Source organism: Vipera ursinii (genome assembly GCF_947247035.1).
Source record: "Vipera ursinii genome assembly, chromosome: 5".
Lineage (NCBI taxonomy): Eukaryota > Metazoa > Chordata > Lepidosauria > Squamata > Viperidae > Vipera > Vipera ursinii.
In genome coordinates, this window is record NC_139518.1 from 56,586,984 (window position 1) to 56,659,072 (window position 72,089).

Genomic DNA, 72,089 nt, shown 5'->3' on the forward strand with positions numbered 1-72,089 from the left:
TCTTGCTGCGGCGTCTCAGGGGATTGGGAGTGGGAGGCACAGTTCTTCAGTGGTTCTCCTCCTATCTCCTGGGACGCTCACAGTCGGTGTTGGCAGGGGGGCAGAGATCGGCCCCTAGGTCTATCGTTTGTGGAGTTCCTCAGGGGTCGGTTCTCTCGCCTCTCCTGTTCAACATCTACATGAAACCGCTGGGTGAGATCATTCGTGGTTTTGGAGTTGGGTATCATCAATATGCCGATGATACCCAACTTTTCTTTTCGACCCCAAACCACCCCAGTGATGCCCTCACTGTGATGTCCCGTTGCCTGGAGGCGGTTCGGGTCTGGATGGGGAGGAACAGACTTCAACTCAACCCTGACAAGACTGAGTGGCTGTACATTCCGGCATCCCGGGACATTCAAAATGTTCCATCTCTTTCTATGGGGGGTGAGCTTTTACCCCCCGTGGATAGGGCTCGCAACTTGGGAGTCCTCCTAGATTCATGGCTTACTCTGGAAGATCATATAGTGGCCGTGACTAGGGGGGCTTTCGCCCAGGTTCGCCTGGTGCGCCAGTTGCGGCCCTATCTGGACCGGGATGCCTTGTGTACGGTCACTCATGCGCTCGTGACCTCTCGCCTTGACTACTGTAATGCTCTCTACATGGGGCTTCCCTTGAAGACCACTCGGAGGCTTCAACTGGTACAGAATGCGGCCGCGAGAGTTGTCTTGGGAGTTTCCCGGTACTCCCATGTTACACCTTTGCTCCGCGAGCTGCATTGGCTACCAGTTGTCTTCCGGGTGAGGTTCAAGGTCTTGGTTATGAACTTTAAGTCCTTACATGGCATGGGTCCGGGTTACCTCAGGGACCACCTGCTGCCGGCGTCAACTTCCCTCCGCCCAGTACGTGCCCACAGAGAGGGCCTCCTCAGGGTGCCTCCGGTCAGGGAATGCCGACTGGTGGCCCCCAGGGGGAGGGCCTTCTCTGTGGGCGCTCCGGCATTATGGAACCAACTGCCGGTGGAGCTCCGGATGACATCAGACCTCCGAACCTTCCGTCGCGGGTTGAAGACCCACTTATTTGAATTAGCTGGTCTGGCCTGATGGGGGAGTATGGGTTTTAAATTTGGTGTTTTTAGTATTGTATTATTGTTTTTAACTGGGCATTGATTTAATTTCCTTTTAACTTTTGTATCGTTATTTATATATGCCCTGTGAACTGCCCTGAGTCCCTTGGGAGAAGGGCGGTATAGAAATCAAATAAAACATAAACATAAACATAGTACATAGTACATAAACGGCAGTACCTTGGAAGTTTTAAAATTAAGTAGATCCTGGTGTAACTTTACAGATTGGAAACTAACTTGTAATATTTTCCCTAAAAGCAAAGCAACATGTGGTCTGCCTTGTTGTTTTATTATTGTTATGGAAAGCATGGATTTCAGTTTGGGGAGCAGTTTAATATAGCAATAGTTCCCCCCGCCCTTTTGTTTGCAAGCTTTTTTCTCTTTAAAGCACTGCTATAACCTGAAGTTGCTAAACTGAAAAGTTATGGTGTATGGATAAGAATGAAGGAATAAATATCATCTGCCTAGAATTTAGAGACCAATGTTGAACTTCAATGTTCTGCTTCTGAGATTCTAATATCTAGCAAAATGATGGTTCTTCAGTAGCAAAATACTGATCTTAACTGTTCCTTTGATCTAGCAGGGCGTGCTTTGTGTTTCCTCTATCAACATGAGCAAGTTGGTTTCCAAACAATACATATATTTTATTTTATATTATATTCTATATTAAGAGTCTTTATAGCTTTTTATTATGTCATATAAATACTTATATGTCTATTGTGATATTATTATCTAATTTTAGATTATTATTGTTATGTTCTTTTTTATGACTTTTTAAAAATTCTTATTGGCAGATATTTTTTTTAAGAAATAGAACAGTATTTCAGAAAAAGGAAAATATGTAAGATCTTTGCTATCTATGAAAGCCAAAATTTCTCACGTGAATTGTATTGATGATTAGATTCTTAATTGTGCTGCCTTAGTTATAAAATTAATTAAAACTGCAGCTGTTTTGACTACAATGACTACAAACTATTGATAGTTGCTCAAGCCCACATCTGGTTGAAGCAGGTTTTTATTTTATGTTTAGTGTTGCTGTGGAGTTAACTCATTGATGATGCCGTAGAGAACAAGGGGAATATTGGTTTCTCTAATGCCATTGTTGGGAACGTTTATATAATGGCATGATACTCATTAAAATGAGACTCTTTGAAGTTACTTCTAAAGGTGTCCTGGGGAGTTAATTTTCAAGGAATTTCTAAGGGAAACCATAGAGATCTGAAAATGAGGCCCACAACACCTTAACAAGGCCAGCAGCAATCATTTAGGAGGAGGTGACATGACACATTGCAATGTTTTTCCTTGTTAAGGGCCTTGGCACTATGCAGCAGGCACCTACATGGGGCAACAATAGAGGCAATCTGGTCTGCCACATTCAGCCTATGTCACCAGATTTCATAAGACACTGCCTGCTGATGCTGGCGAGTATAATCCCTAAAGGTTTAGAAAAGTGTCCTAGAAATTTCAAAAACTGAGGTGACAGCAGGCTGAAGCAATGCATTTGCCCCAGGCATATGTCTTATGGGCTATGCCTTAGTTACGAACCCATCTGCTAAACTTCCTACCATCTTGCAATCAGAGTACAATGGTTTTTAATTAAGAACCATAGTTAAGTACACACAGGTAGGTATCTAAGCTGAGAAAATGAATTAAAACCAGTCTCTGCTAAATGAAAGTGCTCCTGTCTTTGCACAGTTGGAAATTGACAAAAAGTCCTTTAAAGTGACCATATTCTTTATTTTTAAAGTAATTAAACTGAAGATCTTATGACTATAAAAGTCAGATAATTTGCTTTACTATTCAGAAACATAATAATTGAATTATGTATATATGTAAAATTGTACAAAACTGCATATACAGGTGAAACTCGAAAAATTAGAATATTGTGCAAAAGTTCATTTATTTCAGTAATGCAACTTAAAAGGGGAAACTAATATATGAGATAGACTCATTACATGCAAAGCAAGATAGTTCAAGCCGTGATTTGTCATAATTGTGATGATTATGGCGTACAGCTCATGAAAACCCCAAATCCACAATCTCAGAAAATTAGAATATTACATGCAATCAATAAAACAAGGCGTGTACGTAGAACAATATCGGACCTCTGAAAAGTATAAGCATTCATATGTACTCAGTACTTGGTTTGGGCCCCTTTTGCAGCAATTAATGCCTCAATGCGGCCTGGCATGGAAGCTATCAGCCTGTGGCACTGCTGAGGTGTTATGGAAGACCAGGATGCTTCAATAGCGGCCTTCAGCTCTTCTGCATTGTTCGGTCTCATGTCTCTCATCTATCTCTTGGCAATGCCCCATAGATTCTCTATGGGGTTCAGGTCAGGCGAGTTTGCTGACCAATCAAGCACAGTAATCCCATGGTCATTGAACCAGGTTTTGGTGCTTTTGGCAATGTGGGTTCCAAGTCCTGCTGGAAAATGAAGTCAGCATCCCCATAAAGCTCGTCTGTGGAAGGAAGCATGAAGTGCTCCAAAATCTCCTGGTAGACGGCTGCGTTGACCCTGGACTTAATGAAGCACAGTGGACCAACACCAGCAGATGACATGGCTCCCCAAATCAACACAGACTGTGGAAACTTCACACTGGACTTCAAGCATCTTGCAGTGTGTGCCTCTCCATTCTTCCTCCAGACTCTGGGACCTTGCTTTCCAAATGAGATGCAAAAGTTGCTCTCATCAGAAAAGAGGACTTTGGACCACTGAGCAACAGACCAAGTCTGTTTTTCTTTAGCCCAAGTAAGATGCTTCTGACGTTGTTTGTTGTTCAGGAACAGCTTGACAAGAGGAATACGACATTTGAAGCCCATGTCCAGGATCCGTCTGTGTGTGGTGGCTCTTGATGCACTGACTCCAGCCTCAGTCCACTCCTTGTGAAAATCCCCAACACTTTTGAATGGCCTTTTCCTGACAATCCTCTCCAGGCTGCGGTCATCCTTGCTGCTTGTGCACCTTTTTCTTCCACACTTTTCCCTTCCACATAACTTTCTATTAATGTGCTTTGATACAGCACTTTGGGAACATCCAACTTCTTTTGCAATTACCGTATTTTTCGGACCATAAGACGCACCTGACCATAAGACGCACCCAGTTTTTAGAGCAGGAAAACAAGAAAAAAAATATTCTGAACCAAATAGTACCGGTATACTAAAACAGGACTTTTCAACCTTTTCATCCATTGTACCACTTTTAAGACAAGACAATGTCCGAGTACCACCAGTCGCCCAGCAAGGTGTCAAAAACTTGACCCCCCCAAAAAGGAAAAAAAAATGATAAAGTACAGGTAGTCCTCGACTTACAATGATCCACTTAGTGACTGTTCAAAGTTACGATGGCACTGAAAAAAGTGACTTATGACCATTTTTCACACTTATGACCGTTGCAGCATCCCCAGGGTCATGTGATTTACATTCGGATGCTTGGCAATCGATTCAAATTTATGATGGTCCCATTGTTCCATGGTCATGTGATCGCCTTTTGCAACCTTCTGACAAGCAAAGTTAGTGGGGAAACCAGATTCACTTATCATGTTACTAAATTAATTTCTCTCTCTCCTTCTCTTTCTCTCCCTCTCTTCCCCTCCCTCTTTCTCTTTCTCTCCCTTTCTCTCTCTCCCTCTTTCTCTCCATATTTTTCTTTCCCTCTTTCCCTCCCTTTCTTTCTCCTTCTCTCTCTCCCTTTCTCTCCCTCTATTTTTCTCTTGCCCTTTATTTCTCCCTTTCTCTCTCTCCCTCTATTTCCCTCCCTCTTTTTCTCCTTGTCTCTTTCCCTTTCTCTCTCCCTTTCCTTCTCTCCCTCTTTCCCTCTCCCTCTTTCTCTCTCCCTCTATTTCTCTCCCTCTTTCTCCTTCTCTCCCTCCCTATTTCTTTCTCCTTCTCTTTCCCCCTTTCCCTCCCTATTTTTCTCCTTCTCTCTTTCTCTCTCCCTCCCTCTCCCATTGTCCCTTCCTTCTTTCCTTCCTTCCTTCCTTTCATCCTTCCCTCCCTCTTTGTCCTTCCCTCTCTGTGTTAGAGCAGTACCCGCGGAGGCGGCCCTGTGGCCCGGCTTTCTCTTGCAGAAAGCAAGCTGAAACGGAGCGAGGGAGATTGCCAGGAACGCGATCTCGTGCTCCTGCAATCTCCCTCGCTCGGTTTCAGCTTCCCTTGCTACAAGAGAAAGCAGGCTGAAACAGAGCGAGGAAGATTGCAGCAGCGCGAGATTGCATTCCTGGCAATCTCCCTCGCTCCATTTCAGCCTGCTTTCTCTTGTAGCAAGGGAAGCTGAAACCAAGCGAGGGAGATTGCAGGAGCGTGAGATTGGCGTTTCTCAGCACTTGCCGATTCATGCTCCTGGCAATCTCCCTTGCTTTCCACTTGCAGAGGTTGGGGCTGGCCATACGGATCACCTTCAGACCATAAAACGCACCCTCATTTTCCCCACTTTTGGGAAGGAAAAAGTGCGTCTTATGGTCCAAAAAATATGGTACCTTTTGAGGCTTTCCCTCCTTATGGAGGGTGTCAGTGATGGCTTTCTGCACAACTGTCAGGTCAGCAATCTTCCCCATGATTGTGATTCCTACTGAACCAGACTGAGAGACCATTTAAAGGCTCAGGAGCTCTTTGCTGGTGTTATGGCTTAATTAGCTGATTAGAGTGGGACACTTTGAGCCTAGAATATTGCACCTTTTCACAATATTCTAATTTTCTGAGACTGTGGATTTGGGGTTTTCATGAGCTGTATGCCATAATCATCACAATTATGACAAATCACAGCTTGAACTATCTTGCTTTGCATGTAATGAGTCTATCTCATATATTAGTTTCCCCTTTTAAGTTGCATTACTGAAATAAATGAACTTTTGCACGATATTCTGATTTTTTGAGTTTCACCTGTATCATTATATGAAGTTTGTGATGCAGTTTTAAACGTAATTTTGCTGATTTGTTATGACTATATTCTATTTCTAACATACATGCAGTCAATATAAAAATATATTGGAATAAAGTTATAGTATACTAATGAAAAAATAATTATGGCTGTCTCAATTTAAGAAGGTTGAGGAAAAAGTCTGGAAGCTAGAGTTGGTGGCTGAAGATTGTAGCAAAAAGTCTCAGGAATTTTCAACATTTTTCAGGCTGTAGCACTTGTTAGGGTTTTTTTTTTATTAAAATTTCAGAATCCCTAATCAAAAAACAAAATAATAGAAAATTTACTGTGTACTAGTAAATGTCTTGTTTTTGTTTTATCCTTAGTCTCTCATGGAACCATTCAGTTTCATAAAACCCTTATGGAACATAGTTTGAAAAACCCTTGCCTTCCATCGAGGAAAGCGGCACGGCTTAGAGGAGACAGCACCAGTGAACTTCAGGCAATGGTCTAAGCAAGGACAAGATCTCTACCTAGCTGTTACAAAGCCATTGAAATCTGAAATAATATGAATATAAAGGAGCTCTGCTCTATAACTCTGTTCCAATAGTTTTGGCTGACTACTTGGGCTGAAGATTATGAAATATAGTATGAGAAAAAAACCTTTTGAAATGTCTAATTGATGAGGGGTTACCTATTAGTAAAAGGGATGCAGTGGCTCAGTGGGTTAGGACGTTGAGCTTGTCGATCAGAAGGTCAGCAGTTTGGCGGGCCGAATACTTAGTGCCGCATAACAGAGTGAGCGCTTGTTACTCGTCCCAGCTTGCAGTTTGAAAGCACGTAAAAATGCAAGTAGAAAAATAGGGACCGCTACGGTGGGAAGGTAACAGTGTTCCATGCGCCTCTGGCGTCTAGTCATGCCGGCCACATGACCACGGAGATGTCCTCGGACAAGCGCTGGCTCTTTGGCTTTGAAACTGAGATGAGCATCGGCCCCTAGAGTCGGAAATGACTAGACTGCATGTGTGGAGGAACCTTTACCTATTAGTATATTTAACCTATAGACAGTACATGTGAGCAATTTCATTTTCCTGTTGAAAGCCAATTTTATTCTTGTATGTAAACAATTCCTTTGGTCAATAAAACAATTTTTGTTATATAAAACAAGCCTTTCTCTATTGGTATATTGCTTCTATGCCTTTGCTTCAGGAAATTAGATGCAGATTTTTTGTCAGTCACATAGAAGTTATTTAAACCAATTTCACATAGGTGATGGTATACCTTAAATTTCTGATGTAAGGTTATTCTTTAAAAGAAGCATAGGTGGATAATCATGGGTTAGAACTGAATTTGCTGCATTTAGTACTCTAAACCTAAAAGCACATATTGTAACGTACTTACCATTCTGACTGGATAATTTAAAACATGTCTCTTGCATTTTCTGAAGCCTAGAAGGGCAATCAGGCCTTAGAAAGAAATATATTGTACAATTGATCACATAAACAGTGATGGAAAATATCTCCTCTTCTATAAAGGTGATGTCAGTGAAGGATCAGGCAGCTCCCTGTTCAGGGTGGACTCTCTTAGGGATAATTAGAAGCAGGCATATTCCAATTTCTCTAGAGAACCAAGTCCCATTTTGTAAAACATCTAGCTGTCTTAGGCTGAGAAAGATTTGTTCACCAGGCTGTGATTGTTGGGAGAACAGCAAGTCCGCCATGTTTGGAATTGACTTCAGCCTGTTCTGCCCACTCCAGACTGTCACAGCCTCCATGCACTGGGCAAGAACATCAACAGAATATTTCTATGGCCCAGGGAACCGATGCATATCTGGACATCATTAGCATACTGATAACAACATAGCTCAAGTTGTTAGACCTTTCCCAGTGGTTTGATATTGATGTTAAATGCATGGGAGGAGCAGTCCCCCAAGTACTTGGTGTAAACTACACCAAGAATCAGATACCAGTCATTTCTAAAACGACTTTTTAAGTTTTATTAAGATTGGCTATTGTAACTGAATTTTGCAAGTCAGAATGTGCTTGTTCTTCTATCTTCATGTGAATTTAGGAGTCTGACTGGGATACTTCTGTCGCTCTCCACCCGCCCCCCCCCTCGGCCAAACCTCAATCTCAGTGCTTATTTGCTTGTTGTCTCTCTCTGATCTTCTCCGTCAAGATCAACCTCTTACTCTTTACAGGTATCCCATATAGCAGAGGCCACTGGCTTGACCATTCCTTCCCCATAACTGCAGACCATAACGATTTTCTTAGGAAGGAGAAGAGCCACTGTAAGGCTTCCTGATCCTCAAAGGTAGCCCAGTAAATTATTATGGTCAATGCTATCAAAAACCAGGAGCAGGAGAAGTGTATCAATTCCATCCAGGTTCCCAAAAGGAGAAGTTTGGAGACTGGCCAATAGTAATTTAGGATCAATGCATCCAGATTAATTGAAATTTTTAAATCTTATTGCATGAAATGCATTTCATCTATTTATTTGGTATGGCATAGTAAAATATAGCATATACTGAATATATTAAAATGACGACAACACAAGTGACTGGAGTACACAGTGGTATTTTATTAGTGCTTAACATGCAGCAACCAATGGGACAAAATCTAAAATTTAGGATTACAATTTTGATTTTTAAAAAGTTTTGAAGACTACAAATGCAACAAAACTGATGGTTCATGCGTTTTCACATTCTACAAACATAGGTGCAATTTACAAAAATGACTTTCCATTTTGTGGACAAAAACTGTAATTCAATGAAATAGCTGAATTTTTCTCAGTGCAAGACCTGTTTGGGGATTTAATATATGGCTATACAGGTTGATGCATTTTATCACACTAATACATAAAAACTGGAATCATCCATGCTGAATGAATCGGATAGATCATTCACGATAAAGTATATGTACTTGAGATTCTTTTGATACTTGGTTTTGAAGATATAGTTGGGCTAACAATCTTTCAGGGTGTGATAATTTACTTAATTTAAATAAATCATAAAATTATTTTTAAAAATTTAAAAAAGATAAAGTGCTGTAGCAGTTGTATACTAAAAACATTTAATAAAAGTAATAAAATCTAGAACTATATTGGACATTCATAAAAAGGGAATCCAGGAGAATATCTCATGTTTAGAATACTTGGGAGGAGAAATAGTTTAATGGAACTAAGTACTGCCTTTTTCTTCCTATCAATGCTGTGGCCTCTACTCAGTTGCTTTGAAATCAGGAGGAAATTAACATACTGTACTTAAAACATGTTTTTCAAATACATATATTTGCATTCCTAACACTCTACAAATGCATAACTTGTGCACTGGCCTTTGGATAGATAGCAATTTTACATTGTTAATAATGTTCAGTGCAGCAATAACTTTAAGATATACATTTAATTTCTTTTAGGAATTTGAGCAAAAGAAGGGAGGAACTCATTAAAATGCTTAACAGAGATTACTTTATTACTCCAATCGAAAAGTCTTCAAAATACAAAGAGGGCAATGTTTTCATAGCTGGACCATTACGAATAACCCTTGATTTAAGGCCAACAATAATAGATTAGGCAACTATAATCTATGGATAATTCTATATTCAATGAAAATTCGTAAGTATGCTGAAATTAATGCTCATGCAAGGTATCACAAAGGTGTGTAAAATATATGCTTTCCCAATATTACCCATCAGATAATTTCAACAAATGTAATTTGATTTTAAACAATGCTTCAGAATTTATTTTGCATGGAACATTCTTGGAGGAAGCATTCTATTTTAAATAAATTAATGAATTATATGCTTTGCAGAGAGTAATAAGCTCTGAAAACACATTAATACTGGCTGTGATTTCACCAATATATTTAAACAAAATTGCCTTCTATACTGTTAAAGAGACATAGACACAACAATTATGCTTTCAAAGGAGATCCCTGCTAATTTATATTATAGCTGGTACTTTGTGCTTGTGTCTGTAAAACATTTATAAAAGGAAGCCTTGTACCTCTTTTGAAGTTTCAGTTATTATGTACCTAAACAAATTGATATTTAAGAAGTTGCTCACAAAGCAGTATTTAAATTATATTAATAAATATATAAGCCATTTAATATACAAATTATAAAGAGTTGCTATTTATATACATTGCATTGAATATATTTTATGATGCCTTTTAATATACCTGCCTTTTTGTGATTTTTATAATTAACTATTGTAAATTTAAAGTATCCTTTAATTTGCTTTTGTATCAAACAGAAATTAAAAGGAATAGAGAATTTAAGCAAAACAAAAAATAAAACCCTTCATAAAACTTAACTTTATTTTAATTCTAAGAATTAAACACTTTACGTTCCAGCCTGTTGATATTTCCCATTAAGATTAACCAAGTTAATTTGAAAACTTAAAAAGTTTTAAAAAGTTAAATATTAAAACTTCCAACATATAAAGTGGTTTATACTCAGCTGGTATATTTAAAGAACACATGTAGAAAGGATCTAATGAATTTAATATATTGGAATCTCAGAATAAATGTCAATGGCCCAAGAATTTAAATAATATAAGTGGAAGTCATTAAATGTGTTACTATGTAACATCTGTAAACTTTCAATCAACAACTGATTTTTAAAATATATTCCGTACAAACTATGAAAATAAGCACCTATTTTAAATGCACAAGTTAATGTTAACAAATAAAGCATAGCTTAGGATTTGTACTTAATTTGAATTATAGAGGAAAAATGTATGCAAAATATCTCCACTTAATAAGTTTTACTTGTTTATTCCAAACCACATTGAAAAATAAACCAAAGTCTAATAATCCAAGTGGGATCTCTGTTCATGGCACAATACGCTGTTTAATGTGGGTAGGGAGAATTAAAAATACAAAGAATTCTTGCTCGTTCTGATAATACTGCTAACTTATTTTAGTTACAAAAGAGTTTTAATCAGTAATACATAATCAAAAACAAAACTTTCTGAATTAAATTTATTAATACTCTGAAAAAGGGAAAATATTTTCCATTCTTTTCCATAGAAATCCTTAATATGTGTATGGAAAAAAAATCTGCATTACACAATCAAGAAGAAAATTGAACAAAAATGTTATTTTATTCTTCCCAACGCTGTATCCTTATGTCTAAGCCTATTTGCACTTCATACTAGCAATCATTCTGCCTGAATTTTTTATAAAATAAAGGAATAACTTTTTGATTACAATATAGTAAACAATATTTTCTGTATGGCAATATTTTCCATTAGAATTGCATTTACCACTTTGAAATAGTTAAACAACAATGCACATAAATTTATTAAGTCAGAGACATGCTGAGTCAAATATATCCATCGCTCTTTAATGGAGGACAATATTTGACTCTGACACAGAATTAAATACTGAAGTAATTGCAATCTATTTTAAAAAATAATTTCCTATATTTGAAAAAACAAACAAATTAATCTCAATTTCCTCTCTCAAATATTGCAGAGCCCAAATGATGCATGATGCATACGTTTATGCATATGTTTATGTGTATACAGACAAACCCCTAAACACACATGTATAGGTTGGCTGACATACTAATATTACAGCGTTATGTTCCTGTCAGCTTTTCCCCCATACTTCTTATTGTCTAAAAAATGAGGTATTATCCACTAGTTTCTTCTGCTTTATTTCTCTTTTTTAAAATGTGCATATGTGTGCTTAAACCAATGGCATACTGTACCTTAATATATTAAGCTCTTTTCCATCCATATAGTTTATGGAATTTGCCATTTGAAAAGCTCTCATTTCTTCAAGAGCACAGATGTAATTATTTCAAATAAGCACTAAATTAAGGATCAATACTGTCTACCTTCTCAGGAAAAAATGTATTATCCCCTCATTTACTAGCGATTCCTAAAGTACATCAACACATTTTCCTTCATATTAAGAGCTGCAAAACACATTCTGACTATGCACATTCATTCTGGCAGCATGCTGCAACTCCAAAGTGATTAACTGAAGTACAAAATAAATATTCAAGTATATATATTAGATGATTACTGTACAGGATATCCCAACTAACCATAATATTTTGAAAATGAAGCATATCTGGATGTACATGTTCAAGGTAAAGGAATGTTTTGCAGCAAAAGGAGCTTACATTTTCACCTTATAAAACCTGGAGTTTGTATACAGATTCAAGAACTAATACTAACTTAAATTTGGAGTCAAATGCTCTCAGGACAAAGCATGAATATGAAATTTACAATATCAAAACACTGCACTAAGCAATCCATCCTCTTAATTAATACCAAGGAGTGTTGGCATTAGCTCAGGTTTTTGAAAATTTGCCAGCTCGCCGAGAAGGTTCATATGGCACTCGCAGAATACTTGGAGTTTCTTCCATTACTCGTACTAAAAGATTGTCAATATAGTCCTCAAGTTCACGAATGTGGGTATCTTTTTTCTTCAGTTGTTCTTTGTGTTTCATCAACTCCTGCAAGACCTCTTCATATGTAAGATTATGATATCCTGTGGCAGCATCAAAAGGATTTCCATCCTAGAATAAAGATATTTTTAAGGGTAGAACTAGAAGCATAGTCATAATAGAAAAGTGTGATTCAGAGGCTTCACAAAAGTTTCTCTATATAATTCAAAATGCGGTATGCATTATAGAAGCACTTTTAAATAAAGAGGAGCAAAGAAATACACTTATGGCAAACACCTCTGCATAAATACTGCAAATACATCAAGACCCATTTCTCTCTTGGATATGACAGGTTTTAAAAATATTGTAACAAACAGCTTACAGGTAGTTCTCACAAGCACAGTTGGGACCAGAACATCTGTCATTAACATCATTTTTCAGTGCTATCATAACTTTGCATAGTTATTAAAGAAAAGTTATAAATTAAGGATTACTTGTATATAATCCAGCTTCTCCATATCATCTCATATAATTTCAACACTGCTCTAACTCTATTATCACAACTCATACTAAATAGCACTGTACATGGTGATGTACAAACTCCATGAATTAATGAATAATTAGAACCCCATTTCTAAAAAATGCAGAGCATTTAATAAATGTGTCCTATATGTCATATGGATTGGTAAAAACCAAGAATTCTTATATTACTACCACATGGAAGCTGCAGATAATATTTCTATATCACAGCCAATTTTAACCATGCAATTTCAGAACTATTCACTATATGTGTCTTTCTGTGTATAAATTGCCATGTAAGCAATGCATGAAATTTTATAACTGACACAAACATGAACAATTCGGGAATTTTATTTATTCCTCACTAGAAGTTGTAATGGTGTTTATAAGTAATAGGTGGCAACAACTGTTTCAGACATTTTCTCAAATCAGCCACTAAATTTCAATAATTATAAGATTGGGTATATTTCTATTTTTTTCTATCAAAATAGCTATGCAAAAAAAGTTCTGATTTGTATTTATATATCCCATTATACAATTGGTCAATAGTATGGAACAGAGTGAGCGCCTGTTACTCGTCCCAGCTTCTGCCAACCTAGCAGTTCGAAAGCACGTAAAAATGCAAGTAGAAAAATAGGGACCACTACGTTGGGAAGGTAACAGCATTCCGTGTGCCTTTGGCGTCTAGTCATGCCGGCCACATGACCACGGAGACGTCCTCGGACAAACGCTGGCTCTTCGGCTTTGAAATGGAGATGAGCACCGGCCCCTAGAGTTGGAAACAACTAGCACGCATGTGCGGGGGAACCTTTACCTTTATGGAAAAAACTAGCTCTGATACAAGAAAATGAACAAAAGGAATATATTGTAGTTTCTGCTATCAGGTAAGGATCCTAGGGCAACTGCTATGACTATGAAGTACTGGAATGATAGGCTGACAGATATATCTTTCTATGTAGATAGAAACTCTTAGCTGCAACATCCTGTAGACTTGGGCCAGAAAAGGAGAAAAGTGAAAAAAGCAGGAACAATTAATTGCCATTCAAGAAAGAATTAGAGGAGCAAAGATTAGGCTTGCCCAGCTAGTCACAAATCCTAGGTATAATTTATCACTTTATTCTGGCCTTGAAGAACTGATCTCATCCACTCCCTTTGCTTGTCTATCTTTTTTTTTATAAGTTCTAAACCTGAGGACAGGGCCTCTCTCTCTCTCTCATTATATGTGAATAGCAAGTTAATTGAAAATCAGGACATAAATACACACGCAAAAGCAACAAATAAATAAATAAAACAACCCAAAAAGTTCTGGGAGAATTCTGCAACTATCAGAATGGTTCAGCTGATTAAGTCTGGCAGAACTTCAATAAGAAAGTTGCAGGAAAATATAAATACTAAGGAATTTATAGTAAAATCATTTCCCTCCCCCCTCACTGTTGATCTGCACCAAAAGCAGGAGCAGATTGTAATTGAGATCTAAGTGAAAAGAGGCCTCCATCTGGGATCCACAGTGCAGTGTTATTAAGTGAACATTTCTCTGGACTATTTCCCATTTTCCTGGCAGATGATGATGCAAAGCAACTAGTCTATATTTGAAAAGAACCCAATATGATTAAAATGGATAATAGACATGACTCAAAAACATTTCTTGGTCACTTCCCAACAGTGAGATAATGCTACATGCTTCTTTTTAATGAATTCAGGCTCTATTTTAAGATTTGCTCATATCTATCACTTTCTATATTTAAACAGCAAGTTAGGGCTAATTCACACCCGTAGAAATCATACTATCATTCAATAATCTGCAACTGAATGAATGAAATGTAAAGTAATACTGCATATATGAAGTAAAATCTATGACATAAAAATATTGTTCCTTGCTTATTTATCTGGATGACACTTAATACATTCAAATCACCAACTAATAATGAGCTCATCAAATATAACCATGAATCCTTCTGCCTTTTGAAACTATTCACACTCATAGACAGATACAGACATATAGGTATAGATGTAAAATGGCATTTAAAAGTAAGTGAAACATTTAGATGTACACAATTATTTTCTAATATGCAAAACTGGAAGAACATTTGCAAGATTCCAGATATGTATCTGAAGCATTTAGACTACTACATGATGAATATGATTGGAAAATTTCCATGCAGTTTGGCAAACCGCAAACATCTCTGACCAAACTATCTTAATGTTTGTTCTATATATCATTATAATCTGACAACATGTTCTAATTCTGTAACCTAATGAAAGAGTATGCAAATGTCCCTTGTTCCATTTTGGATACCTTATCTGTACAATTTTATACACCAATCTTTGCCTATTCTGGTAATGTAGGGAATGGAATTATTTATTCAAGACATCTAAAAATGTTTGAACTGCCTTTCTTTCAGAACTGAATCTTAAAGGATCAAAGATTTATGGTGCTTCTAAAGCATTGTTTGTCTAAGTACATTTTCTTGTTCTGACAAAGTTGTAATAGAAAAATCAGAATTATTGGAAGATTCATATTTCAGTGGGTCTAACTGCTATGTGAGTACTTGTTTCTCTTCCAGATTGACCAAAGTTGACTGTAATATGTAAATTTAAGGATAGCAATAAACTATCAATATTGCAATGCACAGTTAGTAAAAAATAGAATCTCTGAAATTTGTTTTATATGGCTCCTGGTCATACATACAGGATTTTAATACATCAAATGCACAATAATTCAGTTTCAATCCCTTTCATTTAAATTACTTCTATTTAAAGCTTGGCACCTATCATATCATTAAAATATGCAGGTGGAAAGTTGAAATAAAGCTAATTAGAATAGGTGAGGGAGGGAGGCAACATAAATGCTGCAAATCTGTCAAGTGTTATTTTTTTTGAGCTCCTGACCATTAATTGAAAATAAAAAGAGTGCTTTATTTATGTTTATATCTCATTGTTTTTAGCAATCATTTCAGAATATTGTTTATATCTCCTGCAGCTTTACAAATACTTATGACTGGGACATGTTTACAGAATCATAGGCATAGGTTGCAAAATCTAAAAGAAATGTTGATCCATACTTTTTGTTTCTCTGAATTAAATAATAATTCTGTATTTATATATTCATTTGCACTTTTAAAAATATATTCATATTTTAGATAATCAAATTTGTTCATGTTTCCAACTTTGTAACAGTTGGCAGAAATACCATTTTAATTATATCCCGCAGATGGTTGAATATATTAAATTTTGTTCATTTCTGATCATTTAGATCAGAACATATGCATAGTTTCAAATAAAACAACTATATCTATGCAACTAATGTAATGATTGAGATCAATATAATTTTGCTATCTTAAATGGAAACACATGTTCAGTAAATAAGGACAAATTAACTAAAAATGAATATTCTATGCTATTTCCCAACAATATTGATATCAAATTCAGTAAAGAATAGGAGAAAAGCACCACAGTTTCAAACGAGCAAGCAAGTAGAGAAAACCTGATAATCAAGTATTATTTGGGTACAAACTGATAGTTGCTGCTGGAAAAAGCAAAGATAACATTTGAACTTGGCATTCTTTGATCATTTGTTTATTCTAATAAGGAACTTTGTTTTGGGAATATAATTGAAACCACTTTCTCATCTCCTTTTACTTTTCCATTCTCCTTTTGGCTTTTAATTAGGCTTTCTTTTCAATGGGCTACTTCTCATTCAGTCACAGGTGATAGCACTAACAAAACAAAGCAAATATAAAAAATACCATTTCCCAGGGGAAACCCACAATGTAAGTCATTGAAAGAACGCTATTTAAATTACTTCAAATTTATTTGTTAAGGCTGGAATATTTGAATTCTTGCAATTGTTACGTTTCAAGTTTCCTAAAAAGTGCCTTCTACACATTGTATTTCCCATAATTTGGACTTCAAGAGTAAAGTAGCTTTTTTTAGAAATTTGTTGTATTGTTCTGAATAATGATATAGAGGCACAAAAAACAAAAAGCTTTGAAATACTGGGTAAATAATAACATTTGTTATGCAAGCCTACTAAAGATAAATGTGGTAGCTCAATGAGTTCAATTGAGTTCTTCCTAAATAATTCACCAAATCTAATGAACTGATCCCCTTCATGGATTACTGCCTTGTCGTGGCGAAGGGGCTTGCGTAATTCAATGAAGCTATGAGCTATGCCGTGCAGGGCCACCCAAGACGGACAGGTCATAGCAGAGAGTTCTGACAAAACGTGATCCACTGGAGAAGGAAATGGCAACCCACTCCAGTATCTTTGCCATGAAAACCCTATGGACAGTACCAAAAGGCAAAACGATATGACGCTGGAAGATGAGCCCCTCAGGTCGGAAGGCGTCCAATATGCTACTGGGGAAGAGCAGAGGGCTAGTACTAGTAGCGCCAGAAAGAATGAAGCGACTGGGCCAAAGCCGAAAGGACGCTCAGCTGTGGATATGTCTGGTGGTGAAAGGAAAGTCCGATGCTGTAAAGATTTTTTCTCCATAGGAACCTGGAATGTAAGATCCATGAATCAAGGAAAACTGGACGTGGTCAAACAAGAGATGACAAGACTGAACATTGACATCTTAGGTATCAGTGAACTAAAATGGACAGGAATGGGTGAATTTAATTCAGATGACCATCAGGTATACTACTGTGGGCAAGAATCCTTCAGAAGAAATGGAGTAGCCTTCATAGTCAATAAAAGAGTAGGAAAAGCAATACTGGGATACAATCCTCAAAATGACAGAATGATCTCAGTTCGAATCCAAGGCAAACCATTCAATATCACAGTAGTCCAAGTCTATGCCCCAACCACCAGTGCTGAAGAGGATGAAATTGACCAGTTCTATGAAGCACTACAGCACCTTATAGAACTAACACCAAAAAATGATGTTCTTATCATCATGGGGGATTGGAATGCTAAAGTAGGAAGCCAAAAGATAACTGGAATAACAGGCAAGTTTGGCCTTGGAGTGCAAAATGAAGCAGGGCACAGGCTGATAGAATTCTGTCAAGAGAATACGATGGTCATAGCAAACACTCTTTTCCAACAACCCAAGAGACGGCTCTACACATGGACATCACCAGATGGTCAACACAGAAATCAGATTGACTATATGCTCTGCAGCCAAAGATGGAGAAGCTCTATACAGTCAGTAAAAACAAGACCAGGACCTGACTGTGGCTCAGACCATGAGCTTCTCCTTGCAAAGTTTAGGCTTAAACTGAAGAAAGTAGGGAAAAGCACTAGGCCAGTCAGGTATGAATTAAATCATATCCCTGTTGAATATACAGTAGAGGTGACAAATAGATTTAAGGAATTAGATCTGATAGACAGAGTGCCTGAAGAACTATGGACAGAGGTTCGTGACATTGTACAACAGGTAGCAACCAAAACCATCCCAAAGAAAAAGAAATGCAAGAAAGCAAAATGGCTGTCTGAGGAAGCTTTGCAAATAGCTGAGGAAAGGAGGGAAGCGAAAGGCAAGGGAGAAAAAGAAAGATACACCCAATTGAATGCAGAATTCCAGAGAATAGCTAGAAGAGATAAGAATGCCTTCTTAAATGAACAGTGCAAAGAAATAGAAGAAAACAATAGAATAGGGAGGACCAGAGATCTTTTCAAGAAAATTGGAGAAATGAAGGGAACGTTTAATGCAAAAATGGGCATGATAAAGGACCAAAATGGCAGGGACCTAACAGAGGCAGAAGATATTAAGAAGAGGTGGCAAAATTACACAGAAGAACTATACAAGAATGAGCTTAACGTCCCTGATAATCACAATGAGGTGGTCACTGACCTCGAGCCAGACATCCTAGAATGTGAAGTGAAGTGGGCCTTAGAAAAGCTGAGCAACAACAAAGCTAGTGGAGGTGACAGTATTCCAGCTGAGCTATTCAAAATCTTAAAAGACAATGCAGTAAAAGTGCTACACTCAATTTGCCAGCAAATTTGGAAAACTCAACAGTGGCCACAGGATTGGAAAAGATCAGTTTACATTCCAATTCCTAAGAAAGGCAGTGCCAAAGAATGTTCAAACTATCGCACCATTGCACTCATTTCTCATGCTAGTAAAGTCATGCTTAAAATCCTACAAGCTAGACTTCAGCAGTATGTGGATCGAGAACTACCAGAAGTGCAGGCAGGATTTCGAAGAGGCAGAGGAACTAGAGATCAAATTGCCAACATACGCTGGATCATGGAGAAAGCTAGGGAGTTCCAGAAAAACATCTACTTCTGCTTCATTGACTATGCTAAAGCCTTTGATTGTGTGGATCATAACAAACTGTGGCAAGTTCTTAAAGAGATGGGAGTACCAGACCATCTTATTTGTCTCTTGAGAAACCTATATGCGGGTCAAGAAGCAACAGTGAAAACTGGACATGGAACCACTGATTGGTTCAAAATTGGGAAAGGAGTCCGGCAAGGCTGTATACTGTCGCCCTGCCTATTTAACTTATATGCAGAGCACATCATGAGAAAGGCAGGGCTAGATGAATCAAAAGTTGGAATTAAGATTGCCGGAATAAATATCAACAACCTAAGATACGCAGATGATACCACTCTAATGGCAGAAAGTGAAGAAGAACTAAAGAGCCTCTTGTTGCAGGTGAAGAAGGAGAGTGCAAAACTTGGGTTGAAACTTAACATTAAGAAAACCAAGATCATGGCATCTGGCCCTCTCAATTCCTGGCAAATAGATGGGGAAGAAATGGAGGTAGTGACAGATTTTATTTTCCTGGGCTCCAAGATCACTGCAGATGGGGACTGTAGCCAAGAAATTAAAAGACGCTTGCTCCTGGGGAGGAAAGCCATGGCAAATCTAGACAGCACACTAAAAAGCAGAGACATCACCCTGTCAACAAAAGTGCGTATAGTCAAGGCTATGGTCTTTCCAGTTGCAATGTATGGTAGTGAAAGTTGGACCATAAGAAAGGCTGAGCGCCAAAGAATTGAGGCCTTTGAACTGTGGTGCTGGAGAAGACTCCTGCGAGTCCCTTGGACTGCAAGGCGATCAAACCGGTCAGTCCTAGAGGAGATCAATCCTGACTGCTCTTTAGAAGGCCAGATCCTGAAGCTAAAACTCAAGTACTTTGGCCACCTAATGAGAAGGAAGGACTCCCTGGAGAAGAGCCTAATGCTGGGGAAGATCGAGGGCAATAGAAGAAGGGGACGACAGAGAATGAGGTGGCTGGATGGAGTCACTGAAGCAGTAGGCGTGAGCTTAAATGGACTCCAGAAGATGGTAGAGGACAGGAAGGCCTGGAGGAATGTTGTCCATAGGGTCGCGATGGGTCGGACACGACTTCGCAGCTAACAACAACAACAACAACAACAATGAACTGATTCTTAAATTAGTGACAGCTTCAGCTGAGTCTGGAGAAATAGCATTCTCCTTAAACAAGGGGAAACCAACTTTATAGTTATTACAGAACAGGCCATAATATTGCCATGTTTAAACTGAAGAAACAGATCTAGCATTTAAGAACCTCTTTTTATTTTTCATGATGATTTATAAGGTTTATGAAGTTCATGGAAGTCCATAGGCAGAAACCTTGACCAGGTAGTCCAGGGGTCAGCAACCTGAAACAGTGAAAGAGCCACTCGGAACCGGTTCCCTCACAAAAGGAAAAACTGGGAGCCGCAAAAAATGTGTGCACATGCGCAGAACAGGGTTTGACTGAAGAGTGGAGCCAAGGCGAGATATGCACCTACCCTGCATATTTGAATTGATTGGTTGAACTTTTTTAGTCCCACTTTTTTTTTTTTGGACTGCACATGGCAGAGGACTGGGAGCCGCAGGAGACGGCTGAAAGATCCGCATGTGGCTCCGGAGCCGCGGGTTGCAGACCTGTGAGCTAGTACATGGACACTAAAGATTGCCACTCATGCCCTTATCACTTCCCTTATTGCTACAAACTGCTTTACATGGGGCTGCTCTTAAAAGAGCACCCAGAAACTTCAATTACCAGTAGTATAAAATGCAGCAGGACTATTTCGTTACAGTCTTGTGACAACATGCTGCAGGAGACATATTGAATAGCAGGATTTTTCTGAGTGCAATTCGGGCTGCTGATTATTTCTATGAAATCCTATGTATCTCACAGATTAGGTATCTATATCACCACCTATTCCAGACATGTCAAACACAAGGCCCGGGGGCCGGATCCGGCCCGCAAAGTGGTTTCATGTGGCCCGCGAAGCCATCCTGGAAACAGTGAGAGAACGGCCCCCACTGCCTTGACCCTGGCCCAGAGACCCTCCTTCTGCCAGAGACCCCCAGATCTGTCCCACTCCTGCCCAGGCCCCCATAGGCCCCCTTGATACGAACGATATAGAGCTGGCCACGCCTACCCAGTAGGCCACGCCCACCCTGGCCATACCCACCCGGCCCCCTGAGGGCAACCGCAATGCTGATGCGGCCCTCAATGAAATTGAGTTTGACACCCCTGACCTATTCCAAAGATACTGTGTTCTCCAAATGTAAATGAACATAGAATGCCTAGTGAAAGTCCTCACTTATTGAAAAATAACAGAAAACTGAGTTGGAAAGGACCTTAGAGGTCTTCTACTCTAACCCTCTGCTTAAGCAGGAGATCCTACACCACTTTGGACAAAGGGTTGTCAAATCTCTTCTTAAAAACCTCAAGTGATGTCACTAATGCTGTTTTGCCTAATTACCACATCACTTAAGAGAGGGAAATTCCAGTCTCAATTGGATTGCAAAGTGAGGGCTACTTACATTTTCCCCCCAGTAATTCTAATTTACATTTTCTTTTTTTCATTCTGGTTTGTCGCTATTGCTCTTCCTGCAGTACTGGGAGTCTTTTATGATTGAGTTTATTTTTAATAAATAAATAAATGTTTCTTGATTATTAACTTGTGATATTTATTAATCAATCTAGAATTCACATTTGGATTAACTTTTCTAGCCCACTTAAAAAGACCCATAGGACTTGGATTTAGCAAATAATAATTGAGTATATTATCTTCGAATAAACAAAAAGTAAAAGGATGAAAAGGGATTAGGGGACTTAGGTTCAAAAGTACTCATGCATTGTCATCTTCCAGTATTTCTGTTACCTTCCAATATATTTCCTTCTTAAAATATATATTCCAATGAATTTAATGAATAAAAGTTCATATTTCCATCAAACATACAAGCCTGTAGGAGGCAGTATTATTATGTCACTCAATTAAACAATATATCCAAGGTGAAAAACAACAGGTAATATAGTTGAGAAGTATGAATCCTTTCAATAAAAATAGAGGCCGAGAGGGGTAAAATCTCTTCAGATTAGAAAGCAAGAAACTGGGGAGAAATATACAGCAACATAAATAAAGTTAGATAATTAATTTTTCTTCAACATAGAGTAAGGATAGGCAGCTATGACCTTTGAGCATTTTTTTGCAGCTGCCATAACATCATATATGGCCAATGCCTAAAACCGATAAAGCAATTTATTCGGATCTTAAGGCAGAAGATTATTTTAAAAAGCGTATAAACAATCTTAAAAGAAGTTAAAATCTCTCCAAAAAAAGGGGAAAGCAATAAACCCTACCCCCAGCAAAATGTGACATTTGGTTGTTTCCACTGTCCATTAATGTTCCATCCACCATAACCTTTGCTTCTAGAAAAAAGTGCTGCCTCCAACCACTAAAAGATTGCCATCCTAAATAAAAGAAAATAGCACTCTATCTGTGCAGGTCAGTCATATGACCCACTTACATATTCAAGAAGTGTGAGAAATGGTCTATATTTATATCAGTACAAATTCATACTGTGCATCTTTTTTAAGTTATGAAGTTTAAGTCAATTGTTATTTTCTGTGTACCTAAAAACATTAAGAAAACATGTAAGTATGCATGCAGAATCCCTTCCTATCAGGTATGGGATTAGATTGCATGATTCTGCTTTTCACCCAATCTTTTAATATATGGTTTGATTCATGAGGCCACTTACCACAGATTCATGAAGAACAGGCTATTTATACCTTTAAATTATTAACCACATCCTATTGTGGGGTAATATATCTCTGTATATCACATGTTAAAACAACCAACAAAAAAAGACAACTTGTTTCTGAATTATCAATTTCAAGAAGGAAATAAATAATCCAGATGGGATTCTGGATTAATTCAGGAAAGAAAATCTGCACATTTGTACTATTAAATTAGGGTTCAATAAGTCTGCTAAAAACAACAAAGTTTTAAACAACTAAGCTTTAAATAGGGGATATTCCCTCAAATATCAAATGGAACATCAATCAAGTAGTTACTTACCATTGTTTTTTGAAATTCTTCAGAGTTTTCAGAATTCACATTGAAACTATGGAAGTAATAAAAACATATATAATAAATATTTAGAAGCATGTAATATCTCAAAATAATGGTTGCTCTTTTTTCCATACATCATCCTTCCCCCAGATTTCTGAAAATTAGACACAGAAGATTTTTTTTTCTAAACAGCACTATCTTTTTAAAAGTTAACATGTGTTAATATTTAACATGTGTAGCCAAACAGAAAATTCAGAAAGTTTGGATTTCTTTAAGAATTGTATGTAATAATAGAGTCCAAACCCTTACAAGACATTATCAGACCATATGTAAGCTCAAGAAAATGACCATGCATGATAATAATGTTCTACCATTCTGGTTACAAAACAAATAAACACACTCTTCTTTATATGAAGTCATAGTAAGAAGCAGTAAACTATATATACATTATATGCAAATACTACACATCATAGAAAACTATTTGGATGTAGCATTTTAAAATTTCTATTAATGTAAGCATATATAGTAAGAGTGAATAAGTTGAGGGTTGGTTGACCCTCCATTTATTATGCCCCTGTCATGGACCGATCATCACCTCCTGCGGCTGGTCTTCCGTTTTGCCACCCCCCGCCATGGGGGTACGGAGCCAATTAGATGGTACCGCCCCAGACGCTTACTGGATCCTGATAGATTCCAAGCGGCGCTGGGATCCCCACCTGCCTCCATTGCTCACAACTCGGTGGATGCCTTAGTGGAAGCCTGGGAAAGGGCAGCCATTGAGGCGCTTGACAGGGTTGTACCCTTGCGGCCCCTGACCCGGTGCAGATCCCAGCGAGCTCCATGGTTCTCCGCGGAGCTCCGGGAGATGAAGCGCCGGAAACGGGGCCTAGAGAGCTGCTGGAGGTCCAGCCGATCCGAATCCGACCGATTGCGGTTAATAACCTATATTAGGTCTTAACTCGCAGCGATGAGGGCGGCGAGGTGTAATTACTTCTCTACCCTCATCGCGTCCGCAGATAATCGCCCGGCCGCCCTGTTTAGGGTGACTCGCTCCCTTCTTAATCAGGAGGTGAGGGAGGATCCCTTGCAGGGTCGTGCCGAGGAATTTAGTCAACATCTGTCGGATAAAATCGCTCGGATTCGGACCGGTTTGGACTACAGCTGGGCAGAGTCTGACGATCAGGACACGGGCAGTCTTGTCAATGTTATCTGGGAGGAGTTTGATTCTGTGACCCCTGATGAAGTGGACAGGATTATGGGGAGGCTGAGCTCCACCACATGTTTATTGGATCCGTGCCCTTCTTGGCTGGTTTATGCAGCTAGGGAGAGGACACGAGGCTGGCTCCAGGCGGTTATATCAGCTTCCTTGAGTGAGGGTAATTTCCCCACCGTCTTGAAGGAGGCGGTGGTGAGACCTCTCCTCAAGAAGCCTGCCTTGGACCCAGCTGTATTGAACAACTTTCGTCCAGTCTCCAACCTTCGCTTCCTTGCGAAGGTTGTTGAGAGTGTGGTGGCGCATCAGCTTCCTCTGGTCCTGGATGAAGCGGATTATTTGGACCCGTACCAATCGGGTTTCAGGCCCGGGTACAGCACGGAGACGGCATTGGTCGCTCTGGTGAATGATCTCTGGAGGGCTTGGGATAGGGGATATTCCTCTGTCCTAGTCCTATTAGACCTCTCGGCGGCTTTCGATACCATCGACCATGGTATCTTGCTGCGGCGTCTCAGGGGATTGGGAGTGGGAGGCACAGTTCTTCAGTGGTTCTCCTCCTATCTCCTGGGACGCTCGCAGTCGGTGTTGGCAGGGGGGCAGAGATCGGCCCCTAGGTCTCTCGTTTGTGGAGTTCCTCAGGGGTCGGTTCTCTCGCCTCTCCTGTTCAACATCTACATGAAACCACTGGGTGAGATCATTCGTGGTTTTGGAGTTGGGTATCATCAATACGCCGATGATACCCAACTTTTCATTTCGACCCCAAACCACCCCAGTGATGCCCTCGCTGTGATGTCCCGTTGCCTGGAGGCGGTTCGGGTCTGGATGGGGAGAAACAGACTTCAACTCAACCCTGACAAGACTGAGTGGCTGTACATTCCGGCATCCCGGGACATTCAAAACGTTCCATTGCTTTCTATGGGGGGTGAGCTCTTACCCCCCGTGGATAGGGCTCGCAACTTGGGAGTCCTTCTAGATTCACGACTTACCTTGGAAGATCATATAGTGGCTGTGACTAGGGGGGCTTTCGCCCAGGTTCGCCTGGTGCACCAGTTGCGGCCCTATCTGGACCGGGATGCCCTGTGTACGGTCACTCATACGCTCGTGACCTCTCGCCTAGACTACTGTAATGCTCTCTACATGGGGCTTCCCTTGAAGACCACTCGGAGGCTCCAACTGGTACAGAATGCGGCCGCGAGAGTTGTCTTGGGAGTTTCCCGGTACTCCCATGTTACACCTTTGCTCCGCGAGCTGCATTGGCTACCAGTTGTCTTCCGGGTGAGGTTCAAGTTCTTGGTTATGATCTTTAAGTTCTTACATGGCATGGGTCCGGGTTACCTCGAGGACCACCTGCTGCCGGCGTCAACTCCCCTCCGCCCTGTGTGTGCCCACAGAGAGCCTCCTCAGGGTGCCTCCGGTCAGGGAATGTCAACTGGTGGCCCCCAGGGGGAGGGCCTTCTCTGTGGGTGCTCCAGCATTATGGAACCAACTGCCAGTTGAGCTCCGGATGGCATCAGACCTCCGATACTTCCGCCGCGGGCTGAAGACCCACTTATTTGAACTAGCTGGTCTGGCCTGATGGGGGAATATGGGTTTTTAATTGGTTTTTTTAGTATTCTATTATTGTTGTATTTTAATTGGGCACTGGTTTAATTTCCTTTTAACTTTTGTACCACTATTTATATATGCCCTGTGAACCACCCTGAGTCCCTCGGGAGAAGGGCGGTATAGAAATCAAATAAAACATAAAACAAACAAACATATTCCAACTTTAATGATACTAAAACGCATTGATTCCTATGTGCCCTTCTTTATCTAGAACACACATGTCAAACACAAGGCCCGGGGGCCAGATCCAGCCCGCGAAGTGGTTTCATGTGGCCCGCGAAGCCATCCTGGAAACAGTGAGGGAACGGCCCCCACTGCCTTGGCCCTGGCCCAGAGACCCTCAGATCTGTCCCACTCCTGCCCAGGCCCCCATAGGCACCCTTGATGTATGGCCAGTAGGCCATACACACTCTAGCCACACCCACCCAGTAGGCCACGCCCACCCTGGCCATACCCACCCGGCCCCCTGAGGGCAACCGCAATGCTGATGCGGCCCTCAATGAAATTGAGTTTGACACCCCTGATCTAGAATAAATGCTATGTGAAAATTGGCTGAAGTAGTTTATACCAGGTTTTCAACGTAAGGATAGCTGTCCTAAAAAAATAATGATTGCCCTCTGGGGCTTTGGGTCCATGTACCAAGGATATAGTTAGGATGGGGATAAGGATATTAGTTTTCCTTCCAGAAAAATTTGTTAAAGTATTATCAGAGAGGAAGAGAAAGTCAGAAGAAAGTAAACTAAAATCTCTTCATCAGCTTGAGGTTATCAGTGCAATGATCCCATAGGTACTGATTCAACAATGTATGAAACAGCTGGTTTGCCATTTTCTCCTTTGAAGAAACAATATTGCAATTTGGTCCAAATAAAGAATGAAGGAAAAAGTCATTTATCCCTAGCAGCTAGAGAGTGGACATTTCTAATTTCCATGAATTCAAATCTTTAATAATTCTAAATAACAAAATATAATTAGTTAGAAACTAGAAAAGGCATAACTTGTATCATTTTTAATTCTCTCAAAACGATTATATTGAAATTCACAAGAATGACTTAAAATATAAAAGTCTTAAGATATGTTTTGGGAGTTAAGAAACATCTATTTGTATAATTTCTTTTTAACATTTTTTTATAAACCAGGGCTATATCTTTGTTGTAGGAGCTGTAAATATTCAGGCTGTTAAAACTATCTGCTCTTGGTTTACAGTATCTCAAGCGGGCAGAAGTGAAAACAGAAATTAACTTTCTTCTAAGTACTTCTGGAGGTTTGGAAAATAGAAACAGTACAGGTATAGCAGAAGCAAACCTATGTGAGCAGGTCACAAGAGTAGCAGTATACTTTTATGTGAGTGTTGTTTGCCTTTACATTTTAAGAATATGAATTAATTACCACAAAATGATCAGGCTTCCAAAATCAAAACATTAGAAAAATATTACAATTATTTTATATGCCAATATTACCTAACAGTTATGATTGCCCTTATCTGCCAAACGTATCCCAACTTTTTCCTCCAACACACTTCTGACTTCTGGTGAGACTGCTAAAAGGCAATCTTCCATTTCAGGAAGATGCAAGCCTGAAATAAGCGTACACAGTTAAATAGATTCCCCTGCTCCCTCAATGCCCCCCACAAAAAATTATTAGAAAATAACAGTAGGCATATGTGTAAATTGCCTTCACCTATTTGACATTCTTAACCTACTCAATGTGACCCTCAGTCTCCTCAAAAGTGTGGTCCTGTTTCCCCAAATTTTCTTTCCCTGCCTTAAAAAGACTATTTTACATTACACATCAAGATGATATGCTGCTCAGATTAACTAAGTTAAACAAATATCATAAAATTGTGTCCATTTTAAAAATCAAACCGTATTATTAAACAAATATTGAAGATACAATTTATACAGAAACGTATAGTATATAAAGACTTCATAATAAATACATATTTGCAAAAACAGGGTGAACAGGAACATTGTGTGCACCACAGTTCTGGAATTAGTGAATAATTTGAGAAAAAGGAAAGTATATAATTATTATATATATATTAAATAAATTATATAAATATAACTGAAATTATGATCTTTTCCAAATCTATTCTATTAAAATTAAGATACTTTATTATTTACTTTGGTTAAATATAACTTTCAATTTGCAATTATGTAGTTCATTTTAGTGAAGTTCTTTTATAAACAATAATTACCATACTAAATATGAAACAATGAATAACATTTTTCAAAGAGTGGCAAGGAATATACCCTGGAAACATGGAAAAATAGATCCCAAGACAGTAGGCAATATTAACACTATTTGAAACTTTACAGTTTGTTTTATTATGAAAAGGTATTCCAAATTAATGCCTTATATAAAGTAATATGCCTTAACATTAAATTCCATTAGTAAACATGAAAATTCACAGAGGCAGCAAATAATGTGGCTGAGACTGTCAGACAAAAAAGAAGCAGAAAGATAAAGAAAGCAGATGGAAATTAAGACATTTAATTTTTCCTAAAAGTTTTTTTAAAATGTTTGAAGTGGTAAAATAACTCTTCAAAAGATAAGCTATTAATGCAGATTACAGGATACAAGTCAAACCACTTTTTTGTATTACCATAATACAGAATATTGAACACATAACAGTATTTAATAGGCTAAAATTACTTATTTGATTTTTCACTAGTGGGAAAAACTTTTATTTTCAAAAGTATATTAGCTATTCCTCCATTTAGTTCCTTATTCAAAATCTTTCCATTACTACTCTTTTTTAGAATATATTTTACCATAATCATCATCATCATCACCATCATATATTTTTAAAAAGCTGAAAATCATAATAATTATAATTATATAAATTATATAATTATAAAATTATAATCACTTTTAAATAAGATATACAGTGGGCTTAAAACTTAGTGAATACTTTTCAATTTTCAATATTTATACTGGTGCTCCCCACAGTTGTTTAACTGGTTTCTCTTTAGTTATATTGTTCAATTGGGCTCTCTTTTATCCGTTAGGGTTCCATTCACTACCAAAAACCCTAAATATTTGATTTCTTTATAACCCCGATGACATTTTGTTGGATCTACTGTAAAACTAGCTTTTTGGAGATTTGTCGCTACTTTTTCTAATGCATTAAATGGTTTTCCCAGCATTCGTTATAAACAATGGTATCATCTAAGAGAGCCTCACATCATTTCAGTTGATCAGGGAAGATATGGTCCATTAATCTTCAGAAGGTAAGCATCCCTTTCACTTCAACCAATAAAAGAGACTGTCTCATGAAGTGGTAGATTCTCCTCCACTAAAAATCTTCAAACTGAGGCTGGACAAACATTTGTCTGATACACTTTAATAGAACCTTTACCAAGCAGAAAGATAGGCTAGATCATAGGTGTCTATCCTATGTCCCTAGAAAGGACTTGTTAGATAAAAATGTGAAATCCAGTCTAAACATCTGGTTGACTATGCAACCAACATAATAATAGTCTAATTAGACACTTCCCTGAGACATCTATCTGTTCACATTTTCAAACCTGGTATTCAATCATGCTAGTAACAACCTGTCGCCTTTAACTACTGGACTATTTGTTACCCTGTGTCCAGTGCCCAAGAGCTTGTTAATTATCCAGATTCTCTTTCTCTAGGTCTTGTTAATTACCTGTCTCCTGTCTCAGAGGACCTTGTTAATAACTTTGTACAGTCCCTCTAAAGATGGCCTAACAACACATTAAAATTAAAGATGCTTTTGTTTTAGCACCTGTCAAATGCTGTAAATTGAGAAATTTTCACATTAGTTTATTAGCCTACTGTAGTGTAGCATAGAAACAAACATTTTTTTTATAAAAATGTTGCACACAGAGTTATCTATATCATGGAAAACCAGTATTTTAGTTGACATTTGTTCTTAAATACTGTATGTTCAATGCACAGGACTGCTATGAGAGCTACAGATTAACACCTGGAGGGCTACTATGATGAATACAGCCATTAGACTATAGTAATGTAAGTGATCAAGGACCTTTTGAAAAGTATAATTGAGATTACAAAACATTAACTCTGTTATTATCGGACAACATGACCTCATGCAGGTTTTTCAAAGAATTAGTCATTCGAGCTATAGATTCTATATCAATGTATACAAAAAGCCAATTAAGCTATTACTTCTTAAAAAGACTTTCTTTACAAATAAAAAAAATCTCAACAGCAGTAAACTGACCAGTATAAATAACATATTATTCTTCAAAATGATATGCAACTTTAAGTCAATCTAGAAAGTTCATTAGGTTAGTACACCTAACTTCAACAGATTAGTACAGGTAGTCTTTGACTTACAACCATTTGTTTAGTGACCATTTGAAGTTGTAACGGCACAGAAAAAATGTATCACTTTCCACACTTACAACCACTGCAGCATTTCTGTGGTCATAGTATCAAAATTTGGACGCTTGGCAACTTGCATGTATTTATCACAGTGGCAATGTCCTGGAGTCATGTGATCACCTTTTGCAAGCTTCTGACAAGCAAAATCAAGGGGAAGCCAGGTTCACTTAACAGTTGTAGCAAGAAAGCTTGTAAAATGGGCACACCTCACACCATTACAACTTGGCATCAAGGTACCTAAAGGACACACTTAGTCTATAAAGGTTGTGCAATGCTTCAGAATTGCTTTCAAAAGTGAGATGTCTTCTGAGGAAGTTAGTGCATCTCAATCATTTAAAAAACTTGAACGTGTAGGTGGGTTCCCCAAACACAGAAGCATAGACATATTCAGCCTTTTCATAATGGATATATTGAAGATTTGCTTGATCATTTAAAGCACAAGGGGTCCTTAATTCTTTGTTAGATAATCCTGCATCTTAAGAGTACACTGGCTTTTATATAACAGAATGGCAAAACTGATTGTAACAGATTGTTCCACAATGCCTACCTAGGTTAGTTCCTTCACAGCACTGAAATATCAGTCCAGGTCTGTAATATTTGTTTTTTTTTAAATTAAATAATGTTCTCCTTGAATAAAAATAATACATTTTAATAAAAAAAATAAACATCAACTTCAAGACATCTAACCAAGGAACTTACCTAGACAGCAGCGTATTTTTTGGCTTGAAGTTTGCAGTAAAGGGATTAGTGGAATCAAAATCAAAGCTGTCCTGATGACTTTCAGCAAAAAGACTGGGTGATTTCAAATCAGAGGAGCCTTCTGATCCTCCGTTACTAAGTCTATCTGATCGTTTGCCTTCTTTCTTTCCAGTTACTCTTTCGAAAAGACTAACCTTCTCCTTTTTCTCTTTCTTATTGTCCTTTTTTATTTCAGGTGGTTTTGAAAATAAGCCCACATTTTGTTCCCACGATAAAGGGTTTTCTTCAAATGGATTCTTCTGCCTTGGCAACGTAGCAAACTTTTGAGGCAGTGAAGCACTCACATTGGTAAAAGGATCATTTTGAGCTACAAAAGCTGAGTCACTGTCATCAACTGTGCTGTCGAGTTGATTCACTTTAGTGGCATCTGCACTTAATGTCCGCCTGTGTGGAGATTTTAGATTTCCTGAAAACAATGTTATTAATATGCAACTGGACTCAAGTGTATAAATAGAAAAGATACATATAAACACACACGTATACATACAAAATATTGTATAACTATCTGCAATAAGTTAAAATAATAAGTTTATCCCAATAACTATTATTCTACAAATACAGATCATAAACATGATTAGCTTTGTTGAACAGTTTCAATAAGCCTTTGACCACATAATAAATTCTCCCACTACAATATAATGCTTGATCTGAACAAATTGTAATTATTACTTCATTGGGGAGAGTAAATAGTAACTAGCTAATAGGGTTAACACATACTACACTTTTTTGTTTTACCCAGGTCTTTCCAGCTGCTTCAAATGTTTAAAATTTTGCTGTTTTTTCACTGTTATTGTTTTTTATATTTCAATAACATGTGTGATCCAATCTGAAAATTTCTAATTTAAGGATGGTGTATAATATGGATATACACAGTATAAAAAACAGATTTTGCTTCAAGCTTGAACAAAACAGTCTAAAACATTCCAACTGAGATGACTATGTTCCGCTAGGATAAAACTTAAAACTATTTAGAAGATTTAATCAAAGAAAGCAATGGGAATTCAGCAGAACTCCCTTGCTCTTTGTTTTCCTCCAAGAGTAGTTGAAATATTAACTCATGTTGATTGCTATCTGCCATCCAACCTGTTGCAAAATTGGCCACAATTTAATTTAATTTAAACATTAAAAAATTCCTATAGAAATTCTTTTGGTACCTGAAGAAAAAATTTAAACAACAACCAAAAAATCAGGCTCAAGCACAAGTCCATGTTTTATTTCTATTATTAACTAATCCAGGAAAAAGCATATGTTGTAGGAACAAAGCGCTTCTCCTAATTCTTGCACGAATAAGAGCAAAATGTAACAGCATGAATATATCCAGTAATACGACTAAACTCTAGAAGTCATTAAAAGTTGTACTGAAATGTATTGTATAGTTCACAGCATCAGAGTGCACACAAAGATAACAAATCAAAATAGGACAAGTATTTTCAGTTTTAAATGAAAATACTTACCCTATTTTGATTTGTTATCTTTGTATCTATCTATGTATCTTAATGTCAATTGGATTCTTGGATTCAAGACTCCGCACATTCTGCACCACTCCCCCCAAAAGCTCAATAAATCAGTCCCACCTGCTGACTAGGCTGCAACATCTGGGAAAAGTCAACTTCAAGAAAACATGTCCCATCACAGCATTCAGAACAGCACAAAACACTCAAAACTGTCAAGGTTTGTTTCAAGCTTGAAACAAAACTCTATTTCAATCATGGAAGACGCAGAATGTCTGTTTCAAGATAAAAACATTTGAAACCTGGAACTTTTGACTTTTGTATATCCCAAACCTATTTTTAAAACAATTACAGTGAAACGAAACTTAATACAGTAATAATAAAATGAAAAAATATACTTATTAAAACAAATTATTGATGAAAAATACTATTCTTCATTTGATTTCCATTGTATCTCAAATTTTTAGCAACTGTTTTTCTTAGGAATAAGAGCATAAAGATATAGGGTTTGGAATAATTCTACTAGAAGGCCTTTTCAAATAGTTTTTGTCTTAAGAAATTTTTACTTACCACTTTCATCCTCAGAACCAACAGACTCAAGCTGACGTCTGAAGAGGTATGAGTTGCCAATTGTTCCCGATTTATTTTTTTCTGAAGTTAGCTGAGGTCCAGTTAGATCAGACATTGAGTGAGCCAAAGAGAGTCGCTGAGGTCCCAAAAGAAAAGGCGTTTTTGGCTTTGATTTTAACTGCAATTCATTGAGGGAACTTATATTGTTAGTTTCTGGGGTATGAGTCCTTGGAATGATTGCAGAAGATGTATCCAAAAATGTTCCATCTGTCTTATGACCCTTCATTTTGTCCTTTAATTTAGCAAAAGGAGATTTGGTTTTATCCTTAATTGACAGGTCAAACATACTTGCCGTCATGTTGTTTCTCATAAACTGAATGTTGACTTTTATCTCACCTCTATCTTTAGTTCGTTTTCCTTGCTTGGACTCTAGATTAAACCATCTTAAAGAAAAGATAGTATGCTGTTAGTTGCACAAGCATGCCTCGGAATCCTAACATGCCATTTCATCTATACTTATGTAAGATTGCAAAAAGTCAATATAGACACATATCATGGAGGCTGCTTTACAATTTTAAATATATTTATTGCAAAAAGTATTCCTTGGTCAAATTTTAGCTCAAGTGTGTTAAAAGAATCAAAATACCTAATTTAATCAAAATCATGTATAATAAAGCATACAAATATTAATTAAACTTCAAGAAATTGCAGTGATTAAAACTGTATTAAAGTGAGTTTCAAAACTGAAACTCAAGTAGAGAAACAAAATGCCATTTGGAAGATTTAAAATAAACATTTACTTATAACTTACTCAAAACTGACAATGATGATCTAATGGGAATCCTGTTGATAAGGCATTCCTCAGATGGAGAGAACATTGCAAAAAAGGCTGTTTCTTGATAGCCAATTTAAGGACTACCAAAGTAGGGCAACAGAGAAGGCCCACCATTCTTCATCACTTAGTAAAAGTGCTTTAAACAGGGCTCAGAAAAATAGCCAATGCAGTTCATGCAATATGAGGGTCATACGTTTTAATAATCTTGTTACCGCCATCACACAATTTTTGAGTCAGCTGTTTCTGTACCTAATGAAGACCAGACCCCATAGATTTCATATATAAATTCTTAATATTCAATATTCAATTAAAAATAGTAATTTCCATTATTTATATAATTCACAGTAATAAACTTAAAATATTATTCCTGTATTCTGTTCTGGGAGTAGACTCTACACTGGAAGAGTAGCAACTGAAAAAGATGTTCTTAGTTGACAATATACTTGAAAGAAAAAATGCAGTTTATAGATTTAATCACTATAACAATAGATTTTGTGAAAATGCAAAAGAAACACCCTTACATTAAACAACAGTGTTGAGGCTAAGTATATTATCCACATCTTTTATAAAGTACACTATAGTATTACAAATAACTAAGTTCAATAAGTAAATTTGACACATAGTCAAATAAGTAAATTTGACACATAGTCAAATAAGTAAATTTGACACATAGTCAAATAAGTAAATTTGACACGATTTTAAGCACAGAAAAGCAGACTACACTATCTATTTCAAAACTACTTGACAGATTTTTCTGCTAATTTTCTGTATCCTATTTAATTTCAGCATTCTACTATACGATAAATTTTTATTCTTTCGATATATGTCATGTCAAAAGGATGCAATGTTTGGATATGCTGAACTATTTCACACTTTTCTTAAGTTGTTGTTGTGCTCTTTTTTCTCCTTTGAGCAGGGATGAAAACTCACTCAAACCAAACAGTTTGGAGGTTGCAAGTGCAGTTATGCAAAAGGTATGTCATTGGAAGGCACGGGACTGAATTTCCTTTTGATTTATTAAGGGAATCAAAAACTGAAATCCAATGCCATCCAAAATTGGCAGCACTACAGATTTGTTTCCTAGAGCCTGTGTCACCTCCATCCTTATTTCTAAATAGGAGAAAAATCATGCCACCAAAACCTGGTTATTTTGCCACTGAATTTTAGAGAGGAATGAAATCCATACTTTGCCTACTGCTGCATTTATTCCTATTTCCAGGACTCTTCTCAGTATTATTTTCCTATTGAGGAAAAAATATCCCTCAATATGGACAGGGAGTCCCAAGGTCTCTAAAATCAGTTAAAATAACCTGAGTATCATATAATAATAATAATAATAATAATAATAATAATAATAATAATAATAATAATAATAATAATAATAATAATAATAATAATAATAATAATAACAACAACAACAAAAACAACCTTTATTGTCAAAGTACAACATGTGTACAATGAGATTAGCTGAGCCTCCCCCCCCGTGCTCTCTCCCCCCAACACACAGTGACAACAAACCCTCCATCCCACCACACCATGTGAACCAACTACACCACACACCGGCCTCCCAAGTCAATTCTGCATAAGATTATGTCCCATTTAAAAGCCTAACAGCCCACGGATAAAAGCTATTTTTCAGCCTGTTGGTACGGCTGGCTATATTCCTATATCTCCTACCGGATATTTGTTCATTTTTGTTCATATTTGTTCACCAATGTGCTGTTAAGGAACAAAACATAGAGAATCATAGAGCTGGAAGGGACCTCAGAGGTCCTCTAGTCCAACCCCCTGCTCAAGGAAGGAACCTTACACCATCACAGTCAAATGGTTGTTCAGTCTATTCTTGAAAACCTCCAGTGATGGGGCACCCACAATCCCAGAAGGCAAGCTGTTCCACTGATTAATATTTGACTGGTTTCACACAACATGTCAAATCTTAACTCACTGTTTACAATACATTAAGCCAAAATCAAACACTATTATGTTTAGCACAGTATTATGAACTCTTATCTCTATTTTGAAACCAAACTGTTTAAGATTGTAATCATTTTTATTATATCTTGAATTAAAGCCAGAAGTAAATTAAAACACAGAAATTATTTCAAAACTTGTGTTATACATATTTTACAAGCCATTCCTTTCCGCAATCTAGTTGGTATATTCCACATTTACTGAAGCCAGCATGTTTTCCTTAAAGAAAACCTGATAGATGTCTTGCAATAAAAGGGTGATAGGTTATGAATGCTTAATCCTCTTTGAACATTCACAATCCAGAGTGCTTACCTTATAAACATACATGTCTCATATAAACATCAGTCAAATGGCATCAGTTCCTTTCAGGAACAAAACCTCACATATGAACTTAGTTATATGGATGTAAGGATTTTTTTATATATAATATTCAATGATATATACAGATAATCCTCAACTTGCATCTGGTTGCTTAGTTACCATTCAAAGTTACAATGGAGCTCCCCCAAAGCTGCTTAAAACCTGATTTCAAAGTTACAACGACCGTATACACCTTCGCAGTCATGTGATTGCATTTTGGAAGCTGTTCACCTTTATAGCTATCCTGCAGTCATATGACCATAATTTGTGACATGTTTTGCCAGTGTTTGCTTCCAGTTTCAGGCAAAAAAAGCCCATTGGGTAAAATGGATTTGCTTAGCATCTCCTGCATTTGCTTAATGCAAATGCTGAAAAATTGGGCCTGGTCATGTGATGTCTAAATGTATGAGGGCAACAACTTACAACTATAATTCTGGGCTCAATTACTATTGTAACTTGAGAACTACCTGTAGATGTTCATTTTTGCAACACACTATAGCTTTCTACACTGTGACATTAGCATGTCATACTATATGTACTTTGTTAAAAATGTTTGTGCAATTGGATAATGTAGTGAATGAAGAACCATAACATATGAGGCAATATACAATTATATTTTTACTGTGAAGGATAGAATAAAAAAACTATGCTTCCATTTAAAGCATTCCTCTGTATAAAAGTATAAAAAGTCGTATTAGTTTAGATACTAAGTAAGATGTTAGATTATTCCAAAATCATGGATTAGGAAGTATATTAAGAACCAACCAAAACTGTAGTAATTCAGTACTTTCGTTTATTCTTTCTATGGTACTGTTACAAAATTAATGAAAGTTTCAATAGTATGAATGGCATTGGCTACGTTTCATGAAATAAATGTAATTAAAAATGCCCACTATTGGCCAGAAATATGGTTTTACATTTACAAATTTATATACACATGTAAGCATTCACACTACCACCCTTCCCCCAATCTTCCAATATTTCTAAGATCAAGTTAATAGTATAGCCACATCCCTCTCTACTTAGAAATAAATCATATTAATGGGAGTTCTATGGAGATAGAATTACAGCTGTAATGTTTTATTTTTTGACTATCTAAACAAAAATAATTATACATTCTTTAATTAATTCTATTCTGAGGGAAAGAATAAGTATACCAAAGGCTTAAAGCAGATCAGAGTTGGTGTCCAAGTATTGGCTAAATATGAAAAGGCCTTAAGTCACTCAAATTGTCATGCTTTACAATTTCAGATTGTCAAAAAGAAAGCAACACAACTATTTCAGGTGTTTGTGGTTTAACAAATCAAGAACTATAAATGACACTTATTCCTAATCTGAACCAGCAAATTTCCCCCCCCCCCACAGCTGATGTTTATTCATACTCATAAAAGAAACCACCAAATAATCCTTGGGTCTTCTGCCAGAGTGAATATATTATATTTTGCCATAGAAAAGGTGCTTCACTGCTTCAAATTCATCATTTGTATTATTTTTAAATAAATATGCTTAAGCCATTACAAACAACAACTTCAATAAAGTTAATATTTGTGCATTTGATCTGGGGGCCGATATATCTTTAAAGTCATAATGCCTGGCAAACACAACTTTCTCTGATAAAAAGAAAATGGAGCAAGTTGCTAGTTCTGCAGTCTTTCTAGAATTCTAGATCAGCTGTTCTTTCCTTTTCCAAAAATGAAACATGTGCAAGAGAATTGCTTACAAGTTTCAGTATTATGCAGAATATTAAAATATCTCTTTTTATAATACTCTAGTGACTCTGAAGTCTGTCTTTTAGAAAACCATACATATAGTGTGTTGGAAAAAGGAAATATTAACTATTAAACTAAAAGAATTACTAATAAAAATCATCAACTATTTGGAGTTCATTTATTCCAAAAGTAAGTAATGTTAAAATTACATCAACATTGAAGAATTATTTTAGATAAAATGCTGCAAAAATCTGCTCAAGATATCTTAAGGCAAATAAACATTATTTATATTTTATATAATTTATATTTATTATCCACCTTGAAAAAAAATCAGTATTATGTTATTAGATACCATAGCTCACTCTTCAGAACTGATTAGTACCTATATTTTACATTTAAAGTATTGGACATGAGGACAGCTTATTTGTAAAAGTACTGCATTTGTTCACATACAAAACACAATTGAATCTTTGAAATGCTTGGAAAAACTTTATCTTCCTTCTAGCCTCTCAAGCCCCTAAATGGGATGAAATTTCTGTGATAACCTGGTTTCCCCCGCAATGGATTTTGGATGATAATATATAACCACAGGGACGTGGTAGCTCAGTGGGTTAGGACGCTGAGCTTGTCGATCAGAAGGTCGGCAGTTTGGCGGGTCGAATCCCGAGTGCCACGTAGCAGAGTGAGCGCCTGTTACTAGTCCCAGCTTCTGCCAACCTAGCAGTTTGAAAGCATGTAAAAATGCAAGTAGAAAAATAGGGACCACTACGGTGGGAAGGTAACAGCGTTCCGTGCGCCTTTGGCGTCTAGTCATGTCGGCCACATGACCACGGAGACGTCCTCGGACAAGCGCTGGCTCTTCGGCTTTGAAACAGAGATGAGCACCGGCCCCTAGAGTCGGAAACGACTAGCATGCATGTGCGGGGGAACCTTTACCTTTACCTATATAACCACACAAAAATGTCATGTTTTCCTGTATCACAATTATAATTATAATGCACTGAATATTTATTACTTCTAGCAATACAAACACTGAATATATAATAGAACAATGGTGCCTATGCAAAACAACCTACAATGCAAATTATAGATACGGCATTTTTAGAAAACAGTGATAATCTTAATGATAATACCCCCAAAACCATCCATTTATGTTAAGGTGCGATAGCCCAATACTTGGGTTGGAAATGCAGAAAGGCAGCTCCCACTGTTTTAATATATACAAGCAGCCCTCGATTTATATCAGCATTTGGGACTGGAATTTCTGTCACTAAGCAATGTGGTCATTAAATTAATCCTGTGTTTGTCAGTTTGAGACAACTTTCTGCGAACTTCCCTCAGCCAAGTCAGTGGGTAAGATGGCTTGCATGAAGGCCGGCAAGCAGCATCTAATACTGTAGACATTGGGCAGAAAAACATTGAGTCTACACTCCAAAACCAAATAAGTTTTCTCATTTCAAGAAATTTGGATCTGATGTAGAACTCCAACCCCTAAAGTTTGTATGTTCCAAATATCTACACTGGATTAACTTAGCATCTTAGCCCAATACAACAGATGGAAGAGGAACTCTTTCAGAAAAAGGAACAGACTGTATGCTATTTTTTTCATTTTTCCTTCTCTATCTTTTCATCTGTTTCACTTTGTGTTATGAAGTACAACCTTAAAGAATGAAGAGTTTTATTTTTAAGAGTGGAGAATATCAAAACCCACAGGGAATGGCATGATAAGTGGCCTTTCTAGCTTCACCAAATGAATGAAAAAAGTGCTATTATGGAATGCATAACATAATATAATTTGAAACTATTTAGAAATATAAAAAAATGACCATGTTGTTACAGATGAAGTGAACAATATGTCCTTGACCAAACACAATAGCACATATACAAAAAATGCTTGTTATATTCAGTGGCATAAACACACTGTATATTGGCACTTTTTCTGTCTAGAAAAATATATCTTTTCACATTGATATGTTGCCTAAATTAAAAATGTGTTTGGATTAGGGGGAAAATATATACATTAAATAATAAACATTTACCAAAAAATCTTATGACCATTACAATCAGACTATATCTTTAAACTGCAGCCCTATATTCATATTTGAGAGGTAAATTTGTATGAATCTACCTACTTCTCACTAACTTAAAATTATTAGAAGGCTGTGCCTTTATTTGCTAATAACAAAGAAAGCAACAGGTGCAAAGAGTAAATTTGGCATAAAATAATTCATATGCTTTAGCTCTTCTGAATTATTTCAAACTACATAAATATTGCACATCCCAATGCTAGTAGATTTATGAGGAAAACACAACTGAACCATTACATTTGCTATCTTAAATATGCTAAATAGATTCTGCCTATTAGTGATGCTCCACATGTACAGTTGCAAGAAAAAGTATGTGAACCCTTTGGGATTACGTGGAGTTTTGCATGAATTGGCCATAAAATGCGCTCTAAACGTCATGTAAGACAGACTGTCTACAAATGGAGAAAGTTTAGCACTGTTGCTACTCTCCCTAGGCGTGGTCATCCTGTAAAAATGACTGCAAGAGCACAGTGCATAATGCTTAATGAGGTAAAGAAGAATCCTAGAGTGTTAGCTAAAGACCTACAGAAATCTCTGGCACATGCTAACATTTTTGTTGACACATCTACAATAAGGAAAACATTAAACAAGAATGGAGTACATGGGAGGACACCACGGAGGAAGCCACTGCTGTCCAAAAAAAAATATTGCAGCACGTTTGAAGTTTGCAAAAGAGCACCTGGATGTTCCACAGCACTACTGACAAAATATACTGTGGACAGATGAAACCAAAATTGAGTTGTTTGGGAAAAACACACAACACTATGTGTGGAGAAAAAAAGGCACAGCACACCAACATCAAAACCTCATCCCCACTGTAAAACATGGCGGAGGGAGCATCATGGTTTGGGGCTGCTTTGCTGCCTCAGGGCCTGGAGAGATTGTTGTCATTGATGGGAAAATGAATTCCAGAGTTTATCAGAACATTTTGCAGGAAAACGTACGACCATCTGTCCGCCAACTGAAGCTCCACAGAGGATGGGTGATGCAACAGGACAATGACCCAAAGCATACAAGTAATTCAACAAAACAATGGCTTCAACAGAACAGAATACGCCTTCTGGAGTGGCCCAGTCAGAGTCCTGACCTCAACCCGATTGAAATGCTGTGGCATGACCTTAAGAGAGCGATTCACACCAGACATCCCAAGAATATTGCTACACTGAAACAGTTTTGTGAAGAGGAGTGGTCCAAAATTACTCCAGATCGTTGTGCAGATCTGATCTGCAACTACAGGAAACGTTTGGTTGAGGTTATTGCTGCTAAAGGAGGGTCAACCAGTTATTAAGTCCAAAGGTTCACATACTTTTTCCACCCTGCACTGTGAATGTTTCCATCTTATGTTCAATTAAAACATGACAACAGCTAATATTTTTGTAGTATTATTTTAAGCAGACTGTTTTTTTTCTATTGTTGTGACTTACATGACGTTTAGAGCACATTTTATGGCCAATTCATGCAAAACTCCACGTAATCCCAAAGGGTTCACATACTTTTTCTTGCAGTTGTATCTGCCACTACAATTCAACTACATACATGGCAGTCAGACAGAATATCTGAAATACTGTATCCTTTCTATGCCTTATCATACCCATTAACTAATAGCTGCACAATGCAGTAAATTATGTGGGAGTACATTCCTCATTGTTGCCTTCAGAAACTTACAAAGGATTCCAAATATGTTAAATCCCAACATTATGATTTCAAATATTTGGTCTTCCCCATTCCCTGGTTATTATAAAATACTATCTGATCTACAGTTTGGAACAGTTTGAAAACTTAATACTTTTTGTGTGATTTTGGTAGGCCTTAATAAAGATACTAATCATGCATGTTGAACCTAATAAAAGTATTGCTCAATTCTGAACTAATCCTGCATACTTTTATTGATATACAGCATTAAATAACACAAAAATATTATAAACTTGACATAAATGTTGTGCACAAAGAAAATAACTGTTCAGTTAGGCCACAGTCTCTACTTAAAAAGCCAAGATATGAACACACTACAGAAGCAATAAATGTACTATGTGTATAAACAAAATAACTGATATTTCATATCATTAGAATTGATAGTGATTGACCAAATAATATCACTATCAATTAAGGTGAAATTCAATGCTTCTTTTAACTACATAATTCTACTTAAATTAATGTGATGTCAGATCTGAAGTGAGTATATAAACTCCAAAATCAGGATATTCAAATATTGTGCAGTTAATCATTTAATATTTTAATACCAGTTTGACCTTAATCCTGATTTCAAAATGGTGGTGAATAAGGGAGGCAATTCAATACAATAAGGCTTGTCAAAAATCATGTTTTAATTATAAATGAAGATATTTAGAAAATATTTGTAAAATATTCTGTCCTTCCTAAATGTGTAAATAGATTTCACCGCTATAACAATCTTAAAATCTCTCTATAACAAACTGGAGTATGCTACATTTGATATGATTAAGGCAATAGGCTAGAAACTGGGAGACTATGAGTTTTAGTTCCACCTTAGACACAAAACCAGCTGGGGAACCTTGGGCCAGTCTCTTTCTCTCAGCCCAAGAAGGAAGCAATGGCAAACTACTTCTGAAAAACTTAGTCAAGAAAAACTGCAGGGACTTTTCCAGGAAGTCTCTAAGAACTGGACACAAGTCAATGGAAGGGGAAAAAAAACTTCTTTGTTTCAGAATTTAAATATTTACTATAATACATTAAACATAAATAAAAATGGTTTGTGATAAAATCTGTGTAACTTCATTCTCAAGGTTTCAATCAATTCACTTTTTTTTCAAAATCCAATACACTACTGCAGCTGAAAACCTAGACACACCTCATTGCTTTCCAACTAAATGGCCTTTTAGGAGGATAATTGATACTTGGGACAAATATATCTAATAAGAAAATGTAAACATTTCAAATGGAATTTTTCCAAATGTTATTTTCCAAATTCTGAAAAATGGAAAAGTTAAACTCATCCCAATTCAATAAAATAAAAGCTGTATGGATGGATCAGTTATCATATCCCTGTATTAAATTTGTTTAATACTGTTTATTAAAATGCTGCATCAAAAGCTAGATAGCATTGGAGTTGAAATGGTGGTTTTAATCTGTGAGATTTCCATTCAACCAAGGAGCTCATTGTGGAATTATAATCCAGTCACTCTAAGCCAGGGGTGTCCAACTCACAATGTCACGTGATGTGTTGCAACATAGCATGACTTTTTTTCCATTGCCAGCAATGGGATGGGCGCAGTTTCGCCATGACACATTCGGCCTGCGGGGCCGGCAGTTTGACACCCCTGCTCTAAGCCAAAACTCCATATAGGATTTTTGTTATTGTCTTACATTATTACGAAAATTGTGGAAATATAAAGTAAGTAAAGATATAATGAAATGAACATCACAACCAAGAATACTGTACCTGTATTTCCCAAAATATCACAAAAACATTTAGTGTATACACATACATACACACATATTGTACTATGTATGGAATAACAGGATAACATGAGTAGAAAAAAAGAAGCAACATATCTCCAAAAATACAGCATATTCTCAGAATCATGAATGTTACCCTGATTACACTGATGTGGAGAACATCAGTAGAAGTTTATAGGCTCTGATTTCAAGTCATACATCTTAGCTGCTATCAATAAATCAGACAAGAAAGTACATCTCTCAAATTTGTTACATACCATCCAAATAAAAGTTCTTGTTCCCAGATTATTCTACCATTGCTTATTGTCACGGTATATTCAGTGTATACCATCAAGTTATAAGCCATGATTTACAAGCCATATTTTCAAATAAAATAATCCCCCAAACCTCAATTGATTTCACTCTCTTGTAAAGTTACTTGTGCATAATCTACAGTTCATGGTTGATCCCATCAAATCGAAAAAACATTTTCAACTCCGTATGAGCAATGAACTATGGCTTTATGAGCAAGCCTATAAATTCTCATTGGCTCTGACTAATTGTACTTATAGTTATGTGAACAATTTGTGGAGATTTTAAGATAACCTTTTAAAAAAGGGTTGGAGAATATGTAACCTCTAAAGTTGGTACTCATTAATACCCATTAGCCCCAACCAACAAGAGCAGCGGTAGATTACAGAAGCCAGGGTTCAGCTATATCTCCTAAAACCACAGATTTGCAACATCTGCAAAAGATTACATTTCCAACACAAGACATATAAAAATAACACTTACTCTGTTTTCCTTCTCAGCTTGTCCTCAAAAATATCATTTAAATTAATTGCCACTTGTCCCAGAAACTTATCAAGCCCAACAAGAGACCTGTGCATGACTATCAGGTAGACAATGTATTTTTCAGAGTTGCCTTCCATCAGCAATCCAGGCAATTCAAATGAAGCTTCTTCTTTCCATATTGGATCAAGGGTTTTCTCCGCCACTGAAGTGGAGTATTTCTCTTTTCCCAATTGTATGATAGTGTATGTATCATTAGTGCCACCTTTGCCCTTTGGCTTGAGACCTTTGGCTTGAAGGACTGTGACCTGCACATGAGTTGGGAACCACTTTTGAGCTTGCTCTGCCAACATAGTAACGGAAGGGGAGTTTTTGAGTAACAATAGACACAAAAATAAAAGTACTGGGTCAGAAGGTATATTTCACAGTGGGAAAGCCTGATACGAGCCTTTCAGATAACTAAGCAACTCTCATTTTTGAGATTCTTATTCACTCAGCAGCATTAATGAAGTGGGCCAGGTTCCCTAACCTACCTGACCGTCCCTTCAGATTCCTTTCTGCGATATTAATTTTCAGCATTCCTCTGTAACCTTAAGAGAGAGTTCTGCTTCTCCATACCTCCTCTACTCAGGACAGTATTTGATTTTACCCTCTCTCCACCCGATTTTCACTCACACCCGGAAACTACGGCCTTTACATAAAAAGAAAAATACTTCCAACCCACCCCCCTTCCTCTACAATTTCGCACTTGCCCTGGCTAACACCCGTCAAGATTCCTCTGCCATCCTCTCCGGCAAATCCTGCTCGCAAAGCAACCTACACCTCTTACAACGCGAGCAGAGGGTGCGGGTGTCGGGCAAGAGTTTGGGTCTGCCGAAGACACGGAACAAGCTCCTGCGGAGGTAAACTGGACCCACTCCACCGGGGCTCTGCCAGGCCGCCCGTCCCCGGTACAGCTTTCTGGGGGGGGGGGTGTCCCTCGATATCCCCGGGGTTGGGGAAAAACAAAAAAGGCCGGCGAGAGAAAGCCGCCTCGGAAAACGGGAGGACGGTCGTGCGGAGGCTCAGCAGCGCGGTCGCTCAGCCGCCTCCTTTCCTTCGGCCGAAACGCTCCAGCCGCCGAGCCGAGGCCCCACTTCCGCCTTCCCCATGTTGCCTATCTGGGCGCCGCTGAGTGGGAGCGAATGAGCGGCGCCGCCTCTTTCCTTAGGCGGTCAGAGGGCGAAGGGTAGGGTTCAGGCGGGCCAGCCGCTTCCCCTGCCCTGCCTCGCCGGCTTCCAGCGGGCCCCGTGGTCGACGGGGTGGTGGTGGTGGTGGTGGGAGATCCGGAAGGATGGTGTGTTCGTTCACACAGCTCGCGCAGCCCGGCGGCCACGCGAGCCACTCCTCAGGCCACCGGTTGGACTGAGCCCCTATGCAGAGACTGGACTCTCTGCATAAGGACCGCTTGCAAGCTAGACTGTCCTGGGTGGAGATTTCATGTCTGGCCTGGTTGCAACGCAGTAATCGTTCAAGGGGCTTTGGGGATGGATTCGGTTTCAAAGATATTCCTGATTGGTTTGTAAAAACTTTTTTTTTTTTTTTGGCAGGATCCCATCTGGGTCGGTCACCGAGGTTTTGTCTTCCGAGGTTTCAAACTCGTCCTGGAGCCCACTCTTTTTTTTTTTTTTAATCTCAGTCATGCTGAAGTATCAAAGACACTACACAATGTAGGGCACAATATGGGCGAAGTTTGAATTGCACAAAGGCAGGCAAATTACAGCGAGAATAGAAAATAAACTGATCAGGAATAGCGTAGCAAATTAAAGAGGGGAAAAAATGAGTTAATGATATTTACTGACTAATGGAATGGTGGACATAATAAGGAAACTCGGAAACACCTTCAAAATGCTGAATTTTGTTGAGTTGATGTAGTTTAATAGTTAAGGTATTCAATGAGAACCAAATTCAGGTTTCCATATCTCTTTAGAAATCACTAGGTAACTTGGGGCCAGTTTTAGCCCAATCTGTCCAACAAAATGGATATGGAGATTAAATGAAGAGAGATCCAAATATGTCAATTTGTGCCCCAAAGGAAATGTAGGATGATGATGATGAGTCAAAAAAGTAGAGTGAAGTGAGTCCCTAAGACAAATTTTAAAAAAGAAAGCCATGATTGACATAACAATAGTGACATTTGTTGGGTTCACCTTGAATATAGGGACCATGATAAAGGCCTTATAAGAAAACCACAAATTTAAAAATAAAGCCATGTTTATTTAACTACTCTAGGAAAATATATTTCAAAATGTGAAACCAATAAAAGCGTATGCATTCTGCAAATACGTTCTAGATGATGGAATACAGACCTACAAGGTAATCTGTAGATTAGGGATTTTGGCTTGAATAAAATACTGTGATGTGACAACAGTTAGGGCAAAATTGGACTTTTATTTTGCTTGTATACTAGCTGTCAGAATTGACTGATACTGTTGTTGCAGTTAGCTGGGAATATTGTATGTGGCATGAGTGTGGTTAAGAGTAGTAGTTTAGTACATCTTTTATTGAGTCTGATACGTGAAAGGTTTAATTACCATAACCAAAGCTCTGATGACTAGCAGATATTAATATTTGTGCGCTGATATGGTATTGAATATTTCCAGATTCCAAGCAGTTTATGTCAGTTAAAAGATTATTCAGTAGAAATAAAAATGTCCACAGAAAATAATAGAGTATCCTGCAGCAAATATATAATACAGATCAATGTCTGATGCAACAGATGAGTGCCTTTTTGATCAACTTTCACAAGGCCATCATTGGAGTGGAGGTTGTTCTTAAGTGTAGGTGGTATGTCTGATATACTACTTTTACTGTCCTCAGGTTCTCTTCTAGCTCATGGGTATTGCCAGTTTGTTGCTCCTGGGAGAATTGCATTGGAATGTTGATTTTTGTAAGTCATGGGCACCAAGCCATATAGGCTTTGTAAGTTATAACTATCTCCTTGAATTTTCTGTGGAAACAATTGGCAACCATTATAGGGACTGCTGTATAAGTGTAATATGTCTACGACAATGAATAAAAAACACTACAGTTTTGAACCAAGTGTAGTTTCTGAGTTGTCTTCAAGGCAGCCTCATGTAGAGAATAGAGCAAAATGGTGATAATATCAAGAACTACCCAAATCCTCTTCTCCAAGTGGGGATGTATTCTTCCTAGTCAAAAATTCCATCTGTGTACCCCAACAGCAGTTCTGTCTTTGCTTGGGCTAAATTGTAGTCTCATTCATCCCATTAAGACCTTTGTTGCCTCCAGACACTGAGATGAGATGGAACACCAGCTGGGCCCAGAGTAACAATAAATACATACATTTATCATAGAGCATCCTGAATCAATGAATGACATCTTCTAGCATCCAACCCGAACACAAACTGAAAATGTGTAGATAATCTACCTATTCTAGGGCACTTTGTAGACCAGTTCCCACTACATATTCAACAACCTATTTCCTCAAAAGTTGGAGCCTGGATAAACACTATCAATAGGGCAATGAGTAGGACTCATAGGTCTTTGGCAAAATCCCCAAATGCCTTCCAAAAACCCTCCAGATTGATTGAATACCTGCGAAGACCCACCTGATGGGCCCCAACTCTGCAGGTGGCAGTTAGTCTTAATTGGCAAAAGTAATGCCATTGATATCCAAACCACAGCATAATTTCTCTGATATGAAAATGAGATTCAGCATACGTTTACTGGCATGTATCAATCCATTGCAATTGTATGATCACTTTGCAGGCCATGAACTCTGACATTTCCTGAACAATAGATGTTGAAGTCACTGAACACCAAAAGGTAAGGAGACAAACTTCAGTCTAGATGTTAATCTATATCAAGAAATATGAAGGTAGCAGGGCAACAAAATGTTTGGTATACCAGTAAGATCACATTTTGTCTCTATGGCCCAACATAGGCACTTGCATACGTTTTTTCAGGAATAGGGTCATAGAATATAAAAATGCCCTGTAAGGTCAAATTAATTATTCTTACAGCGTTGAGTTCAAAGTTGCTGTAAGACCAAAAGTTCAGAAATGCAAAAAATAAATATTGTGTACAAAAGCAGGAGAAAGGGAAAGAGTTAATAGGTCTGGATGAAAGTGTTCTGATCTTGTGGAGTGCAGTGGATGAAATAAAAAGGATATCTGTGGAGACTCAACTGTGAATGAATGAATTATAATGGCTTGGTGACTTGCTTCGAAAAACATGTTTTAAACATAAATCGATTCACTTGGGAGATGGAAAAGGAATGAATCAAAAAGCTTGACTAATTTTAAGATGCAAGACTTGAGACCATAAGTGAACAATGAGAAGTTCTGAATGTGGGACAGAACATCTTTGATAGTATCTAGAGTAGATCTTTTTTTAAAAAAATAATATTAAAAATACTAGTGAAAGAAAGAGTAAAATGATAACTAAATACAGGAAAATAAAGTATTATAACGGAAGTGAAATTAATTTCCCAACAGAACAAATGCAAAATAAATAAGTAAAAGTAGACCCAAGGAAAGGATATGCAAGCTACCTGAAATAGAGTGCAAAGTGGTGTATTGCAGAGTGCCACGGATGTGCGTGGAATTAACACTAATAACTATTGTATGAAAAATGATATTGGATGGAGTAATGAAGTAAAAAAAGACTGGATGAGAAAATGCACGTTAAAAATGATATTAAGATATTAAACAATATGCATAGAAGGCATTAAATAATGTATATATAAAAGATATTAACAAAACCGGGAGGGAGAATACTTAGCATTTTTATGAAATAAAAAAAATTGTTCTTGAATTTGGTAAGGAAGGCTGTATATGCTTTCAACAGAATGAATGTAAGGATAAAAGTGAAGTCATTTGGAATGAATGGAACAAAGCAGGAGTGTCCAGCCTTGGCAACCTTAAGACCTCTGAACTTCAACTCCCAAAATACTGCAGCCAGCCTGAGATGACTTAAGATTGGTTCACTTATGGTCTGAAGAAGAGATGAAAACAATGCTATGCAGCCAAGGGGAAAGAATAGCATCATAACATGTTCACTGCATGTTTGAATGGGTAGAGATATAATTTGCATACCTGCTTAACTATGAACTGTGTTAGAGCTTTTTAGTTTGATTACCTTTCCTTCCATTAACAAGACTAGCGTTTCTGCAATCTTTAAATCTCTTTATTAGAAATAAAAATCATTGTTTGCTGCAAAGCAAAGCTTGAGTTTATGGTCTGAGGATTGTTGGTTCATTCTTCTGGAATTAAAAAGGCAAAATGTATGTGTGATAACCACAAATGAATCTAATAATTATCCAGTGCACAAATAGATGATGTAATGGGATTTAAGTCAACAGACCACAAAACCACAATGTTAGCCTGAAGAACTTTTTAAAAAGTGCTCACATCATCAGCCCTTGATTAGCATGCATTTCTGTCTATAAACACATACTGTGAAATATTTTTGTGAAATATTTGAAAGGTAAGGCAAAATGAAAAGCAATGAAAGTTTATATTGTTTAAATGGTACAAGAATATATTAGCATATTTCCAGTATGTGTATGTGAGTGTATGTTTTTGTATGGGAATTACATTCAGGAAAAGAATATAAAATTGCAAAATTGAATGAGTGTACACTTCATGACTCAGTTACTGTGGCGATGAGTGCACTGTTGGAAGACGTAAAAGCAGTGGTGGGATTCAAATATGTGAACAACTGGTTCTCTGTGTGGATGCCGCTTCCGGAAGTCCATTCTGGGCCTGGGCAACAAAAAATTAGCTATCGCTTCTGCCGATCTGGTGTGAAGTGGCTGAATCCCACCACTGTGTAAAAGACAAGTTTAAGGACAAATCTTCATGGGAATAATCCAGCTGTATGGTTGCTAAAAGTCAACAGTGTCTTAATGGCACCTAATCACACTTTATGAAAATATTTTGGTTGTTTAAATATGATTCCCCAGTATACAGAAATATATATCTACTGGATGCAATCACATTTCCCCTTAACTGAGTAATATTAGATTTTTGTTAATGAAATATATCGAAAGAGTATTTCATGAGAATCTTTGGAATGATACTATTCAGCTAATGACCATTAACAAATTCATGGGTACATGTTAAATCAAATGATAGTTTGGTTGTTTATGCCTTAATGTTTAAACTCAGTCATTAAGGTTAGTAAACTTTATTGAATAAATTATAGTTTAAAAAACAGGAGATAAATTGTGTGAAAAACAGCTGTAGTTTTACTGATCTGGAAACCCATAAAAGTTAAATACCATACTTAAGTTACAAATCAATGGCTAAAAAGGTGAAATGAAATGAAAACAAAACTTTAAACTATCTGGACTACTTGAGAAATGTAATATTCTTTATTTGTCTTTATTTAAAATATTAGTAAAAAATTAATGACAGCTATTTATTTGATTGACTTCACTTAACTCTTATTTTTATGTATTATTTAAAGCATTTTATAAGGAATATAAACTCTAAGTTAATAAAACACTCTCAAACTATTCTTTTTTTATAAACAGCAATCAATACTTTCTGATAAATTACTGTCCATTTTTCCTTTGAGAAAATTTTTTGTGTACCAGAAACAAGTACTAAACAATTTTTTCCCATAAGGAATAATTAAATTCAATACATTCCCAAACCAAAGAGCCATGATAAAAAAGCACAAAAATATACAAAATAAACCACAGAAGCTAAGACCTCAAAGAGATACTCATAGGGCAAGACCTACTATGTGAATAATGTGTGATCCTTTGTTTTGGCTGGAAAGGGTAGCGAGTCATGAGGCAATAACTCTGACAAGTTCTAGCTTGCAGGTTGAGTATCAAACAAACAACGAGTATTGGAACAAAATTGTAATGTCAAAATAGGTTGAGAACCAAATTCGACCAGTTTCAAAGCAATCGTGTACTAAGGTATGACTATACCTCAAGTGGGCTAACTTACAGAATGTGTCCAATCCAATGGGTCCAATGTATTGTGACTCATGGTCACAAAGAAATTAAATTTGGTAAACTTGTGGCTACTTATTGGCTATTGCTGTACTGTTGTTGCAATCAAGTGATTGAAGAAGAAGAAAAGAAGAAGAAGAAGAAGAAGAAGAAGAAGAAGAAGAAGAAGAAGAAGAAGAAGAAGAAGAAGAAGAAGAAGAAGAAGGAGGAGGAGGAGGAGAAGGAGGAGGAGGAGGAGGAGGAGGAGGAGGAGGGGGAGGAGGAGGAGGAGGAGGAGGAGGAAGGGACCTTGGAGGTCATCTAGTCCAACTCCCTGCTCAGGCAGGAAACCCTATACCATTTCAGGCAAATGGCTGTCCAGTCTCTTCTTAAAAACTTCCAGTGTTGGAGCATTCACCACTTCTGGAGGCAGGTTGTTCCACTGGTTAATTGTTCTAACTGTCAGGAAGTTTCTCCTTAGTTCTAGGTTGCTTCTCTCCTTGACTAGTTTCCATCCGTTGCTTCTTGTCCTGCTTTCAGGTGCTTTGGAGAATAGCTTGACTCCCTCTTCTTTGTGGCAGCCCCTGAGATATTGGAACACTGCTATCATGTCACCCCTCACCCTTCTCTTTGTTAAACTACACATACCCAATTCCAGCAACCATTCCCTATATGTTTTAGCCTCAAGTCCCCCAATCATCTTTGTTGCTCTTCTCTGTACCCTTTCTAGAGTCTCGACATCTTTTTTACATTGTGGTGACCAAAACTGGATGCAGTATTCTGAGTGTGGCCTTACCAAGGCATTGTAAAGTGGGATTAGTACTTCACGTGATCTTGATTCTATCCCTCTGTTAATGCAGCCTAGCACTGTGTTGGCTTTTTTGGCAGCTGCAACACACAGTTTCAATATTCCATGACAGTTTCCCAGCAATTCTTGCAACCTCTCTCACCTCCCCCACTCACTTGGCTGCTAGAAAGGGAAAGAGAAAGGAGGGAGGGGAGAGGGAGAGAGGGAAGTAAGGGTGGAAGGAAAAGTAAGGGAGGGAGGAAAGATTTCTGATGCTCCCTGCCAGCTTTGCACAAGGAAACTCAATGGGGAAATCAGCAGAATTTTAAAGGCATTTTTTAAATATGGCATATTTGCAATTACTGTTTGTTCAAATATTAAATAAGATATAGAAAGGTAATTTATTTTGATATATTAGCATGTTTACCCAAGTGCACCTACCGTTTAAAACTTTTCTGTTTACAAAATGACCTTTCTTTTTTTCAGTAAACCTCTGTAGATTGAGGTTTTCAGCTTACTAAAGATCTTGGATGAAAATTAAAACCAGCCGTGCTATTATATCAGTTTAACCTGCTCAAAATAACATAAGTCAAACAGTATGAATTTTAAAAACCAGAAATTATTTGGGACGATTTGGTTTGTATTAGAATTAAACCTTTAATTGCTGGCCATTGTTTAAAAATGATCACTTAATTTTTTTATAGTTGGCTTTTTTTTACATTACAATTAACTATTATAAATAAAAAGATAAAATGTAATGCATAATTTAAGGAAAAAATAGAAAGTGCATAAAAATATTTAAAAAATAGAAAAGAAAGAAAAAATAAGAATATAGTAAAGAAAATAAAAGAAATATATAAAGAAGTATCTTCCCCCTTCATCACATATAGAAACAATTTTAGTAATTTATCAGCTCTCTTAAAATACAACAAATGATCTCTTCTTCCCATATCTCATTTCTATCTATAAATACATTCTAAATACATCCTTAAAGCCTCATTGTTCAGCCTTGGTTAGTAAAAATTCATTCAAAGTGCCATAGATACCACATATTTCTGTTAGCCTTGATCGGATAATCTCTTTAAATAATGTCCTAGAACTTGATTTCTTTTATTTTTTCTCACAAAATCCTTCAAAATTTTATCAGATCTGCTTTGTAAATCCAATGTAGGAAAGTTACCAATGTCATTCTTCTGGTTTATTATTTGTATTCCTTTTAATTAGTAAGACATCAGCTGGTTTCATTTCTATATCCAGTATACCATCTTTTACCATTTCATTCTTATAGCCAATCCTTTTTAATTCACTTTCAAATCAGACTCAATCATTCTGCTCAAGCCTGTCTGTCTTCCATAACATTTTTTTATAAGCAGCCTATCTATAATGGTAGATATTCGTTAAATTAACTTCTATTATTCACAAATATTTCTCAGTATATCCAATGTTGAAGTATTTTGCTCCATTCTGTATGAGCAAGTCCAATTTAAGTGTTCTTTGATAATAATAATAATAATAATAATAATAATAATAATAATAATAATAATAATAATAATAATAATAATATAAAGTTGGAAGGGACCTTGGAGGTCATCTAGTCCAACCCCCTGCTCAGCCAGGAAACCCTATACCATTTCAGACAAATGGCTGTCCAGTCTGTTCTTAAAAACTTCCAGGGTTGGAGCATTCACCGCTTCTGGAGGCAGGTTGTTCCACTGGTTAATTGTTCTAACAGTTCTAATTGTACTTAGTTCCTTCTAGTTCCATCTAGTATTCAGCCTTCAAAGTCCTATCCTATCATTTATTTTTAGAATTCAAATAGCAGCATTTTCCCACAGGAAGGATTCTTATAATTAATTTCAAAATCTTATTAAAATTTAAGTGGACTCTTAGTCCATTTGTCTTTCCAATTCAGCATTCTGATCATCCTTTTTTTTTAAAAAAAAAAGATTGTTTTAAAAAAAGTTCTTAACTTCATATTTAAAACTTCTTTTGCTAAGTGTTGAAGGAATGTGGTAAAACGTGATTGAAATGATCCTCATAGTTAAAAAGCAATTAAGAAGTAATTCCAAAAGTGATTAAGAAATGTATCTTGGTGAACTTTATGTTCATATAGGCTACATCAGGGGTGTCAAACTCAATTTCATTGAGGGCCACATCAGCATTGCGGTTGCCCTTAGAGGGCCGGGTGGGTATGACCTCGGTGGGCGTGGCCTACTGGGTGGGCGTGGCTAGAGTGCATATGGCCTACTGGGTGGGCGTGGCTAGAGTGTGTATGGCCTACTGGGTGGGTGCGACCAGCTCTACATCGTTCGCATGAAGGGTGCCTATGGGGGCCCAGGCAGGAGTGGGACAGATCTGAGGGTCTCTGGCAGAAGGAGGGTCTCTGGGCCAGGGCCAAGGCAGCGGGGGCCGTTCCCTCACTGTTTCCAGGATGGCTTCGTGGGCCGCATGAAACCACTTCGCGGGCCGGATCCGGCCCCCGGGCCTTGTGTTTGACATGTCTGGGCTACATTATGGTAGCTTTAGTTAAAATCCCTCAGCTTCCAGTTGCTTGATTCACAATTTGATCTCAAAAACTCCTGTTCCTGCAGTCTACTTATGAGGAGCTGCTGTCTGGAGTACATGTGGCAATCTCATAAGCTCTCCTTTTTTTCGGAGAGATCTACCAACGAGAAATTGACATCTAGCAACTGATCACAATATCAACCCCACTCTTTCAAAGACACCTAGTTTGCCATGAGTCCTCACCAGAGTCCCCCTGACCTTCTTTTTTGAGATCTAATAAAATCGTGTATTTTTAGTTCAGTGTATGGTTAGGGGAGAGTACATATTTTTAAATTATTATAATTTTATACTCTAAAAAATATCACTTAGCTTTTTGAGGTTTCAGTCAAGAGCAGTACTATTTCAAGTGGAAAAAATACAGTACAGCTCGTCCTCGACTTATGACCACAACTGAGCCCAAAATTTCTGTTGCTAAGTGAGACATTTGTTAAGTTATTTTTGCCCCATTTTGCCTGCCTCAGTTTTTAAGCAAATCACTGTAGTTAAGTTAGTAATACAGTTGTTAAGGGAATCTGGCTTTCCCATTGACTTTGCTTGTCAGACGTTCGCACAAAATGATTACATGACCCTAGGACACATTTTAAATATGAGTCAGTTGACAAGCATCTGAATTTTGATCACATGACCACAGGGATGCTGCAATGGTCACAACTGTGAAAAATGGTAATAAGTCACCTTTTTCAGTGCTGTTGTAACTTTGAACAGTCACTAAACGAACCATTGTAAATCGAGGACTACCGGCATTAAGAGAAATATATTCCTTTGTTATTGGCACCCATCAATTTTAAACCTTGAAAATACTCTTGAATTCCCATCATAACCAATTCTATTTCTTGGACTAAAATGAGGTAAAAGTTAAAGAAGAAAATGAAGAACCATATTATTTTTCTTTATGAATTATTTAAATAAATGTTAAATACTTAAAGAAACAATAGGTTAGTTCACTCACACACAAACACACATGATGTTGTATGTGTGATCTTGAGATTGTGGATTGAGTCTAAGATGCTGATGAAGGAATGGCAGATGTTACATTCCAAACATAATACCACAGGGTTCACAGCCAAATGCTGTTTGAACCATCCAGCTCTCTGAATTATGAAGTAAATTGATCTACACACTTTGGACTAATAATACATGAGAACTTTCTTCACTGGGCAAAAAAAAACAAAAATCCCAGTCGGAACCCAACTCCAAGTGAATCCAAGCAACTTTATCAATCAGACAACATGAATATCTTTCACCACTTCCTGTGGATTGCCCTCCCCCACCAACAGGATACAGGTTATTTTAAATAGGACTGCTGGGTAACTGTTGGGCAGCTACTGGGCAGATGCAAAAATATGGAAAAATAATTATATTATGCCATCCTTAATACCATGACGTGGGGCTGAATATGGGCTCTAACTTATGTCATATTGGATTCACTCTTGTTATCCTCCAGGTGAATCAGTTCATCTCCTGGAACTCCTTGGGATCAGTGCACAGAAGAGGCCACAAAGGAACAATCTAGTCCAGGTTTCAGTCATCCATACATTCCAGCCTGCAATCAAGGTCCCTGCCAATCTGCCTGACAGATCATCAGGGAAAACCCTAAGGTCTTTCTGGGATTCTGCAGGGTCCATTAATCACCTGGGGTGGGCTAGCTAACCTAACAAACCCTGCCTCTCTGTGGAGGTGTAAAGTCCCAGTGAGCCAGAGGGCAACCTCAGAGTGATTTGTCCGTGGCAACCAACTAACGGTAATATCCTCCAACGCCAGATCACCCTGCAATTGCCCTAAGACAAAAAACAGATCTAATATATGACCCCTGGTATTTGTTGGGCCATTTATTTGGAACATGTTTAGGGTTACCATGGAGGTCTTGAACTGGTTAGCCATCCCAGACTCAACATAAGGTGTCAGGTGCAAGATGCAAGGGCTGAAGAAAATGTTAGAATCTTTTGGAGAAAACAAGAAAAGCATGTACCAAGACACTGAATCCAAGGCCATTTATCTAATAAATGTAATGAATAGAGGTATAGTCCTCGACTTACATGTAATATAATGGTCATCTAATGGATAAATCATTGTTTAAAGAAAAAAAAGTTCACACAGGCATTTCTCTGTAGAGACCACTAGGAGCTGTTAATCTTGTTCCGTATATAACCAAACAAGATGAACAGCTCCTAGTGGTTTCTACAGAGAAATGCTTGTGCGAACTTTTTTTCTTTAAACAATGATTTATCCATTAGAAATTGAATTAGCCTCTGCGGTTACTTCAAGATTTCAATCCATCCTGTGACTTAGCCCAACAAGTGATAGAATTCCTCAGGAGAACAACACAAGATAACATTCTTCAGCTTTCTCAATAAGCAAGTTCTTTGGATTATGTTGATAAGAAGCTAATGAGTTTCCCAGATTTACCTTCTAAAATTGTTCATAAACATAAAGAGTTTAATCAAGTTCAGTTGATAGCAAAACAGAATGACCTTTCTCTCTATGTTACAATCATTTGTCTGTCCCTACAGGTGGGAAGAAAAAAAAAAAGATGCAAAGTTGCTACCAAAATGTTTCAAAATGAGACCTGAGTACACTAAGAGCCGGAAAAGAAACAGCAGTACTCTCAGTGAAATATGACATCTTTTTATATAAAATAAATGTGTAAATTGATAATTTCTTTAGCACTGAGGGAGGAAATGCAATATGCTGTTTTCTTATGTCTGCCCTGGAAATCTGTATAAATGCAGGGTTTTGTCTGTGGGGATATGTGTGTTTGTAGATAATAAATTGATCAAATTTAGAAACTAAACATAATTGCAGAAAACTTGTCATTTATATCTTTGGTACAGGTAGCCCTTTACTCAGCGACCCTAATTGAGCCCAACATTTCTGTTGTTAAGTGAAACATTTGTTAAATGGGTTTTGCCCCATTTTGCGTCCTTTCTTGCCACGGTTGTTAAGTGGCTCACTGAAATTGTTAAGTTAGTAACACAGCGCTTAAATGAATCTGGCTTCCCCATTGACTTTGCTTGTCAGAAGGTCGCAGAAGGGGATCATGTGACCCCAGGACACTGCAACCATTGAAAATATGAACCAGCTGCCAAACATCCGAATTTTGATCACATGACCACAGGGAATCCGCAATGGTTATAAGTGTGAAAAACAGCCATAAGTCACTTTTTTCAAACTTCTTGTAACTTTGAATGGTCATTACATGACCATTACAGTACATGTAAGTCGAGGACTATACCTCTATTCATTACATTTATTAGAGGGATTTGAATGGAGGTTATATTTCATGGCAATAAAATAACTTTATCTAGTAGCCTGAGACAACATTATGTTCTTGCTGCTCCCATTCCATCTCTAAAGAATGATCTACAGCAATGGTAAAAACCTCAATATATGTTGTTATAATCCCTCTCCCCAAAAATCAATAAGGGCAGTTCTTATCCTTATGCCATTTCCTAAACTGTAAGTAGCATGTGGTTTGATAAACAGGAACCCTAACAATTCAGGAAAGATGCAATTTAATTACAGATTGGATTCCCACCAACTCCAGCCTGGCCATTCAATTTTGAATTATTTGAACATGTTCATTTTCATTATGTATCTGTTCCACACTGGAGCAGGTCGGAGTACCAATTAGGTGAAAGTGGAAGTGGACTATAGGCTCTGATCAAGGGACATCAGTGCCAAGGATACCAAGACTGATACTACTCAAATTTATTTATTTATTTATTTATTTATTTATTTATTTATTTATGATTGATTGATTGAATGAATGGGACCTATATGCCTCCCTATCTACCAAAGGACTCAGGTTAGCTAACAACAATAAAATACAAGTAAAATACAAATATTAAAATTAAAATTAAACTATATCTATAGCCCCAACTACAACCAATAAAACCTTAAAACCATATTAAAAAAACCCTTATCATCAGTCCAGGTTGGCCTGTTGGAAAGAAATGTCTTAAGGTCATGACGAAAGGACCAGAGGTCTGGGGTCATCCGGAACTCCAGGGGAAGCTGATTCCACAGGGCAGGTGCCCCCACAGAGAAGGCCCTCCCCCTGGGGGTCACCAGCCGACATTGTCTGGCCAACGGCACCCTGAGGAGGCCCTCTCTGTGTGAGCGCACAGGGCAATGGGAAGTCGTTCCTGGGAACAGACGGTCCTGCAGGTATCCCGGGCCTAAGCCATGTAGGGCTTTAAATGTAAGAACCAGCACCTTAAATCTCACCCGGAGGGCAACCGGTAACCAATGCAGCTCATGCAGGAGGGGTGTAATATGGGAGTATCGGGATGCTCCCATCCTAACCCACGTGGCCGCATTCTGCACCAGTTGAAGTCTCCGGGTAGTCTTCAAGGGCAGCCCCATGTAGAGAGCATTGCAGTAATCAACACGGGAGGTAACGAGCGCATGAGTGACCGTACGTAATGGATTGGTAGTTTGTGCATTTACCCATAAAATAAAAATATGGCTTACTCATTACAATACTTTTTAACTTAACTAGTAGTGGTTGATATTAACTATGAAGGTACGATACATATGGCAGCTCTGGCAGTTAATGGGATAATATGTGTGGCATGTGTAAGGAGGAAACACATGTGAGACATTTAATTTCTTATTGTATGGCAGGTTTCTTCACCCGCGAAGAAAATATATCTATATAGTTCTGCTCATATTTGACATATTTTTATTTGAATTTCTCCATGTCCATATAATAAAGATCAAAATCTTTATTACCAGAATAACATCCTGGTTATTCTGCACAGATCAAAGTGAAGAGACAATCAGAGACTCAAGCTTTTTTGCCAAAATACTTATTTGAACAGTATCCAATACAGCCATTCATGAAATCTGTGTCAGTTTCAGGATTAGCAAATATGTTAAGATTTTTTTTACAAATTATTTTACATTTTGGGCCACTTTATTCAATTCTAGCATGCTTCTGCATCAGTAGCTTAATATAGAGATCTGGCTTAAAATACATTGAAATTGTGATAATTAATAGGCTTACATTGGGCTATGGGTGTAAAAAAATATAGAATGAGAAGATAAACATGGCAAATGAATATCCAAATGCAAATAGAAAATAGTCTTTTATCAATGTGTAATATCCCTGTTGTTGCTGGCTTAGCATTTATTTATTTATTTATTTATTTATTTATTTATTTAGTTACATTTATATACCGCCCTTTCCCTGAGGACTCAGGGCGGTTTACAGGGAATTAAAAATCCAACATACAAAAGTTAAAAACCAAATTAAAAAATATTAAATTGACCCTGTACACTTAAAAACCCCAATTAAAATTTCTCCTCAGCCTGGGCCCGAGAGCTCAAAGAGCCAGGTCTTCAGGCCCCGGCGGAATGATCGGAGGTCGGGGGCAGTTCTCAGCTCCACCGGCAGCTGGTTCCAGAGGGCAGGCGCTCCCACTGAGAAGGCCCTATCCCTGGGTGTCACCCGCCGGCAATCTCTCACCGGCGGAACCCTGAGCAGACCCTCCCTGTGGGAGCGCACTGGGCAAAGGGCGTTTGATGCCGGCAGCAGGTGTTCCCTCAAATAACCCGGACCCAGGCCATGTAGGGCTTTATAGGTAATAACCAGCACCTTGAATTTCATTTAATTTAAATTTAAAAGGCTATATGATTAAAACGTAGGATCTCCTCGATATGACTGTTCTTTGGCACAGATTCTTTCAAAATGGCTTCAGCAAGTTTACTAAGAAGTACATAAATCAGTAAACTGAGTAAGTAAATCAGTGAGTGGGTAAATATGCATAGAATGACAGCCTAATTTTCTTTTAAAAAGAAGGAAAATCTAAGCTCAAAGCAAGATGCGTTGAGCTCTGGAGTAGAAAAGTATACATTCAATCATATTTGACTAAGCACAAAAACCAAAGGCTGCCATAATCTATCAGAAAGATATGCTGATTGTGGAACCAGGAAATTATAGCTCCCACGAACAATGTTCACCCACATGCAGTATTTTTCTTATCTTTTCATTGAAAACCATTTCCTCTGCAGGTTAAGACCAAAGGACATAACTAGGAGTGGCAAAGAACTGAAAAGTGTACAATCTCAGTGGATCGGGTTATTTTAAAACATACAAGGCAGTGAAAAAGGTTGTCACTGTAAAAGTTTAGAATTTCAAATCCTCTGCAAAGGAGAGAAGACTGGGATGTTTGAGTATATGAAGTCCAACTTCTAAGTGTTCATAATACAAAACATTACCTAGATGAAACGTAAATCCATTTAATAGCTCTCTCCTACTTAGGGAGCATCGTGAAAGTCAGTGCCTTCTCTTCCCTGAAATATGAGCCTCCTGGTTATGTTTGAAATGAATATGAGAAATGTTGATTTATGACTTCTATACTGTTTAAGGAATATTTGGGCAAAAACTACCTAAAACAAGCAAATGCAATAAAATAATAGCCGAAACTGATGGCTTTGCAATTCTACGTTGGCACTAAAGAGATTTTTATTCAGAGACAACACTGATGCTTTGTTGACTGTATACCAGTAATCCATGGAGAACAAGCAAAAGTCAGTACAAGTCGTGTACATGTACATGATTAATCTACTATCTGTGGTGAGCTGATGGAGAATCATTATCAGTCAGTCCCATTTGCAATTTGCAGAGCAGAAACAATGTTTGGAGCTATACCAGCAGGAGAAGGCACGGCCTATGACCTGTGGAGCAGATCGGTCCAGTAGATCAAATAGATTAACACTGTGAGTTATTAGCCTTAAAAGCCAGGCCTGCAGAAAAATAGGATCTTAAAATAAATGTCTCTTCTGATTAGGCAGAGGGGTCTAATCACATGTGGTTTCTTTTAGCTGCTAACTGCTGCACGGCTATTTGCAGAGTGCTTTTAAAAAAACTCACTTTTTTTTAGTGATGTGTTAATGTGCAAGAACAGTGATAATGGATTACATATATGTAACTTTAAAGTAATGTTTGATATTTCCTTTCCTCCAACCTCTGTAATTGTCTGGCTTGTATCTCCCAAGTGACTTGTCACCCATACCTGGTCAAAGGAAGTCATTCCAAGTAATTGTTTTTTTCAGCTCTTTTTTCATTGGATCCAACTTTTTAAAAATGTGTATTTAAAAATGTGCTCCAGTGTTATCCATCAACATATTTTGGTGATGGGGGGCGCAGGTGGGGAGTAGCCATCCTTTCCTTACTACTGGGATCCCTTGATACAGAAACAGGTTATACATTAGAATAAAATTAATGGAAAGCTGGAAAACAATCTTTTGGCATCATCTGATTATACAAAAATACACTATGTATAGCCCAAACAACCATTCACTGAAATTTGTAAAAGTATCTAAAACAAACCCACCTCTTTGTCAACAAAATGTTTAAAATGTAAATTAAGGCTAGCTAATTAAGGGACGTGGTGGCTCAGTGGGTTAGGACGCTGAGCTTGTCGATCAGAAGGTCGGCAGTTTGGCGGGTCGAATCCCGAGTGCCGTGTAACAGAGTGAGTGCCTGATACTCGTCCCAGCTTCTGCCAACCTAGCAGTTCAAAAGCATGTAAAAAATAGGGACCACTACAGTGGGAAGGTAACAGCGTTCCGTGCGCCTATGGTGTCTAGTCATGCCGGCCACATGACCATGGAGACGTCCTCGGACAAGCGCTGGCTCTTCGGCTTTGAAACGGAGATGAGCACTGGCCCCTAGAGTTGGAAACGACTGGCACGCATGTGCGGGGGAACCTTTACCTTTTACCTTTAATTATGTGAACTAAAATACTCACTCAAATAAAAGTATCTCCCAAGTGTACAAATTTGTGACAGAGCTTTTTTTGGGGGAAAGAACATGCCACAGTTATAATATATAAACATAGATCTTTCCTTCCTTCATTCCTTCCTCTGAACTTATAGGCCTCTCAGTCAAAAACTCTGAGCACTTTATACAGTATGTGGTAAGAACTAGTTTTCCAGCACATTACTGCTTATATTATAACATACTTAAATCATGTTAAAAACTGTCAATGCAAATAAAATGTAACAATGACATCATAATAAATATATCTTTAGTAACATTAATTAATCAACCATTAATCAACTCTAATTAAACCAAAATCTGCCCATCAATGGGGAAAACAAATTTAATTGCCAGAGAAAACTAGATCTAGTCCCCAAATCTACTAGAAAAACTATGAAAACCGAAAAGATCCTGAACAAATAGAGATGCTTTCATTATTCTGAGAATTATGTATTTGTTGCATATCAAAATAGATTCACTTTCTAGTACAACAGCAAAAAGACAGTATTAAAAATATTGTAAATGAGGAAAATATTTAAATTTAATATTGAAAGTAATTATTGAAAGACAGTTATAAAGCAAACAGTGAAACAGAGTCCACTCTTACCTTCTTAGAACAGGGATGCACAACATGATGCAAAAAAAATCAAACAATCAATCAAAAAACACTACAAACTTGGCATACGCCATCTGACTTTATTTTTAAATTTCCTGAATTAAACATAACTACGCTGAACCTGTTAGCTGCAAAGCAAGTATCAGCCTGTAGCATCATCTCTGTTTAACTTTCATTAGTACATCTGGGCCCTATATTTCTCCGATAGGCATTCATAGAACATAAAATGTCAACATGCTTCATTCCATTGCTCTGTTTGGAGGTGAGCTACTTGCAAAAAAAATTTAAAAGACAAAAGAAAGGTAGTGGTGGTGGGAAGCAGTTTCGGCAGTTGGTTTCCTGGAAAATTAGTTGTTTTGTTCATGCTGTTCTTCTAATTGTACAACTTCTATCTAAAGCAAATGCCCATATCTAATTCTCAGCCTCATCTGTAGATGTGCAGATGGCTTCAAGATTTCCACAATCAGAACGAATATGCAATAATGCATCAAACAATTATAATTAACTATCTGACAATGAAGATCCAAAGTTCAGAGCAGAGCTGGCTTTTTGCAGTAGCATAGCCATTATGATTTCATATCAGTGAATAAATTGGGCTACGGAAGGATAAAGTCACATTGGTGTATTGCACACTGTTTCTGCAGATTCATTATTATGTAATATTATTCTGAAGTTAGTTTACAGTGTTGCTAAAAAGTCACTGGGTGTGAAGACTTCTTCAGAAAACATTAACTATTAGAGATGATGGTGATAATTTAATAAATTTGTTTATTCTCTTAACTTTTAAAACAACAGACAGAATAAGGGGTAAAAACATGATAGAAAATTGCAACATAATGATTCTAGAAAATATGTGTGGTGAGATTTTTTTGAAGAAAAAATTTTCAGATGTAGCAGGAGTTAAAAGGAGAAATCTTAGAAAATCACAAATATTCGTAATTTCTAAAATAAAGAATTAATTCACTAAAACCCCCAAATCATTTCAGGAAACAGAATTTGGCATATCACTTTTTAAAACTGTATTATTTTATCTCTAGAAATGTTTTCTACTGTATGTCTTAATGAGAGTCTGATGTGATAAATAATCACAATGCAGATTAATATTTTACATTACACTCAGCATGACTAACATATATGTATCATTACTGTAATAAAAAGATGTTCTAAAAGTTTGCTGCTAGAGGTCTTTTTCATGAACTTACACATAAGTTATCTAAACAGTTGAAAAAAGATTTATAGTTATGAAGAGGCCTTTATGTCAAAGAAAGGTTTATTATATGCTCTATAATAAATTAACGATAAATGGATGCAGGTGACTGTGGAATTTATAGCCTTTAATGTTTTAGCACTCCACTAAATGGGAAAAATTCTATTGTTAAGATTTGAAAAGCTAATACTAGAATACCATCTACAAATTGTCAAATTAAATCCTTGTTAGGCAGTTGAACTTCAAATCTGACTAACAGCAGGGGAAAATGAACAAAACGCATTGAAAGGACCAGGCTACTAAAGATGAAATAAAAGTGCAAATCATCATTCCTGTCCTATCAGTATGGCAACCTGTCAAATACGAACAGGGATTTCAGTTTTGCTGCTAAAGAGGAACAAAAGCTAAAACTTTTGTTCTCCAACAAATGAAATAGAATTCCAGATGATGAAGGGATGAAACTTGTCCCGAACTCAATCTTTTAAAATATAAATGTGCGTGGGCATATTTGAAGACAGGAAAATGAAACAGTCAAAGGTGTTATTTAAATTAGATTTAAATATATTCCTGAACAGATAAGGTCAGAGAATACCAAGGACTCCACAGTTCAACCCAGAGCTACATATATTCTTTACTATTGGATATCTCTTCCCTATTATAAAGAATGAAGGTCCTCGTGCCCAATATGTAATCCATACATTATATTTTTAATTATGGAGTGTTTTTTTAAAAAAAGGCTTTCGTTAATGCTATTTGAACACTTGTGATATGATATTTTACTTGCCTAAATATTTCAGTCTATACTGTCAGCTAGTTATGATTTAGATTTTTTTATACGTTCTTCTGAACCTGTTTCATTTATGTGCTGATTCAACCACTCTCCGCCCCATTTTTATGTTTACAACTATTTTTATGCTTACAACTATTGTTACTTCCATCAAGATCTTTTACTGAAACAAATGAGAAAAACTTTAAAAAAAGAAAAACCTACCTAAACTCTAATTTCCAAGGTGTCTCAAGGAACAGGGGGGAAAAAATCTAATCCCAACCTCAGGGCCAGTTTGTTCATAAAGTGACTGCTCCCTCTAGTGACGGTCCCTAATGCAAAGCGACAGACTTTTCTATCTGTATCAAAACATTCCCCTGAAGTCCATTTTGCACATCTCCATTGCAACTTTTTACTCATTTATAGTCTCTTAAATAATGTCTGAGAACTGATTAGAGCCTTAGATATGAGAATATCTAAGAATGCTCCAACGCTGGAAGTTTTTAAGAAGAGACTGGCCAGCCACTTGTCTGAAATGACAAGTGACCCTGAGCAGGGGGTTGGACTAGATGACCTCCAAGGTCCCTTCCAACTTATTATTATTATTATTAATAATTTATGATACTCACATGATCAAAAGCAGAAGGAATATAGTTATACTGTTATAGGATCTGGGTAGATGTGGATCTGGGTAACCACACATAGTTACCACATTCTTATTTGCCATTCTTACCAAATAAACTATACTAATAAGCTAGAAATTTTGCTAATGAGATGCTAATAAGCCAACTGTCTCAAGAAACCCTTTGACAGAACTTAGCTTTTACAGTTGTTCTTTAACTAACAATGAGGCAAAGCTTATGGATAGATAACTTCAATTCCTGAATCTAATTAACATAGCTAATGACAAGGTACTGTGGTAGTTGCCTAACTACTCTGTAGTGCAGCACCTGGTCTGCTTAGGCTTGTTTACAACATCCTCTTCCTCATCAAACTGATTAGCTGAATGTTATGGAAAACCTGCATTATTTCACCAAGATTTTGAAAGGGGAGAGCACATAACCTTTTAATAACTCATGGGTTACAGCCTGCATGCAGCCCTCAAGCATTCCTGAAATAGATGACTGCATGAAGACCACACTGGCAAAAAGTTGAAGTTTTTTAAGATTGTTCACTCAAATTAGTTTGGTGTGATTTCCCAGCATACCATTCAAATTATGATATCTATGTTCCTCCTTTTTCTGATTTATCCAACATACATGGATAAATACATAGACGGAGCCTATTAAATGGCTAGTTTGACTATGTGCTGTTGCCAGGGTTGGGAGGTGGATTTTTTATTATTTTATTATTTTTCTTATTATTATTTTTACTTCTTTTATGTGGTTTTTTTATATCTGTGTAAGCCACCTTAAGTCACCATGTGCAAGTAGGTGGCAATATAAATTTTCTAAAAAATAAATAAATACATGCCTGGAAAAACATAACTAAACATGCATGCCCATAGGGCATAGTGAAAAAAGGTAAGATGGTAGCCATCACAGTGTGACACAAGCTATTCCCTTTTTCCCCGTACATCATGTCACATAAAATTGAGTGGAACTTTAACTTCACAATTATGGCCACCATCTTGACTTTGTTTTACCATGTCTTGCAGATATCCAAGTTACTGAAACTACTATTTCCTGATTACCAGTGAAATGTAAAATAACATGTTCAATCTCTATTTTCTTCCCTTCCCCACACCATCCAGACACTCTTGTTTAACTCGTTTTTATTCAGTTTATGGTTTAACCTGCTTTACTATGCTTGAATGCTCTTTTAAATGCTTACATACCTTGGTTCTTTTTAAATTTTGTTTTTTTGTTTTTTAAAAAAAATCAAAGAGAGAGTACAGTATATCATTTTTCCTACAAATATATAAGAAAATAATAGGTTTATACATATAGGTATTCACAGGGTAGGAAATGCATTGCCTTTCTAGTTGATTGGTCTAGTCTGAAACCAGGTTATACCAGATTTTGGTTTCCTGCCAAAAATGGGTGGGGTTTGAGATATGTTGGGTGGAGCCAATTTGCCTTTTCAACAGTCCTCTCACACTCTATTCTACTAATGGCAGCAGCAGATTGCTCATCCCAGAAATCTGAAAAACCTTTGCAAAAGGTTTGTATAATCTGCTCAAGAATACGGGTTGTCTCTTCCATTAAATAAGATGATAGATTGACTTCAGACTCAAGAAACAAAATTACAGAGTTGAAATAACACTCAGAAGTCACACAGTCCAACAAACTATTCAAAGCACGATGCACTAAATCTTTCAGAGATATGGCTCCCTAATCTCTGTTTGAAGATCCCTAACGAGATAGAATATGCCATTTAATGAGGCAACCTATTTCACTGATACAGTTTTAGCATCAGGGACTTATTCCTAATATTTAATTGGACTATTTTTTTTTCTTCTGTTCAATTATATTTTTTTTAATTCCATTTATATCCCGCCCTTCTCCGAAGACTCAGGGCGGCTTTACAAACTTAGCAGTAGCCTTCATTCTATGTATATGCCTGCTTATTAGGGCTTTCACACACACCCCAAGCGGCATTATTACAAAGTCAGCTTAATTGCCCCCAACAATCTGGGTCCTCATTTTACCTACCTCGGAAGGATGGAAGGCTGAGTCAACCTTGAGCCTGGTGGGATGCGAACCTGCACTAATTGCAGGCAGCTGGTGTTACTTAAGGAGGCATCAGCCCACTGCTCCACCAAGGCATGCAGTTTTTGGAGAAGTCACTTCTGGAGAAGTCCCTTGGAAAAGTTTTGGCAAAAGTAATTTGTCATTAGGGCTGAGAGATAGTGACTGCCCCAAGGTCAGCTAGCTGGCTTCCTGCTTAGGCAGGACTGGAACTCATGGTGTCCTGGATTTTTAGTCCAATATGTTAATCACTACACTAACCTGGTACTCAGCCACTATTTCCCTGCAGTTTTATCCCACTGATTTTCTTCCTACACTTCAGAGCAACAAAAAGATTAATCAAATCTATTTTATATACAGTTTTATCCTTTTATTATTTTGTATGCCACCCAGAATCACTTCAACAGTGAGATAGGCAGCATATAAATTTAATAAATTTAAAAAAAACATGGCAAACCTTTAACTTTATCTTCAGCTGAAACTTTTTAAAATCTTTCTTCACCTCACCATCTCCGTAGCTGTCCTCTAAATTCACTCCAGTTTAGCAATGTCTTTTTAGACAGTGATGAATAATATTCCAAGTAGGGCATGTTCAAGTCCAGGGTAAAGAGATCTGACTCTGTCACTGTTATTAATACAACCAAAAATATCATTTGCCTTTTTTTAGCAATTGCATCATGCTGTTGTTAGATAATAACGGCTCCTGCATTAGCAAGAATGAAGATAGGATACCACTGGGATTCCTTTTAGTTTTTCAGTTCAATTCATTTTAGCTGCATTGTCCCACCAAGGTCAACTGTGCATGTTAAGTCCATACGCATACTTTTGTATTCATATTTGCATAACTTTTATTCAGTGTCTTTCTTTGTTAAGTATTTTTTACCCTTTATTTTTCTTCCTCTGAGTCTAAATTAGCTAATTGTAATAAGCTAATATCTAGGATAGTAAGAAACAATAAAACATTTAACTATGCTGGCTTTTACTTCAAACATGATAACATCCCCCAATGTAGAAATATGAATGGATGGCTTAATTATATTGCCAACATGAAATGGAACTAACAGATGTCTGTGTTATTTATGATGCTAGGGTTAACTAAACTGCATATAAAATGTTCCAGCATCTATGAACACAATCTTTCTCAAGAAGAGACACACAGCAAACAGGCTGACAGTAGATAATCAATTTAAGCAATACTGTACAATCTTTTTTATTTCTTAAAGAGATAACAAGAGAAACTGTCACAATATTTATAAAAGCTAACTGGAAAGGAAACAACACACCAAGGCTCTTTTTGCCTCCGGTAGAGTTGCACTGAAGATGGATTTGCCTGACTGTGTTTCTCCTAAATAAATTAGGGGTCATTTGGAAAATGTAAATAAATCTTCCAAATTCTTTACCTAAAAAAAAAACCTCTAACAAACCTTCAAGAGGAAAAGAAAAAAAAAATTGATTTATTGCATTTCCCCAGCTTTGTGAGTTTCCAGGTGTTCACCTTTTGCTCTGTCTACAGGCAATGATTTTCTGAAGTGGTTTTTGATGGTGTTTGACATCATTTATGACACTCTTGAACAATCTTGTAATGTGCTAAACTACACAAAATTAAATGAGTTAGTAGCTAACAAAAAGCACCAAAATGACCTTATCACAGGAATGTGTCTAGCTGAATCAGTCTACATCAGCTCCCTTAAGGGCAAAGTCTTTTTACTTTACATTTCAGGAAACTATATTAATGACAATAATGGTCATTCTCACAAGATTGTTCAATAGTCTTCATAATGGGTCATTTATCTTCACCTCTTCAATAGATCTACACATCCAAACACTGTGTTGGCATATGATAGAAAAGACTGTGATACATGGATTTCTATATATTACTGGAAAACAGCTTCTGTGACAAGATAAGGTAAGATAAGACAAGATAACTTTTATTGTCATTTTTTTTTTACTGTGGGCACAACGGCACGCATCAAAAATGAAATTTAGTTGCCCGCTCTCTAAGTGGAACACATACATGACACACAACTAACCATACTATATACACATATGTATAGACCCACACCCCTACATATACATAACAATAAAATATTAAATACTGTCCATCTTGAATATATAATGGAAGGAGGAAGCTTGAGAGTTCACAAGGTTAATGCTGTATGGAATGAAACTATGGCTTAATCTGGATGTTCTGCTATGAATACCATGAAGCCTCCTCCCAGAAGGTAACAAGGAAAACAGGTTGTGAAGAGGATGTGTAGTGTCCCAGATAATCTTACGGACCCTGCTCAAGCGGTGGTTCTCTGCTATGTCCTGGATGGAGGGGAGGGAACTGCCAATGATCTTTTTGGCCATCCTCACCACTCTCTGCACCGCCTTCCTGTCTGAAGCAGTGATGCTTCCAAACCAGACTGTGATGCTGTATGACAGGATGCTCTCAATCGTCCACCTGTAGAAAGAGGTAAGGACAGGGGAAGGAAGATGTGCTTTTCTCATGCGACGCAGAAAATACAGGCACTGCTGTGCCCGCTTCACCAGTTTCTCACTGTTGAGCCACCAAGCCAGCCTATTCATTAGCTGCACACCTAGGAATTTGATGTTGGTAACCATCTCCACAGGTGAATCATTTATGCACAGAGAGGTGTGGCTGTGCCTGCCTTTTCTGAAATAGACAATGATCTCTTTGGTTTTTCCAGTATTTAAAACTAGGCTGTTTTCCTTACACCAGTTCACCAAACCCTCAACCTCCTTGCGGTAAGCTTCCACCTTGTCATCATGAATAAGGCCCTCTACTGTTGTAGAGATATGGCTGGAAGAGAACCCAATTTCACTAATATCTGGAATACTCCAGATTCCCATCATTTTACTAAGACCATCTGTTAGGAACAATATATATTAGTGTTTTTCAACACTGACAACTTTAAAATGAGTAGACTTTTAAATTTCCCAGCCAGCCATTCCTTAGAGACAAAAAGATCTCTCCAAAATTATCAATATTAATTAATGTATTAAATGTATATGCCACCCATCTCTGGACAATTATGAAGCTTTATGGATTATTTGGTTTCTTCTCTTGTTTAGTGGTGCAGTCCAAAAGTTTTTCAAGTTATCTCAGATGAAATATTTCATTCACTCTTGGCAGGTAAAATAAAAAAAGGCATTTGTTCCAGAATTCTCAGAAAATATGCATCTTTTCCTTACATTTAAATTCAGTGGTGTTCTGAGGGAACAACAAAGTATTTGCCCACATGTATTGAATGTACTTATTGTACACCAAATAGCACACAATTATCATTAATGTGACTAGTTCTCTTTGGCTGCTTGGCTATTGAACGGGTACAGTACAGTTCATTTTATCATGCCTGCTCACTCCAAACATAGTGACTGCATAATGAAGGCAGGATGTATATCTGTTAAGAATTGTACGTACTATGATGAAATATTGGATAAAATTGTGATGGACACCTAAATATGTCCAGTCCATAATTGAGTATATTTAGATTTTATTTTTAGGACAATTATATTTCACTTTCCTGTCGCTCAAAAGGGCATACATCTTGGTTCTAGCTGATGTGTCATTCACACACACTGAAACAGCCTTCGCTTTGCTTACTGTCAGCAAAGCTAAAATAGATTCTCAGTCTCAGTCTGAGATAAATACTGAAAGTGGTGTTTGTTTTGATCAGTTTAGAGCAGGGGTGTCAAACTCAATTTCATTGAGGGCCGCGTCAGCATTGCGATTGCCCTCAGGGGGCCAGGTGGGTATGGCCTGGGTGGGCGTGGCCTACTGGGTGGGCATGGCTAGAGTGCGTATGGCCTACGGGGTGGGCGTGGCCAGCTCTACATCGTTCGCATCAAGGGTGCCTATGGGGGTCTGGGCAGGAGTGGGACAGATCTGAGGGTCTCTGGCAGAAGGAGGGTCTTTGGACCAGGGCCAAGGCAGTGGGGGCCGTTCCCTCACTGTTTCCAGGATGTCTTCGTGGGCCACATGAAACCACTTCGCGGGCCCGATCCGGGCCCCGGGCCTTGTGTTTGACATGTCTGGTTTAGAGACTGGATATCAGAAATAGATAAATGCAAATAAAAATATTTTGATGTCAGAAACTAAGGTTGGCCTATTGCTTTTCTGATATCTTCAGCATCAGAGAAGAATCCTCAAGTTCTGAAGAAGACAGACCTGCAGCCCTGCAGGCACTTCTAATTTCATCGTTTTAAAATCTTGCCCCTCTTATTCTGCAGCAAGAGATTGGTTAAACTGTTGTTTGAAATGGTTGGACTGCTTTAAGGAAGATGCTGTACTAATTATTCCTAAACCATGTTTCTGAAAAAGACTCATATTGGAGGAATCATGGGATAACAGAGTCTGTTGTTCCTTTGGGTTTATTTTTTTTAAAATAGTAGTCTATTACCACTCTGCAAAGGGAGGCAGTAACCTCTGTTTAGCA

At 37.4% G+C, this 72,089-nt stretch overlaps 1 protein-coding gene and 1 long non-coding RNA gene across 3 annotated transcripts; one reads left to right on the top strand and one right to left on the bottom strand.

Annotated features, from left to right (window-relative positions):
• Window positions 1-8,529: 8,529 nt before the first annotated feature.
• RAB11FIP2 (RAB11 family interacting protein 2) lies at window positions 8,530-45,460 on the bottom strand. Its single transcript, XM_083363393.1, has 5 exons — window positions 44,300-45,460; window positions 33,129-33,571; window positions 31,048-31,513; window positions 23,163-23,208; window positions 8,530-12,496 (listed from the first exon to the last, which is right to left on the bottom strand). Exons 1-5 carry the CDS (start codon window positions 44,647-44,649, stop codon window positions 12,269-12,271), a joined length of 1,533 nt encoding a protein of 510 aa, XP_083219519.1. The 5' UTR covers window positions 44,650-45,460; the 3' UTR covers window positions 8,530-12,268.
• Window positions 45,461-45,462: 2 nt separating this feature from the next.
• LOC310640861 lies at window positions 45,463-57,451 on the top strand. Of its 2 annotated transcripts, XR_014492606.1 has the most exons (5): window positions 45,463-45,853; window positions 47,156-47,225; window positions 48,068-48,124; window positions 56,045-56,198; window positions 57,111-57,451. It is a non-coding gene; the product is annotated as an uncharacterized lncRNA (long non-coding RNA). The 2 variants fall into 2 exon arrangements; XR_014492607.1 differs by lacking the exons at window positions 56,045-56,198; window positions 57,111-57,451 and adding an exon at window positions 49,148-50,788.
• The last annotated feature ends 14,638 nt before the right edge of the window (window positions 57,452-72,089 follow it).

What these genes read in the sequence shown, in the direction of transcription:
- RAB11FIP2 (XM_083363393.1), bottom strand. Translation starts at nt 44,649, where the DNA reads ATGTTGGCAGAGCAAGCTCAAAAGTGGTTCCCAACTCATGTGCAGGTC. An exon ending in AAGCTGAGAAGGAAAACAGA is followed by an intron (nt 33,572 to 44,299) that starts GTAAGTGTTATT and finishes CTTTTCTTTAAG; the next exon opens with ATGGTTTAATCTAGAGTCCA. An exon ending in TGGTTCTGAGGATGAAAGTG is followed by an intron (nt 31,514 to 33,128) that starts GTAAGTAAAAAT and finishes CATTGTTTTCAG; the next exon opens with GAAATCTAAAATCTCCACAC.